Here is a 71,173-nt window from a genome sequence, read left to right as displayed (position 1 = left end):
TTTGCTGCAGCCATTGGCCTTTCCTTCCTGCCTGAGACCAGTCTTAGTTTTCGAACTCTGCTACCATATTCCCCCGATAGCCTCCCAGGCCCTCTCTCTGCCTAGATTGTTATTACTGTCAATCGAATAAACTGAATTGCCCTCAACAAACTAAATTTCCAGCCAAGAACTCTTGGCAAAGCCAACAGCTAACATTTCCTATGTACCAGGCACCGCACCTGGCACTGGACACCAGTGCAGGCATCGCCCCGTCCGAGGCCGAGCCCTAGACTCAATTCTACCTCTGAGGAAGCGGGCTCAGACTTGCACAGCTGACCCGCCCAAGGTCACACAGCTGGTGAGGGCAGGGACCAGACTGTGACCTGGGTGGTCTGAGTCTGTAAGCCACCCTTGGTCTCTCTGCCGCTTTAAAGCCTGTGGCCTGGTTGGATTCCTGGTCCCGGTCTCGGCAAGACTGACCTGTCCCCTTAGCACCCAAGAGCCACCGTAACAAAGCGCTGGGTGTATTGACCAGACGAGGCAAAGGCGACCTTATAACTTAATCAGTTTACCGTGGAGATTACTGTTTAACTTGCTCTCCGCTCCTGGACTGCATGCTCCGTGAGGTCAGGAAACGCATCCCCATTCCTCACCGTCTTATCCTCCGTGCTAGTGCCTGGTGGAAAGAAAGTGGTCAGATTTGTTGAATAAGTGAATGAATTATGGAAAGGACGAAGTTCACCCGTTGGGCACCCAGCGCAGCTGTGTACAGAGTCCACGCTGTTTCCGTGGTATTTGAACGCAGCCCAGGTGTGGAACAGCAATGTTCTCCCTCTCTCAGCGCTCACGCCTGCGGGGCGGGCTTTGCAGAACAGACCACCAAGCATGTGACACAGTCCTGGCTCAGAGGCTGCATGTCAGTGGTCCCTGCTTTCTCATAGCAGAGAAGACCGGGACGCATCTGGCTCTGGTCGGATGGTCCGGGGGACAGCGAGGAGGGGTTATGGGCCCTGGCCCTTCACACACTCTCTCTTCTAACTCTTGGCAAGAATTTTCTTAGCACTGTTTTTTTGTGTTCCACTCCCAATAACCAGTGTCACAGAAGGGAGTCAGGCATGCATCTCTCTTCTCCGCTCACACATGAAATGAGACACGGATCACTGCTTTCCTGTCGTCCCAGGATCCAGGTGTTGGGAGGGCAGCTGCAGCGGACACACAAACTACATCTGGCTAAGCCCCGGGGGGCCCCGGCGTGGCCATTCTGGTCTCTTCACTTTGCTAAATCTGCTGCTCTTGTCTAAATGTACCAGCCTCTTGACTTCAAAGGCTAGACTCTGGCCAGGCCTGGAGCCGTGAGGCCAGTGCATTAAGGGCCAGGCCCCAGAAGTGTGCGCACCGCAGGGCCGGCGAGAAAAAAGCAAGCGGGCAGCCTCGGCCCCCCTCCCGGGTCAGGGAGACCGCTGCGTCCTCCAGAGGTTGGGAGCTGGGTCTGGGCCTCCTTCTGCTCTATCCAGCTGGCTTGGAGCAAGTATCCCGACCCCTCCAGGCCGCCTCTTCTCGTCTGGGCTGTGAACACTTGCTAATCCCAAATTTAATTTCGGTTCTGGAAAAACAAAACCCTTTGATTCCAGGACCATACGGATTCTGTGATTGTCCCAGATTTTTGTGCTGGATTCAGAATCTATTTATCAGAATATAACGTCCGATTGCCTTAGGTTACTACTAATTGTGGGCTGAGGGGGGAAAAAGAATCCCACCTCATGTACATAAAAGTGTCTCTAGAATGTGATGCTTTACCTCCCTTTCAGGGGATGTCAAAGATGGGCAGGTGGGGTCCATTCAGAGGAGTTCACAGCCCCTCCAAGTCATCTTCTGAACATCCTCCCAGGTTTATGGGGCACACACTGGTGACTAAGTGTCTCCAGTGAGTGTGGGAAATGCCCAGTGAAGTAGGAGTTGGTCCAGGTGCAAACAGGTTACCTTTGTCCAAAGCAATGGCAATGATCGTCCAGCAGTTTCCCATTTTGATTCGTAAAACGCCAAATCACAGGTCAAGTCATTCCCATTTAACTGGGTTTTCCAATTAATTTGAGTCTCGTTCACAGATGATTTGTTAAACAGATTTTTATCATTGAGATAATGGTGGCAATGAATTTTGACTTCTTGTAATTTTTCAAGTTTATTGATCCAGAGCAGTTGAATTGTACTGTAGTTGTGACTTCCCAGTGGCGTGTCCGAGAAAGTGCTCAATAAATCCCGAGGACACAGCCACTTTCGAAAGTCTGGAAACACACTTTCAAATCGGAGCCCAGGTTTGCCTGACTGTGAAGCCTGAAGGCAAACCTGATCCAGAGGGTTAATTAAAAGAAGAGAGGAGGGCTTCCCTGGTGGCGCAGTGGTTAAGAATCGCCTGCCAATGCAGGCGACATGGGTTCGAGCCCTGGTCCGGGAGGATCTCACATGCCGCAGGGCAACTAAGCCCGTGAACCACAACTACTGAAGCCCGTGTGCTTAGAGCCTGCGAGCCACGACTACTGAGCTCGTGTGCCACAACTACTGAAGCCCGCGCGCCTAGAGCCCTGCTCCACAACAAAAGAAGCCACCGCAGTGAGAAGCCCACGCACCGCAACGAAAAGTAGCCCCCACTCGCCGCAACTAGAGAAAGCCCGTGCGCAGCAACGAAGACACAACGCAGCCAAAAATAAATAATTAAAAAATAAAAACAACAACAAACAAACAAGAGAGGAATTCATTTCTTCTCTTAGTGCCCTGTCCTTACTGGTGTTTTTAAATGTCTGTAACCAACTACTAGCAAATGATTTCTTAAGGAAATGGTGGGTTTGGAGTGTCACATATCCCGGAAGCCATCTTTTCTAAAAGTGTCTTGATCTCGCCTGGACCACATTCTGACCACTTATGGTATTCAGAGAAATAGGAGATAAAGACCCCTGGGCTGGCCTAGGGGTTAGAAACCAGGAGAGAAAGCCCACAAAGTGGGGGATGTCCAGCCCAGCCCCCCAGGAAGAAGAGAGGAGTGTCTCCCTCTTCAAGACAACAGGAGCAACACAAAGCCTTAGGACACGATGGAGATGGAAGCAGGATGGCTTCTCAGCCTGGGAGAGACGAACAATACATTGGAAAGCAAACAGCAGCATGACTTCCCTTCTAATCAGGATCATGACGCATTTTACAAATTAACCACTTTCCTCTGATACTTACCATGTTGAGTGGCGCTAGGTGGACCATCAGGGTGGACTCTGCCTCTGCATTTAGAAAATTGCCTGTACATTCATTACAGTGAAATCCACCCATTAATTAACGCTCTCCCTGAAGACTCTCATTAACACATTGAGCTAACTACTGAAACCACAGGCCCAAGGATTGGGTTGTGGTGGGTTTTTTCCTATTACAGTAAAATTTGCTCTTGCCTTACCTTAATAGGATTTAAAAAGAGAAAATGGCAGAGTCAGAAGGACCCTTGGATGCAGCAATCGAGTAAACTTTCAGGCTGGCGGTCTTGTCCTTCTCTGTGGGAGGCATATGCAACTGCTATTTTAGCAAGAAATACCTCCAGTGTGAGAGCGGTCCAAGCGTCCAGCCAACGCTGCAGGCTTCTAATAGCTCAGCTGCCGGGCTGGGATGTGTTAGGAAATAAATTGAGAATGAAACACAGTCTCGCTTCCGTTCATGGTTTCCTCTGATACATCGATTTTCTCTTCTCTTCCCCACCGTCCACATGGCTCCTACGTGCCCTTTTCATCCAACAGGAAGCAAAGGGATTGCAAAGAATCAGCAAGGGTTAGACGTATTTCTAAAGCTTTCCACTGAAAGTGTCGACTGCCACTGGGTATTAGGTACCTTAAGTGAGTTAGTGTACTTTATTATCTCCAAGCAGAACCATACTCCAAGCCTCTGCTTGCCCCTCTGTAGAATGGGGATATCTATGTAATTCTCCCTTATATAATTTGTAAGAGTAAAATGAGATAACATCCATCAGACCTCTAGCTCGTAGCACATGGTGACTATCCAGGGAGCTATATGTCCCCCTCCATCTCCTGGAGCGCTTTCCTTTAACACCTGGGGGGCGAAGCCTCCAGTGCCGCCTGAGTGAGGCCCAGCCCAGCCGCCAGCAGCGTATCCTGCTGGGAATCCTGAAGCCCCTGCAGGCTCGCCTTGGACAGCAGTGCCTTATTCAATGTGCAACAGTAGCTTCCTGAGTGCTTGCCTGGTGTGGGGAGAAAACTAGACATGACACTTGCCGCACCAGGCAGGCATTTTGCTGGGGAAGACAGATATTTTTAAAGCAATAATAATGACTGCTGTATACGAGTAGCGAAAGCACCAAGGTGTGCGATAGGGGGCTTCTGCAACCCTCTGCAAGCAACTCCAAATACACCTGTGATCTAAGTATGAACTACTACTGTTTTAGACAAGGCCCCCGAGCCCTGTTCTGGATAGAAATTCTGAAGCTCCCCCAGTGATGAGGGGGGACAGGGAACACGAAACAGAACATCTACCCAGGCTGGGAGAGGAGAAGCTTCTAGGAGGCTCTTTTGCCTTCTTGCTTGGGGTCATTGCCTCTCAGTAAATACCGAATATTCGCACATTTGCAGCAAACTCTTCTAGAGTTGGATCTCAAATGCATCTTTCCATGGAGACAATGTTACATGTTGTGACTCATAGGCCACCATCTTTTGTAACTGATTAGAAACTTCACCACTCTGGAGAAATTCATCAAGAAATCCGAACAGTTGACAAATAAATCTCTAGAGTACAATCCATTTATAAACTGGGTTCTGCCTACAATATGCTTATTTTCTGAAAAGTCTATAGGCTGTTTCAATGATAATTTATTGGCTTAACTCTCCCGTTAACTCATTCGTTCATTCACTCACCAAACATTTGGTGAGCACCCCTCTGGCAGGGCTCGGGGTCGGGCGCACAAAGGAACCACCATCTCTGCTTCAAGTTGTCCACAGGTTGCAAATTGCAAAGGCAGAGTTCAGGGTGAGTTGGAGGCTGAGTCTGCACCCTGGCCTCTGCCCCGTGACCCAGACGCCCACAGTTAGAACACCAGGCTCCTGTCCCACGACGCCAGAGGCAGCGAAGGGCTGCTGACCTGGCTCTTTTCCCAGACCAGCCTCAGAGAGAGGAAATGCAAACTAAAGACCCAGTTGGAATGAAGGAAATAGGAAAAAGTACTTAAATTTTTCGAAAACTCAACATATAAAATAAACAGAATAAAGATGATGACCCGCGTGTCCCTGTCGACCAGCTCCAACAATGAACAGCATTCTGCCATTCTTGTTTCATTTGTACATCTCCACCCGCCCCTGGCACTCAGAGACTGTGGTGGAGTGTACATCTGTTGGGATGGACACAGTTTGTAACCCACACCGCCCCCCGCCCCCCCACCCGGTTTTTGGAAGCTTTTATAATCCTATTTCTATTCTAACAAACATATATGAACGTGTATTTTTCATCAATGTCAAGAATTAAATAATCTGTAATAATTCCTCCAAGTTCACAGGAAGTGCAATATTTAGCATACTTTTACCCTTTGCTACCTCTCTGGGTTGAAATACCTCTGCTGAAATCATCTAAATGTTTGAGTTTATGTTATTATTAATTTTTACTTTATCCCTCTTCTATTTTAAGAATGCTTAAAAGAATCTACTGGACTTAACCTTGTTATCAATAATAATTTCAACTCAATTATAGCTTTTATTGTTTAACACTGTTTCTTACCTTCATTCTTTCCTGAATTATTCATTTTGGTGCATTTTCACTTATTTCCTGGAGGTTATTTAGTTTCTGCGTTTTGTTTTGTTTTGTTTTTTACTGAGGTATAATTGCCAGTTACCATCGTATTAGTTTCAGGCGTACAACATAATGATTTGGTATTTGTATATATTGCAAAATGATCACCACAGTAAATCTAGTTAACATCCGTCAGCAGACATAGTTACATTTTTTTTTCTTGTGAAGAGAACTTTTAAGAACTTTAAAGAGCTTTAAGAGAACTCTCTTAATAACTGTGTGTGGCTGTCAGCACGGGAGAGGTGTGGGTGGTCCACCAACCGTGACTCTTCTGCCCTCACACTTGAAAGGCCAAGCTGGGTGGCTATGGATTCGAACCCACAGTTCTTTCTCTCAGGGCCCTGGGAATATTGTTTCACTCTCTTCTAGCGCTTGACATTGTAGGTAAGTCTGATTCTCTTTTCTATGAGGGTAATTGGTTTTTGGGGTGGAGGGTTCTGTCTTATAAATTTTTCTGTTTGACCTTGGAATTAAGAGATTTCATCAGACTACATCCAGGTGTTTGGTTTTTCAAAAAATTATTCCTACTTGGCACTCAATGGCCCCTTTCCACTCAGAAAAAAAAATTAATGATATTTTCATTGTTTTTTCTTCTATTCTTTTCTCTCTCCTCATGAAAGTCCTAATATTCAAGTACTGGTTACTCTGGATTCAAATTTTATCCCTTCTTGGGCTTCCCTGGTGGCGCAGTGGTTAAGAGTCCGCCTGCCGTTGCATGGGATGCAGGTTCGTGCCCCGGTCCGGGAAGATCCCACATGCCGCGGAGCGGCTGGGCCCGTGAGCCATGGCCGCTGAGCCTGCGCGTCTGGAGCCTGTGCTCCGCAACGGGAGAGACCACAACAGGGAGAGGCCCGCATACCGCAAAAAAAAAAAAAAAAAAATGAAAAACAAATTTTATCCTTTCTTATGGTTTCCATTGCTTTTCCTCTAATTCACTGATGCAGTTTTCAGGTGAATTACAAGTCAGGGTGTCTATTCAGGTGGGTTTTTTTTTTTTTTTTCGTTTTGAGAGAGGTGTCCATTCATATTGATTCTACATCCTTTTTTAAAATTGCTGTATCATAGTCACACAATAAAACACAGACTCTAAAATTTCATTTTTAACTTTTTAAGGGTAGAGTTCAACTTCAACAAATGCTTACCTATAACCCATAAGCCACTCAATCAAGACATAAAAGCCCTTCCAGCACCTCAGAAAGTTCCTTACACCTCTTCCCAGTCAATTCACAGCCCCTCCTCAGAAACCACTAGTGATTTCTATGACCATAGCTTACTGTTGCATGTTTTAAAGTTTCACACAAATTAAACCATAGACTGTGTACTCTTTCGTGTCTGGTTTCTTTAGCTCAACACACAGTAAGAAAGTTGTGACATCAGTGACACTGTCCTACAGGGCCATGGCCCTCCCTTCTGCCCTGTCACCCTGTCTCTTCCCAAACCTCAGGTACTGAGCTCAGGTGCTATTTCTCCGAGGCTTTCATTCATTAATTCCTCTGAAAATGTTGCCTGATGATTACTTAATTAACCAGTGTCAAGGGTACTTTTACAGAAGAAATAAAATGTTTATGTTTTTTCTGATTACAAAAGTAATATCGATTCCCATAGCCATTCTGAAAATATATGGGAAAGAAACTAAATTCCAACTACCCAGAGATAATCCTTTTTAACACTATGGTGATAGTCTGCAGTCTTTTTTTTTTTTTTGCATGTGTGCACAAGCTGTGTGTGTGTGTGTGTGTTTGTGTGTGTGTGTGTGTGTGTGTGTGTTTTCATAGCCGAGATTCTATCTGGTATGTGGTTCTGTACTCTTGCTTTCATTACTTTAGAAACAAAGGCTCTCCAAAATCAGAAAATCCCTACTTCCCATCTCAGAGCATGAAATTAACTCAATTTAAGGCATGTTGATTGAGTGTCCCACATCTGCCTACTAAGTGCTGGGATTGTATTGGTACAAAGAACGAATAGATTTGGAGACAGGTTGATGGGCACCGCATACAGAACCCGAAAGAGTGGCCCACGTGTACATACAAATCGAGTGACAAACTGTGAAAAGGTGGCGTTTGGGGGAAGCAGGCGGCGGCAGAAGAGGGCTGTGGGGTACCCATGCCTCGTCCCCCTCCACCTGACCTGGCAGAGAAATAAAAGATGCTCTCCCAGAAGAGAGGGGTAGAAAACACCCCTCCAGCCCTCTCCAACTGGAACAAACCCTCCATCTGGAAGAGACGGGTCCTCAGTGATGTGTCTTTTGCAGTGAGCACATCTCCCGCACAATTTACCCTTACGTGCTACCTAGTATCTGGCCCAGCACTGGGATAAGAAGCACAGCAACGTGTAGAGCATGCCACAGAGAGAATCCAGATCTCCCTTGAGATTCTGGGGCTTTTTAACCTAGGAGTAGTTAATCTCAGCTTTAGTTTGCCCTTTTTTCCCCATATTCCTTTCCATTATGGATTATTACAGGATATTGAATATAGTTTCCTATGCTCTACAGTAGGACCTCGTTGCTTATCCTTTCTATATGCAATAGTTTGCATCTGCTAATCCCAACCTCCCACTCCATCCCTCCCCCACCCCGCTTCCCCTTGGCAACCACAAGTCTGTTCTCTATATCTGTAAATCTGTTTATTTTGTTCTTTACAGAAAAAATAAAGCTTCTTGGATGTGGATATAGCATATAATAATATATAGCAGCCAGAGGAGACAGAATAAAAACTCCACCTCCTTCACAAAGATGCAGTATTTCCTCCACCCCTTCTGAGCTTTTCTTCCCTGTGAAATGTTTCAGAGGAGAGCGGCTAGGGTGATGGCCCAGGAGAGATTATGTTAATGAAAAGCAGGATAAATGCTCAAAACGATTTGCACAGAAGGAACCGGACCGGCTGATATTTGAAGAGGAAATCCCGGAGGAGATGCCCCACATAACTAGCCTTCCTTTGTCAACCCTGAATCTGATAGAAGTGTCTGAATCTAGAAAAACAAGTTCACGGTTTCTCCCTCACCCGCCAACGCTTGCAAGCTCCATACCAGCGTTTCCAGTTGCAGCCATCATTCTGCCGTCGCCTGTGCGTTTGTATTGATACTAGTGTCTGCTCTTGTAATGCCAGTAAACCCCAGGGCACTGCTCTCCATGGAGCCCGGTGCCACGAGCTGGGGGCTCGCGGACGGGCTGGGCTCCCAGTTCAGCCTCCAGAGAACAGCACCGGGGAGACCAGGAATGGATGCCCCCAAATCACTGGTGACTTTCCACCATCACACAGGCCTCCCTTATTGCGGGAGGAGCACAAGGGCCAGGTTACCGAATTCTCGGGAGGACTTCCAGCTGCTTCTACATCCTCTGTCTCCACACGCTTGCTCCCGTTAACGGCAGCATCTGTGGCTGAGAATAAGGTCAGGAGGGGGGCTGCTAATGGAGGGGAGGGGAGGGTTCAGGGTCGCAAAGGCACGAGGTGCCCGGAACCTCAGAACATCCCCACCACCCTTCTCTCCCTGGGAAGAGCCACCCCACGTGGGAGACGGGATGACCCGGGGCGCCTGCATGAGCAAACGTGCTCTGACCCTAGCAAAGTGTCAGGCACACGTGCACGGAAGCGTTACAGCATCATGGTCGAAAGCTCTGGGGCCAGACCTGGATGTAAATCCACTCCCATCACTTCTAGCTGTGAGGTCTTTGGCAAGCACTAATAAGGGGTATTATTACTATCAGAGGCTACTGGGGGAGGGATCCTAGCTACGTGTACAGGTTAACAGGGGCTGCTTGCTTTCGAGAGGGTTTTGAGGACAGAAGTCATAAACCACAATGCACTTACAGAGCTCTGAGTTGCAAAAGCAGGGCCACAGGAAACTTAATCGAAAGGAGCAGACATCTCCAGTAGTAGCAGTTTACGCAGACAAGCCTGCTTCAGATAAGATCAAAAGCTCCTTTCACCCAATAATCTCAGTGTCTTACGATAAGATTGTTTGGGCTCTTGGGTTCTGCGCCCACAAAGCTGGCCTCCTGGGGTAAGTCTCAGAGCGGCCACCTCAAGGAGGATGATGTGGCCTTCCAGTAAACAGGGCGCTGTTAAAACCCAGGGCCTCCTGCACCCACGGAGCGGCTGTCCACAGGGACGCCCAGTGGCCAACCCCATCTCGCCATCGGGCCCCATGGAGACGGGAGCTCTGGACGGTCGGGGAACACCTTGGGGGATGCTGGTCCCGCCCACGCCCGCAGGCTCCGCTTTGCTCCAGGTGACTCCTCAGCAGAGAGTCCCACCCTTCACACAGATTCTGACCCTGCAGGTCTGGGATCCCTGCGTTTCCAACCAGCCCCCCAGCGGTGCCGATGCTCCTGGACCCAGGGATCTCACCTGAGAGGTCTGCTCTTCCTTGAGAATCCCAGTGAGTCCAAGACGGTCCAGGAGGCCCCTGGAGTTCCCTCCGCCACAATGCAGAGACCGTGCCAAGAATCGTGGCCCAGCCTTCAAGTTCTCTGTGGTGCTTCAGTCACACTCCGGATGCTCAGCTCTCTGTATCCAGACACATGCCTCTCTCGGTCCCTGTGCTGGTGGCGGTGGTGGGTCGGTAGCTGAACTCAGATCTGTGTTATTCCACAGAGCAGGGTGGCCTGCCGTCTAAACCCGACTGTCTCATCTTCTTTTCTGTTTCCTCGTGTTGTTGATGAATTATTTTGACTGAGAACTTCATATGTCTTACATATATGACACAGACATATAAATAATAAGCACAGAAGATTCTAACCCATCATTAAAACATTGATTCGGCTAATTTCACTCGAACTCCACACTGTTGGATTTTTTGAATAGACGGTTTTTAGAGCAGTTTTAGGTTCACAACACAATTGAGCAGAAAGTACCGAGAATTCCGGTACCCACCCTACCTCACTGACTAACTAACCTTCCTAAGGAGGTCAGGAACCACAGTGAGACGGCAGGTCCCAGCTGGCCCGACCTGGAGACGCTCATTCCCTTCGAGGGCATGAAAGTCCTTACTTAATTTATTCCAAGGACCTTGCTTTAGCTAGAGATGAAGAGGACTCCAGCTCCCGTGCCCCCACCCCTGCCTAGAGCAGTGGAAGGAGATGCTTATGTGAAAGCTTTTGTTTTCTGAGTACGAAGTTAGTAATTATTACTTTCTTTTTTAAACAGTACTTCAGCAAAGCTAGAGTGTCCCAGCCCAGGAGGCAACTCTGAAACAGAGACCAAAATGTATAAGTAGTCCCTCTGAAAGCACCCCAAAGGCTGAGCTGTGACCTCCCAGAGGAATCAGTATCTCAAACGAGCCTCAGGGCTTCTGGAAACATGATTCGATCTTCTCAGCCAGCCCCTCCCGCCTCCCCCCTGTTTCCTCCACACTGCACACCTCCCCCCAACCAGCTTCCACCCGCTTCCCACCCCCAAACAGAAGGGCAGCGCACCACTGCACGCCAAGCCACGGCTCCCAGCTGCAAACTTCTAGAAGGAACAGGGGACTTAGCAGAGGGCCGTGGCACCAGCCCTACGTTTAGGAAGGCGGCAGAGGCTTAAGAATGCCATCCAGAGGATTCCAGGTGACCAACTGATCAAAATTCCACCTCCCAGGACACTGACCTGAAATTCCCTCTGGGTGTACAAGTGTAGAGAGAGGAGAAGACGGTGGAGGAGAATGACAGGGGAACACAGCATTAAGATGGGGAGAGGCAGCAGCAGGGACCCCACCTCCCTCTCAGCCTCGCCACCGTCCCCCACCCATCACACCCTCGCTCCCGGGCTGCCGTCGGGCAGACTCAAGGTTAACGGTTCTGCTGGAGTGGTCTGACATCACCAGCTTATGGAAACCCTGATCCTGTCCATCCTACAGCACTTCATGTGACCCTAAAGCAGCAGTAGCAATAATATTGTTGCACTTAATACACATGAGACACTCCAGCTACAAACTGAAATCCTGATCCTCATTTTGCAAAGGAGTAAGAAAAACAGAGAAGGTCAGCAATCTGCCCAAGGGGACAGCACACAAATGACAAGGTCAGGGTCTAAGCCCTGTTTCACCCACCGGCAAAGCCCACGCTCTCTCCCACTTTGCCAGGCGGCTTGCCTTCTGATGGGAAAACACACAGTGGAGACCATCTGGGGAGAAATGCAAGGAGTCTCCCCTTCTATCGCCGAGATTACACCCTCTCATTTGAATGTGTCCATGTCTCAGGGGACAGCAGCAGCCACTGACAGAGCAGGTAGGTGTAAAGAGAGCCCTCTGTCAAAAGTGCGCTCTCTCGAAGCCGTGTTCTTAAAGATGCTGTTTACCCCGCTTTCCTGGCTCTGTGCCCCAGATTCCCTACGTCCAGCAGTCACAGAGGTGGACGTCAACTTCAGTTAACAACGGTTATCGATCCTCAGGAGGGTAAGGACGGGCTGGGGGGAGCAGGGTTGCACCTGCACTGCAGCCGGAGGTCCCCACGTGTGCCGTGCAGGCTGCGCCAGGGGAACGGATCCTACACAGATGAGGCCGCCGGTGTAGATGGTCACTTGCCCATCCCTCCAGGGAGGCCTGGGCAGAGACCCTTCTCCACCTGGACTTGGAACGGCTCCTATTTGGGGCCACCCCTTCATCACCCTGCCCTCTCCTGGGCCACCGCTCTCCTGACCTGCCCTCTGAGTCCTGCGACCCTGGTAAAGCACTGTCACCTGGCTTGGTCAGGGGCACTGGGCGCTCCGTCTTGCCGCTGGATCGGGAGCCGCCCGAGGGCAGCACCGTTCAGTGCGGTAACCACAGCGCCCTTTGTGCAGCTGCATAAAAACCGTTCCTGAATTTGGTTAAAGCCGCAGGTCATCTCGGGAGTTGGGCTTTGAAAAGTCCCTTCCACGCCAAAGACAAAATCATCCTGTTTGCACAGCAGGTGAACGGAGGTGACGCCTTACAAAGCAAAAAGGCAAACGCCCACCCCCCGACCCCCCGGGCCCCTCTCCCTCACTTCGCTCCTGTCTTCCCTCAGTGGATGTGATCAAGTTCTGGAGATCTAGAAATTTAAAATGCACACGTCTAGTTTAGGGGAAAACCAGACATAAAACATCTCACCTTATGACCCGAGAGAGGCCCGGTGGAGGCACACAGGAGAGGCACAGGGATGGACAGTGACGGTCCGCACGGAGGGCGGGGAGGCTTCCCGGGAGCGGCCCTTGAAGGAGGGAAGGCTTCACGGAGAGACCAGCGAGCACAGGAGCACGGAGGCCGCACAGAACACGGGACGGTTGGGAAGAGCAATTCGCAGGGACAGGCCTCCAGGTGGGAGGACAGGTGTGGGGGCGCTGGTGAAGACGCAGGCGGCGCCGGTGTGGCCACAGTCAGTCTACGTGCCGTGGGCTGTGGGGTCCTCCAGGGGGCTCTTGAACAGTATCTTGAAGGATGAGAAGGGGTTCATCAAGAAGGAGCTACTCTCCTTGAGGAGAGCATCTGTGTCTTATCCTCCCGGGACAGCCACCGGCCCCTTCTAGGGATCATCCATAAATATTTGTTGAAGAATGAATGAAAACCCTCCACAACAGTGCCGCTCAAACCTTCGCGGGCATCCAAATCACCTGGAGAGGTTGTTGAGCACGGCTGCTGGGCTCCGCACCTGCAGTCAGTTACTGATCAGCAGATCTGAGAACGCACCGAGAAATGCCGTTTCTAACGAGCTTCCAGGGGCCACTGGAGCTGCCGGTCTACAGACCACACTTCCGGTAGCACCGGTTTGTGTAGCTTTCCTCCTCTCCAGTTTATGCGTAGAAGTCTGAAAATCCTCAGAGGTAAGTATTTCGAGGGGGCCTGGGATCAGGAGATGAATAATATCTTACCTTTCTATATTGCTTTATGGTTTCCAAAATATTTTAATTTATCATGTTTGATCCTTGTGCTTCTGTGACAATATTATCCCATTCTAGGGATGGAGAAGCATCCAGAGAGCCAAAACTAATTGCTCAAGGAACTATAGGTGGTACAAGACGCAGTTAGCAAATATATATCTCACAGTGGAGCTCTGTCCTCCACACGGAAAACAAAGAATTTTGAAAATAAAATATTAACTAATTATAAATATTCCTCTCTAGTAGATGATTTTCAATAGCACCTCCCTACAGTGTTTTTGAGAAGTGAAGGAAGTTCTGGGATTATAACTCACTTTAAGTAAGACCTAGGTATCTATTCAAATTGATGCTAATAATAATGTCACCATTATTATTATTGCATAAATAACATATCACAATATTATTTTAACTCTCATTTGTAGTACATTAGGTAAGAGCATGAACTCTGGACACAGACCTCCTAGGTTCTAATCCCAGCTCTGCTGTTAATTGGCTGTGTGACCTTGGGCAAGTTACTCTCTTATCTCAGCATCCTTATTTATGAAAGAATAGATAAGAACAAGAATAGTAATTAATCAGAGAGTTTTTATGAGAACTAAATGAGTCAATAGATGTAACATGCTTAGAGGAGTGTCTAGAGCACACGGTAAGCTGTATACATACGTACGTGTGCGTACGTATCATATATTATATCATTATTAGTAACAGTGCCCCAAAGCTGTTCAGCCCTCAGGCCTGGGCCAGGTGGGATCTGCAGGAGGCCTTAATTCAGACCAGGAGTCCTGGGTGTCAAGGCTCAGTTTCCTGACCCAGAATTCTCTTTCTCAAAAACAACACAGAATCCCTCCCTCACTGAGACCAGCGAGGAGGCATCCTCGAAAAAGAATGTCAGGGAAGGATTCGCAGAGCACCCCGGACCCAGCCCTTGTCTCGGACGCAGGAAAAGCCAAGGTCCCTGGGGGCAGCACCCCAGGACAGCCAGGAAGAGCAGGATGGGAAATGCCTGGCAGTCCTTGCTGGCTGAGCCCCCAGCTTGCTGGCACTCACGCGCCACCCAGATTTGTACACGAGTTCCAAGAAGGAGCTGAAACTGCAAGTTATAAGGCCGGTGAATTCAGCACCACGTCCAGGGCCACCCTGACGGCGTCCCCTGGTCTGGCACTAGCTCCAGGTGCTGGACTTTGGGAAGTTGCTTCCCAGGGTTGTTTGACCCCTGTGTACTCCCCTCGTCTGGGGCCTTCCTCTGACTGTTGGTGCTTGGCTGACAAATCCTTTCTGTGGTCAAAGACCCTCCTGCACAGACGGCTCGCATGCAGCTTTGCTAGCGGTTGTGTGTGCTGCCCCCTCAGGAAGCCCGTGGGTCGTCTGTCATGGAATTAGGGACACAATTCACCAAACTGAGCTCCTGTTCTCAGGGCCCTGACTCCCTTTCAGCATGGCGTTCTAGGGCACGTGAAAATGACTCAACACGAACACCATGAGGGAGACCCTCCAACCAGCGAGACAAGACTTTCTCTAAAGAGTCTAATGACAGAATAGAAATTCTTGTGGAGTCTGTAGGACTAATGTCCAGATCCGTCTTCTACAGAGCACCTTAGACACTCAGACACTTTGTATATGAAGGGTCGGCTCTAGCGCAGTCTCCTTTCATGAGAGTATTTTAGACAATTGTTGGTAAAAATAAGAAATCTATATTCTTGTGGAATAATAGGCATTACTGTTTATACAGGTTAATTTATAAAAGAAATTCTATTTGCACACAGGCTGAATTTATAAAATCTCTCTCACTGAAACTGATTCAAGACCTAATGCAAAATGTAGCTGTATTTTAATTTTCATTTTACACAATAAAGTATTTTCTGTCGGCAGTAACCCAATGATACTTTCAAATTATGATAGTTTTTAAACATAAACTTTATCAAAATTCTACTACAACTACATGCTGTAATTGTTAAGGCAAAAGTATAAAATCTGAGCACCCTCAATTCCATGGAATACTGACTCACTGGGGAAAATAAACTTATTCCTATCTAATACCACATAAATTGAAATAAATACAAGCTGCTTTTTTTGCATAATAATAATTTTAGGAAAATAAAAATGCAGTTCATAGTTAACATCCCAATGGGCATTTTACAGGTCATCGAGATAAAACAGAAACAGACGTAATACTAAGAATAGAACTTTGGTGACATGATGACCTTTTTATATAATAAGATTTTCCTAGAAGTGTTTTAGTTATTATTAAAGTAACGTTTCCTTTGGCTTTTTACAAGTAGCCTTACTGATATATAATATCAATACACACTAGAAAATTTACATACTATACAATCAACGCATTTTAAGTGTGCAATTCCATGAGTCTTAGTAAATTTATAGAGATGTGCAACCGTCACCACAATCTAATTTTAGAACACCTCCATCACCCTAGAAAACAAAACAAAAACCTCTTTTCTATCTACAATCATTCGCCATTGCCACGCCCTGCTCTACGCAACCATTATCTACTTTTTGTCTCCATATAGCTGACATCTTTGGGTATTTCTTTTTTTCGTTTTGTTTTTTTTTTTTGCGGTACGCGGGCCTCTCACCGCTGGGGCCTCTCGCATTGCGGAGCACAGGCTCCGGACGCGCAGGCTCAGCGGCCGTGGCTCACGGGCCCAGCCCCTCCGCGGCATGTGGGATCTTCCCGGACTGGGGCACGAACCCGCGTCCCCTGCATCGGCAGGCGGACTCTCAACCACTGCGCCACCAGGGAAACCCTGGGTATTTCTTATAAATGTAAGAACAATACATGTTCTTTCATTGACCATAACGTTTCTGAGGTTCCCAAAGAGCCAGGCCAGCTCCCCTGCCACCTGCCCCCAGGTCTGCCCCCAGGTCTGCCCAGCCTGCCACAGGGCTCTCCAGACCCCCTACCCACATGGAATCCCCACCGTCCTGTGTTTTCTTCTCTGACTCTGTCACGTTCACAGTATGAGTGTGCTTCTCAGTCTGGTTGTGTCTTTTCATCCATGCCAGCGCCTTTGCCTGGGAAAGCAAGTGTCACTCTTTGGGAAAGCCCCACACACTTGTGACAAAGCCCCTATGTGAGCCCCCCGGCCACACTCGGGGTGTCCAGAGAGAGGTGAGGGCCTGGTCTAACCAGGTTTGGGGTAAAATGCAGCCCTTGTTGCACCAGCTGTAACTCAGCAGCAATCTCTCCCCGACTCAAGAAAGCAGGTGAGCTGGATGCCAATTACAAAAAGAGAAACTTCAAATCCGTTCAAGAAAGCAAGTGAGCGGGACGCCAATTACAAAAAGAGACACTTCAAATCCGTTCTCATTTGTAAACAATAAAGTAAAATCGGTGGCAACTTTTATGACTTAAACCATTATTAGTGTAAAAGGCTAACCCACACCAGTGGGTCCTGACACGACGGTTGAGTGTGAAAGGGGGCACTAGAAAGTGTCAAAGGCCGTCAGTTACAGCCTATAAATGATGCATCAGAAATGTGAGAAGCACATACTCTTCATGAGTCCCCATTTTTCTGTTGCACGTCCTCACAGTGATAATTTAAAGATGCAGTTATAATTACACACGGATCCGTTGTATGGTGTCTGTGTTTTACTGCGAGCATTAATACCGAAACATTTGACCACGTCAGTTGCAAAAAATCCATCAATCACGAACAGAAAATTAAAGACGTGGTTAGACTGGGTCTTCTACTTCGTTGTGAACTTTCTGTTTTGAGAGGCAGCAAGGTCAGCCCAATGGTATACGTGTGTGATCGTTTAATAACCCTTTGACGATTCTTACGATGATGATATGGAATGTCGGTTGCAGTTATAGAGTCCATAGTATGGTAATTAACACCAGGAAATCCAAAGACCGAGTTGTAACTCCTTTATAGACGCCGACTTTCCCTGTGATGTTTTTTCGTAGATTGTTTAGATTTTCTGTGCTTCTAATTCAGCAACTGTAAATTACTACAGTAGTAGGCATGCTACTTAGCACTGAAGTTTGTTTCAACAAAAGATGCCCACCTCAGAGAGCTTCCCAAGTGGTTTAGAAAGGTTCCTCCTAAAACTGTAATTCAACACCTAGTGGTATCCTATTATGTACTGTCAACCCCAAGCCAGCAGAGGAAAAGAGAAGCCTCTAGAAGACATGAAATCCTGCACCAAAGCTCCTACAGTTTATTCAGAGACCATTCGAAAAGGCTTAGTTGTGCGTTTCACAGCCCACAACAAATACCTAATGTGCATTAAAGAAATGCAGGCCCTAGGCTGACCTCTCTGCACAACGCCAGGAGCAAAGGCCCCTGCAAAGCTCTGACACTGCAGAGGGCGGGATATGCCAACGTGTACGTAACTACGTTAGGAGACAGAGAAAAATAAACGGCACAGAATAAGCACACGTAAAATGACAGGGTCCGAAGAAGGGAGAAACTAAGGGAAGCCTTCGTGAAGCGGGGACACTTGGTCTGGATTCCAGGCAGAGGGTGGGGCACAAATGGGCAGAGGCAGAAAAGCACAAACACAGGGAAGTGCAAGTCATCGTCTGGCTGCTCAGCAGAGGTGGGTGAAGAGGGTTGAAGCTGTAAAGATGTCTGGTTTCATCAACAGACAGTTACCGTGAGAAAATCCACTTAAGAGTTATCTGAAGACAGGAAATGAATCCCAGCGTGCTCCAGGGGGACTGCAGTTGGAAGGTTAGAGATGACGGCTCCTACCCCATTGCTCACAGGGCCCCGCAGTCTAGCCTTTGTGCGTGTCTGGTTCCTGGTCCTACTTCTCTCCACAGACCGACTCATCCGTGTGAACAACAGGTGTGTGTGGCATTTAGCTGCAGTATAGAAGCCTGTTAGCTCCTCTCTCACAGTCAGGAATCCAGAGGCACGGGGTTCCGCAGTGTCAGGACCCGAGCTCCACCGGGAGCCCGCCTGCTCCAGGAGGCCATCAAGCTCCAGCTGTCATGTGCACCTCTGAGCCAGCAGAAAGGAGGAAGGGGACAAGAGCACACTTCTCCTCCTGAGAGAACTTTCTGGAAGTTATACATAACATACCTGCTTATTTAGGGTGACCATGTCATATGCCACCTAAACTGGAACACTTGTGAGGGTGAAAGAGGATGCTATTAATAATCACACCAGGGACTTCCCTGGTGGCACAGCGGTTAAGAATCCATCTGCCAATGCAGGGACACGGGTTCGATTCCTGGTCCGGGAAGATCCCACATGCCGCGGGGCAACTAAGCCCGTGTGCCACAACTACTGAGCCTGCGCTCTAGAGCAAGTGAGCCACAACTACTGAAACCCACGTGCTCTAGGGCCCACGCTCCGCAACAAGAGAAGCCACCGCAGTGAGAAGCCCGCGCACCGCAACAAGAGTAGCCCCCGCTCGCCGCAATTAGAGAAAGCCCGCGCGCAGCAACGAAGACCCAACACAGCCAAAAATGAATAAAATTTAAAACAAAAAATCATACCAGGATAACAGGCATAAACTAGGACATTCCCAGGACTTATGGGGGATAAATATATATATATATATATTCCACTGGCCAGAACGTAGTCAAATGGTCACATCTGTCTGTAAGGGAGGCTACACGTACTGTCTTTATTCTGGGCAACTATGTGCTCAGCTAAAACCTGGGAAAGAAGAGAAAGAGTATCTCTGCCCCAAGCGCCCTTTGACACCCAACAAATCTCCCAGTTTGACTTTGTAAGTTGTCACTGTGTATAGACTGGTCTCCCGTGGTCAGGCTCCTGCCCTGGTCCAATCAGCTATGAATGGGAGAGGGCATGAGGGCGGGACTTTTGGACTATAAGTCTCCCCTCTCAGGGGTGGTGTCCAGGAGCAGAGACTGAGAAAGGAGCCTGGGCAGAGCAGGCAAATTGACTGACTTGTCAACGACAATAGGCTATAGATCCATTGCAGAGGACAATAAAGGCTGGAGTGGAAAATCACACTCCAATTCAGCAGGCAGGCGGTGGAGAGTCGCCAGCAGTTTTTCTAGCAAGGCACCGGTGTGAATGGAGCTTTACTGAAGCAAGCTTATCCTGGCCATAGTGTGTGGGCCGGTTTGGAATAAGGTGGGATGGAGAGCTACAGGTCCCCTTAAGTAACGCCTGCATGAGGTCAGGTGAGATTGAACTTGACCTTGAGCAGAACATTAGGAGGCAGGGAGAACTGTTAAAGCCAGGTAGGCACTTAGAGCAACAAGGGGTAGCTGGCAGTATAATGGCAAGAGAACAGTAAGAAAATCTATAAAAAGGAGAATCACAAATTCAAAATCACGAGTTTGGGCCAGGTAGTGCACTGAGTACACGTGACTGTCTTATACGCCACGTACGATGATGGGTAGTCATAATGCCCATTCTTGAAAACAACATTCATTATACCACGTTTCAGAAAGCAATAAAGTTTGTAATACATTATATTAAATACTTTTATTCAAAATGGTAAGAAGTTTTGTGTTCTTTTGAGAGGTAAGCTTAGGTATCTGGAAGATTCTCGTATACAAAACATCTTATTTCCCAAATAATAATTAAGTGAATCCTCACCATACCTGAAACCGTTTTGCCATCAAATGCATATTACAGGACAGCACTTGGATGTGTAGGTTATGTTTATCTTGTTGAACAGCAGATAGAAAGCACGGCTCTGGAGACCCAAGCTGAACATTTTAAAACCTCAGCTAGGGACCTCCCGGGCGGTCCAGTGGTTAAGACTCTGCCCTCCCAGTGAGGGGGCATGGGTTCGATTCTTGATCAGGGAACTAAGATCCTGCATGCCACGCAGCGCGGCCCCAAGAAACAAAAACAAAACAAAAACAAAACCTCAGCTAAGTAAATATATAAAACTCATTCAAAGAAAGTCAAGCCTCTCATCTATGGCAGAAATGCAGCTAAATAATACACAACGCCTTCGTATGACACAGGACAGTCAACATCAGCCCTGGGTAATCACACCTATTGAAAGGTGTGGGTTTCCGATCGAAAAGCTAGAGTTTACATGACTCTCCTTTGAAGGACCAATTTCTGGAACCTTTCAGTCCTTAATCAGAAAATGTGGACTAACAGAATGATAGGAACATAGAGGGCAGGTTCAGAAATTGGTGGCCATCTCTTTTGCTCACACAGAAATACAATAAGCAACTAGTTCTTCTCAGTGTGATGCTCTAAATTTAAAGAAATACATGTACGGAAAGTTCAGAGGAGGCCGCTTTGGTAATTTTGAATAACAACTGAGAAAACTGTCCTAGAATGGATGAAAGCAAAATACACACAAAGAAGCTTCTAGAAATCTGAGCCTCTGCATCTGATTTCTGAAGCAGTCCTCCATTTCCAATAGGGATTTTTTTAAACATCCCTCACAGATTATTTTTGACTTAGCCAAGCAGGGAGTCTATTTTAAAGCTCCCAATTTGAAAGTCATGGAAGCTTTATAAAGTTCTCCACCTGCATCTCTTTTTAGGAACAGTCCTTTATCCTCTAAAGGATGAAAACCTCTAGCATATAAAAAGTTTGTTAAGCTGTCACTATCAATAGGATAAAAAAAAAAATAACGGCTGACAAAGAAGAAACAAATCGCATCTTCGAATAAGTTTTCTTGAAGCTCTTGTTAAAAGCTATAACCTCTGATGCTAACTAAACTTAACCTATTCTGACCCTGGTGGTGGCCCTTAACCTTTTCTTTCTTCTGCTTCCTGTGACTGCTGGAGAATACTGGCCCAGTCCTTGGAAAAGCGTTCTCTGTAGCACACAAAGGCCCAGGCTTCCTGGTCCCCAGTCAGGAGGCCCCGGATCGACCGAGGGGTCAGCACCTGTGCGGAGAAGCAGGTGACAGTGGCCCAGTCCTTGGAAAAGTGTTCTCTGTAGCACACAAAGGCCCAGGCTTCCTGCTCCCCTCTCAGGATGCCCCAGATCGACCGAAGGGTCAGCACCTGTGTGGAGAAGCAGGTGACAGTGGTCCAGTCCTTGGAAAAGCGTTCTCTGGAGCACACAAAGGCCAGGCTTCCTGCTCCCCCATCAGGATGCCCCAGATCGACTGAGGGGTCAGCACCTGTGCGGAGAAGCAGGTGACAGTGGCCTAGAGCAAGTTGCAAGCATGTCTGCCCTTCAACTATCACGCTGCAGCTTCAGGCATTCAAGCCACTGAAGTTCAGATTTTCTTTGTGAATGCAGACTTTAAACAAATTCATCTATTGCTGTTCAACTGACGGTAAAATTGGTAGATTTACTGTTGCCAAAAAAAAAGAAGAGAAACTGAGAGCTTACACTTCCACTTTGGTAAGGTCATGGATACGTCCCAGGCTGCAAGCAAAACAGCCTTTAAAATCTTTGCAGTGGAAGCTAGCAACTTCCAGGGGGTGAAATCAGCCCAACAAAGACGGAAGTGTCCAGCGGAAAGTCCTCCCTAGACAGTAAATGTGTGAAACTCCACATCTGAGAACTTGCCAAGATGTAATGATTTGCTTTTAATTCCATTTCCCTCAAAGACGGGAAACAGTGAGAGCACAACTTTGTTTCATCGCTAACATTATATTTACTGTTAGTTCTGCTTCCTTACATAGCCTTCTAACTAGATCTCATGTGGCTGTTTAAACACATTGTTGGGTTTTCTTTATAATGTAGAACACTAATAACTTGGTCCTGCTTTGCTTTGACTTACACAGTAGGAAACAGCACCTTTCATAAAGTTTCCTGTACTAGCTCTTTGTATTTCTGCATGATGTCTTATCATGGTAAAAGGAAATTATTTTCATTAAGTGTTTCAAAATGACCAAAGCTAACTGACTCACTCCTAAACTTAACATCTTTGAAATGGAAACCTATGGCCCTGTTGTTTTTCCCGCGGAGACTTTTGAACCTATTTATTTTCTGCTTCATTCGGTTGCACAAGAGACTTTTCACAGAAGATAAATGGCCCTTCCATATATAAATATTCTTTTACTTAGTAGACATGAGAGCTTTTTAAAAAAATTCATCACAGTGTTATTCATTTTAGACAAACTTCTTTTGCTCATTCCCAACCACTGTCATGTTTTAATCATTGGTGCCATCCCTTTTGATAAATGATTAATCTGGAGTCCAATGTTATGGGAAATTTTACACACGATAAAGAAATTTATTCTGGGGCTTCCCTGGTGGCGCAGTGGTTAAGAATCCGCCTGCCAATGCAGGGGACATGGGTTCGAGCCCTGGTCTGGGAAGATCCCACATGCCGTGGAGCAGCTAAGCCCATGCACCACAACTACTGAGCCTGCGCTCTAGAGCCCGCGAGCCACAACTACTGAGGCCCATGCACCTAGAGCCCGTGCTCTGCAACAAGAGAAGCCACCGTAAGGAGAAGCCCGCGCACCGCAACAAAGAGTAGCCCCCGCTCGCCGCAACTAGAGAAAGCCCGAGCGCAGCAGCAATGACCCAACCCAGCCAAAAATAAATAAATAATTTTTTTAAAAAAGAAATTTTTTCTGAATCTAATAATAGTTTGAGAGTATGTGAAGGGTTTTAACACAGATGCGGTCACCAGATGTTCCAGCTCTTCTGAGGAACCAGCAGAAGTAGTTGCATGATGGATTTAAGTTACTTAAAGGAAGATTTCCTCAGTCCTTTAAAACAACGAAATGAGATACTGAGGGAGGGCGGAATCTCCTTGTTTGGAGTTTTGTTTTTTGTTTGTTTTTTTAAGTGTACAGATGCTTACATGTTTAGAACGCATTAATCACACTTCTGCCTGTGGATAATGGTACAGATTCTGTAAGAAGGCTTCCAGCTTTCATGTGTTATGAGAATAGACACGTAGTACTGGGCTGCGAGCATCTTCCGGAGGTTCTGAAGTCACCCCACATCAGCCAAAGCCCTGTGTGCACCTTGCTTTCTCTGTCCCTTTCGACAAGTTTGTAAACACGTACCCGGGAGAGCAGAGCACGGACCCTCTCGGTTTTTAAATGGCACTGTGACGAGAAAGTAGCTGGCATTTAAGCCAACGCTCTTACTGGATATAGTTTGCACTGCACAGGCTCTCACATGCAATAGACTCCCATTCTTTAGTTTTACCAAAATGTCCTGGCAGGAGTTTACAGCGTAATGGAGGGAGGCAAGGGGGCATCTAAACTACCTGCAATCCGTTGACAATTACCTGTGGAAGAATATGCAGAGTATCGGACCTCACGCAGACTCTGCCACACGCACAGACCTTCAAAACAAACGCAGGACTATTAGCAGAGTAGCTTCTCAATCTGTTGCAGTCACTGTGGCATCATGAAGACACAGCCTAGTGTTAACAACTTTTAAAGAAATCACCCACAGAGTAATGACTTCGTGGGACAGATATCTTGAACCTCAATGACCTGGGCTGAGCAACTGTGTTTCACACACCTCCGTCCGCACCAGTGGGAGAGAGGGGACTTTGAAAGCTAACAGGCAAGGAGAGGGACAGAATGTTTCCTTTAATCCTTCGTCAGGGCAAAAACATCAATACCTGCCTTGTGTGAGGAAATGTGTCGCTCAGGGACCAACCAGGAAAAGTATCGTGGAAATTACCCTGTGGTGGAAAATGGAGAAGTTTTAGAATAGCCAGGATTTGAGTCATATTATGGAGTTACACTTCTACATTCTGGGCTTTGCTTTTTCGGTAAATTACAGGTAGAAACAATAACAATTTGGGAAGCTCTATACACTTCTGAGAGTCCTCTTCTCTGCACATACTGAATGAGACAGCTTACAGGGGCTTTGTGGTGTAGTCATATTCTGTCCCCAAACCAAGAAGGGTGCCTTAGCAAGCAGAGGCCATAAGTACAGGGAGGGGTCCTTAAAGACCCAGTTACCTGCTTTACTATCATTATTCAAAGGTCTTCAAAGTCACCCCCACTGGAGCTGAGCCCAAGACTCTCAACGATTCTTTAGAAGCTGCCCGGTCCCATTTCAGCTGGAGGTCAGAGCAGAGTTCAAAAGAAGAGCTAAAAAGAACCTGCTTCTCTCTCTGAGGGCATGTCTGTAACACCCACCCTTTCCTGCTCATCTCCTTCCAGGAACACCAAAGCCCCTCTCTTGTTGAGATATCTCACAATGGCAGTCTAGATAACTCCCCAAATCATCTATTCTGGCCACTCATACCTTCAAAGAGGGGCTGCAAAAAAAAAAAAAAAAAAAGGATGCTGACAGGTAGCTCCAGTTACCAAGGACAACTTGGTGTGAATTTATTCGAATCATAATCTCACCAAACTTTAAGTCCTTAGTTTGGGTATTAAACTCTTCAACCAATTTCACTTAGTATCTTCCCAGACTTGTAACTCCATTGACACTCATTTCATAAGGGACATTCAGCATTAAGAACACCAACTCTGGCACCAGGCTGCCTGGGTGGTTTTATTCTTGAATCTGCTACTAGCTGCGTGACCTTGGGCAAATTACTTACTTTCTTCAGGCTTCAGTTTCCTCATCTGTGAAATGAGGTCATTACATTTTCCTGAGGATTAAACAACTCAAGAGAAGTCAACCACTTGTGTAACACTGCCCAGGCACGCACACAGGTAAATGCTGTAAATGCGGGCATTTGCAGGTGACAAGCACCTACCATTTCCCAAGTTTTGTGCTGGTCACTCCATCCCCAGATCTACCCTAAACAAACACATCTTGCTATTAAAGAATATTTTTGGTAGGATAAAATGAATCTTTAATTCTTCATGTTTAACTTGGAAAAGACCAACATGCAAATACTAACCTTGGCCTTTGGGCCTCACATAGTTTTTCTGGGTTTACCACTTCACTGTTTTCAACGAAAATTCAGTACCTACTATGCCCGACGACGCCGTGGATTTGATAAGGAAACGGAAACTTGGTCTTTGCTCTCAAGAAACTATTTAAGGCTGCCTTAGTTTCCTCATCTGAAACGAAAGAGGTAATGCGAGACTTGAGCTGTTTAATGAGAATAAAGCGACGTGTCCTGCTGGACTACAAGTATCCAATAGAAGCAGTGTGCTCTCATATAAATCAAAGTATCCTCTAACTAGGTGGCTTCAGGGAGTCACGGCCACTGAGGAATTCCCACTCTGCCAAGGAGGAATTTCCTACTGGAGAAGAGGCGAGAGGGGCAGGGGCTGGCACGGCGGTCTGCAGGCTCGCAGACCCCAAAGCAGGCAGGCAAGAGACCGGGTGCACGGTCTGCTCCCAGGGTTAAGACTGCTCCAGAGCCTGGACACCGCACGCACGCCCCACGCCCGTGTGGTCATCGGCCAAACGCTGACGGCTCCGAGCTCTCCGGGATACGGCGCCACGGGGGCCTTCCGCGCCCGGCCCGGCGCTCGCAGGCCGCCAGTGCCGCTTACCTGGGAACCGACGGGAGCCTCTGCTTCCCGAGTCTGCCTGCTCACCTGCAAATGCAGGGGAGCAGTGCTTCCGAACTCACAATAATTATAAAGACGTTTATGAAATCGTTTATTAAGCATTCTATCAAAATAGTATTTTATTAAATAAAAAAGACGTGTATGAAAGCTCTAAGCCTAGTGGGAATACAGCCACACCGTGATCGGCACCAACGTAATGGACCGAGGGGATGGGAAGCTCCGATCGTAGCACCACCTGCGGCGGCAGGAGCCAGGTGAACGGCAACTTCCCGCACGCACCTCCCCTCGCCCTCCGCATTTTGTGTCGGAGGACTTTAGGCCGCCGGCCGGAAAGGCGCTCCTCCTCACGTCACCTTTCCTTTAAAGACGCAGGCCGAAGCCCCGCCCACTACGGAAGGTGAAAGGGTCTCACACTGCGGAGCCCGTTTGCGGGCTCCTTCTGCCAAACCTTACCAATCGGCGGCCCGGAACAGGTAAAGCTAAAGGCAAGGGGCGCTGCGCGGGTGAGGGGACCTGCAGCGGGAGGACGGGGTCGTAGGGACGTGCCTGCGGAGGACGCCGCCTTGCGCTCGGCCGTGTCCCTGTCCCTGGAAGCTCAGTGCCGCCCACCCGCCAGCGGACAGGCCCTGCAGACCGTGCCGCGGGTTCGGGGATTCGGCCGGGCTTAAAGCCGTCTTCGAGCCCAGGCTGCTGTCCGCGCACCCCGCAGCCGCAGCATCTAGACCCGCCGTCCACGGTCCTTCAGGCCCCTGGACCTTCCGCCCCGCTATCCCTGTGCACGTACGGGCACGCATGCAGGCCGTACGTCGCTACGGCCCGCTACGGCCCAGGCGCGCCGCGGGGGCGGGGCTCGGGTGGGCGTGGCTCGGGTGGGCGCGGCCACCACAGATGCACGTGACCGGTCTGTTTGGCGCGCCGGGCTCCCCCCACCCCCCAGTCCGTGGCTCAGCGCGGAGCACTGGCGGGCGTGCAGGCTCTCTGCGGTCTGCGGCCAGAGAGGCGGCGTAGTGGGGAAGGTCGCTCAGTGATCTGGGATTTCTTGTTTTCCCATTTACCATTTACTAGGCTTCACGGCATAAGACTCCTGAAAGAAGTAAATACATTTTCTTACTGAAGAGCCGCAGTTCCAAGTACAGGTTATAAGAGGCTTCAGTGTAAGGAAGTGCAGAGTGGAGGGCTCTGGAAAATCAGCCACTGTTGACCGTGCCCAGCGCGACGCAGGGAAGGGTAAACCAGATGCGATCCCTGCTTCACAGAACTTACCGTCTGAGAGAAACAGTAATAAGATAATTACAAAATTATAATCGTGGAAAGATGAGCTCTTCTGTGGTCGCACTTAACTCTGAGCTCAACAAGCAAATAGCGGGACACGGGGGAAAGGGGGGGTTGACCAGGGGAGAGCTGGCCTAGTCTGGGAGGTAATCAAAAGAACGCCCTGAGAAAGACCCCGCTAGACAGGAATGGAGTTTCCTAAACCAAGGCGGAGAGCACTTCAAGATCGGAAAGGCCAGGGGGGTTTAGGCATAAATGAAGTTTGGAATGGAGTGAGGCCAGAAAGGTGCGAAGGACCTTTTGGCCTCCTGAAAGCTCTTGGTCTTTAATCTTCAGGCAGTTTTAGGTGGGCGGGCGCTGGGTGCCAGGACAACACCAGCGTTGCAGAGGGGAGAACTGATTGCAGAGCTCATGTTAGGAGACTGATGGGAATCCAAAGGAGAGATGGAAGATGTCTTAAACTAGGGTGGTGGCAGTGGATATGGAGAGAAGTAGGTGGATTTATGGTGTTCGGAAGTAAGACTGAGGAGGCTTGGTGTTGGATTAGCTGTGAGAGTGCGGAAGAGCAGAAGTGGACAAGACGACGTGACTCTGGACGGACTGAGATGCTGGTCACTGAGATAGGGAGTTCTGGAAGGTGAGGTGACCGTTTAGAAAATTAATATACAGGAATAAGCACAACTTTTAATATTGAGTCGAGCGCAGGATTTAAGAGCTTTTCAAAAAATGTTTTGTGGATGGTTAACTTATTTCAATAAAATAAATTTAAAATTTTATGGCTAAAGAAATGTGGTTAAGTAATTGGCCAAGATATATGTTAGCTTTTTCCAGTGTTTTAGTCAGTGTTCTAGCTCGTCAACAGCTCGGCAGTGCGGAGAGTACTTTGTACAAAACTAGGGCCAGTGGACAGCAACCTGAAGGCTTGGTGACAGCAGTGCTCACCCCGGGCTGGAATGGGGCAGGTGGGGCAGTGGGCAGGGCAGCAGGCAGAAGGACTTAGTGAAACTCCTTTGGAAGGCATGAGAAAGGATTCTTAAAGTCATCGGAATTGGCAAAATTAATTTCACAAATATTTAGTCCACTAGAATCCATGTACCTTTTGATTCAACCTCCCTGGAAAGAATAGATATCAATATACAATGTCAGCTATGTAGGAAAGAAAAGCAGGGAGTGAAGAAATAGAAGTTATTTTCACCTCTTCAGTTAATAGGAGTTTGGTAACAAAGGTGTTGTCAAATTATGTAAGATTTGTACATTTCATCGTAAATTTTGCCTCAAAATGAAGAGATTGTAAATGAATATTGAACTCTAGTTAATGATATGCATGCTGAAAGCGTGCTGAGTCTGACCTCTGTTACGGGGTGACGGCCAGAGCGCGCATTTCCCGCTTGAGTCTGGAAGTATTCTTTGGGTCACCCTTTGGCACCACTTGAATACCTTGTTTCCTCATCAGCTTTGTACCTAATGATTTTTGCATCCATCTTTGCCTGAGTCAGTGATTTGATCGGAGGTGGCAAAATGGTGGTTTTCAAATTACTTTTACTTTTCTTCTCCATGTATAAGCTGGCATTCTCCTCTAAAGAACGCTTTTCTTCATCAACTGGGGGTGGTTACAGTTCTTCTTAAAAAGGTAGGATAAATGCTTAGTTCTTTTTCAATGACCAATTTCCAGAGTAAGGAGTCAGAGTAGCAGTCACATACAGTTGTGGCTAACTATCTTTCTTTTTCATAGATTTTTGCATATTCGGTGTGTTGAAATGAATTTCAGTCACTGATGTTTAAATTATCACACATTTGGCCCGTGGGAGTCTCTTCATGTGATCAAACTGTAAATGAAATGTAAACAAAATGGTAATACTATCAGGGAAACCTGAAGACTGGATATTTGAACATATAGAGGAATGATTATCAGTTGGGATGTGTTACTGTGTTTATTCAAAAGATACAAGAGTCCTCAGCTCTTACTGGAGTGTTTACTGATGACGCAGGATTTACTCAGAAGTAGTTCACAGATGCTGGGGTCCTGGGAGTAGTTGCTGGTGGAGAGAAAGCCTGTTGGACCACATGCTGCAAATCAAGGAGCTAAGTGATGGGTGCTTAGACCTTTATTTTGCTGTTTTTTCTGTACATGCTTGAGAATTTTCCTAATAATAAGTTTCTCAATTACTTGAATTTATGTTGATGTTTCCGATTCAAATTTCATATCACAGGTTTTTCCCTAACTCTGTTATTTATATTTTTATCTATGAAAAGCTTACTTTGAAAAAACAGGTATATCTTCCTTTTTGCTGATCCAAAGCCAAAATTTAGCTAGTGGTGAAGCATAATTGCTGTGTAAGTCAAGAAAATGTAAAGCCTTTTAAAATTTGAATAATAGCAAAGAACCTTTAAAAAAGTAAAGGTAAAAATAATCATTTTTAATTATTACATTAATAATTATATATTATTATAATTACATAATTATAATATATACTTATATAGTATTGTCATATTTTATAATTTATAATTTTTATAATTCATAAAAATTAATTTATATAAATTATATCGTGTATAATTTTTATATAATTATATATAATATTAAAATATAACTAATAATTATATATTAATATATTATATTCAATTATTGTTATTATAATAATTTTTCTACTCTTTACCTTTTCCTCTTCTTGGAAAATGTTTTTAAAGCTTAAAAAAAAATCTACATTATCTTTCTGAAATAGTTTTTATTTTGTAAACAAATAGAATTTATCAGTATAAAAAATACTTCCTCTTTATAAAAAATTAGAGAGGGCTTCCCTGGTGGCGCAGCAGTTGAGAGTCCGCCTGCCGATGCGGGGGACAGGGGTTCGTGCCCCGATCCGGAAAGATCCCGCATGCCGCGGAGCGGCTGGGCCCGTGAGCCATGGCCGCTGAGCCTGCGCGTCCGGAGCCTGTGCTCCGCAACGGGAGGGGCCACAACAGTGAGAGGCCCGCGTACCGCAAAAAAAAAAAAAAAAAGAAAAATAATGGTAATTAGGAAGAATAGGGGAATGAAAATTACTGTGTCTTCAACCTTAAGGAAACCTCAGGGTTCTTCTTAAATTTCTTTTCATCTTTCTCCTGTGCCTAGTTTGTTCATTCGCCTCCTTGTTTTACAAAATCCTACCTACTGAATAGTATCCTCTGTGTAACGTGTTGGTAATTCATTACACGGGGCACACTAGCTTTCGTCTGTAACTGCTAGTTTCATCCTAACTCATACTGAACTTTGGGACTTGCTGCTGCTGCTCTTTTTCTGAGGATAATGGAAAAGTCGTCTCCAGTGTCTTCAGACTTTTCTGTTTGGTTTGCCGGCTTCCGCCATGTGGCAACAAGTATCTGAGTGTCTGTTATTGAACAGTAAGTATCTCAGCTATTTAAAACCCAGTTCAGCCCCACTGTGGAGCCTTTACAGCATCTGCAGCCCCAGTTAATGGCCGTCAGGTAACGCATTCATTGTGGATGAAACATCTGGCCGTAGATCTCACTGAGGTTGGTGGACATTTGAAATGCCAGCTGGGAATTTTTTTTTTTTTTTTTTGTAAAGCATGGATCATTTTATTCAAGGTTTATTCATAAATCTGACAATATCTTCTCACGATACTATAGAAGAGCACCAGAAGAAAACTGACACAGCGGTATGACTGAATACTCCTGGAAAAAAGGGCCCCAGCTTTTGAATAAAGGAAGAAAATATACGGAGGACAGTTCAGTATCTCTAGAATGAAAAGAGCACTCTTACGGCGCATCTGCGGTGGGGGGCGCTGCTGCACCTGACGACCTGGGGATTTGCCCCCAGACACCGCCTGCCTCCTGGCGGTTTCCTTGGGCTCACGCAGTCATTCAGCACGTACGGTCAGCCCTCCGTACCCACAGGTTCCACGTCCGTGGCTGCAACCAACCATGACTGAAAATACTCGAAAAAGAAAAAATTGCCAGAAAGTTCCAAAAAGCGACTGTGCCAGGCAACTATTTATATATCATTTCCATCGTATTAGGTATTATAAGTAATCTAGAGATGATTCAAAGTGTACAGGAAGATGTGCATAGGTTACGTGCGAACACTACAGCTTTTTATATAAGGGACTTGAGCATCCTCGGAGTTTGGCGTCCGTGCCAGGTGTCCTGGAACCAGTCCCGCGTGGATACCGAGGACGGCTGTAGGTACTGAGACAGGCTGTAGGCGCTAGCAGTGAACGAAGTAGACACGTGACGTTTTCTCATGAAGCTTACGTTCCAGTGAGGAAAGACTGTGAGTGTTCGTTCGTGTGTAGATCAGTGCATGTCAGCAGTGAACCTCTTTAAAAGGCAAGGTCGTGGGTTTGAAAGGATGGGATGTGCCGTTGACAGAGTGGACAGGGAAGGCGTCGCCGAGAAGTAAATGAACTGGCATCGTCTGAGGGAGAGGATCCCACCCGGGGCGGGGGCTGGGGGGAGGGCGCGCCCGGCGTTTACAGGAATGGCAGGGAGGCCCCGGCGGTTGGGACAGGGAGCGCAGGAAGCGGGGCGGGTGCTGTGGGCAGGGCTGGGTGGGGGCCTGGTCCCGGGGGCTCTGCAGCGAGGTGGGGGCCGCGGAGGGCTGTGGGCAGAGGAGCGCCGCGGCCTGACTTCCATGTTTTAAGGGGCAGGGGCAGCAGCGGGGAGGGCGGTCAGGAGGCTGGGACCTGATCCAGGTGAGAGATGAGGGCGTGTCAGGGGCAGGGCGATAGACAGCGAGGGAGAAGGTGGAGTGCTTGGATCCTGCTGATTTTTAGAGGGCGAACAGTGGGATCTGCTGAAAAAGAAGGGTCAAGGATCACTCAGCTGTTCTGGGCCTGAGCGCCAGGGGGTGTATGTGAGGACAGGACACGGGAGGACAGAGCGGAGAGCAGGGCAGGTGGAATTCAGCTGTGGGCGTGCTGATGAGGGTGCCCGCTGGGTATCTGCGTGGAGGGGCTGGGTGGGCAGTTAACTCTGCAAGGGTGGCGTTCTGGGGGGGGCCTGGGGGGTTGGAGCCATAGCCACAGACCTGCGGGGGACGGAGGTGAGAACGTGCGCCTCCCATCACTTTCCATAGTTTGCTGTTCATTCCCCCCACCCATGTCACTGGTCGACGATGGGCGTGGTTGGTGGTGACGGGTAGGAGGGGTGGGTTACCCAGCCCAGTGGGATCAGAGCTGGACCAGAGGGAGCTTCCAGTCTGAACAAACGCCCCAGGTGATGCTCTAGCAGGTGCCCCAGGGAGCCTTCTCTGAGAAGCACCGTCTAAGGCACCGCATCCTCTTCTCTCATTGATGAGCCGCACACACCTACCTCTGAGTTCTTGATTCTCTCGTGTTTCTCAGCAAACCCTAGATGAGATGAACGGGTCCTCTCATCACTCCCTCAGACGCTTCTCAGGTCTACCTGTCATGTGGATGGTAGGAGGGACACATTATGGTGGACAAGCAACTAAAAAATCAAAGTGCCCCTTCTAAGTGCAGCGTCCGTAGCCATGAAGTCAGACCACACGCGCCTGACGCTTTAGCTCACCTTCGGCAGCAATGCAGCACCTGCCTTGTGAGCGATGGATGTAGTTTATGAGGCCACTTTAATGTCAGGGCATTTCCTTTCTGAGAGTCCCAGTTCATTCTTCCAGGGGGTCAGCTGTCTTCCTGGACGGTCCCCTTTCCCATAACAGTGTTCTTACCTTTTGTAGACGGTCAGATGTATTGATAAGTTGTTCATCACGTTCATGAAGAGGTGTTTGTGAGTCCCCAGGGATTCAATATTCTGCATCGTCCTAAATAAAGCCTTAGGGTGATACCTGCTTTTGGAGCTGGCACTGTGAGATCCACGGGGAACGGAGTCAACTAAGATAACGTTTAAGTTTCCTGTGCATGGACCTGCAGTGTTCACAGGTGAGGTTCCCCCAGGCTCACACACGCCCTCCATGTTCCACAGCACCGACCCATGGGAATGAGTGATCGGACTTCAGTGAGCTTTTCTCCCTGCTTTTTAGGATGGCTGCTCTTTTGCTAAAGAGGTTAACATTACAAACTATAAAAACGGAAAATACTTGCATTAGAAGACGTTTGGGTAAATACGTCGTACAGAAGACGGCGCTGGCGGAACCATCCCACATTGCCTCTGCCCCAAGACCGTCCTGCCTCATTCACGCAGAAGCTTTTAGTACTGAAGACACCCAGGACAAGAGAGAAAAGAAAAAAAAGAATGAAACAGCTTTTCGTAACGTTGGAAGAAAAATTAACGAGCGCATCATTCAGGTGCTGGACGAGAAGGGCAACGACCTGGGGCCCATGCACCGAGCGAACGTGATCAGGCTCATGGCCAAGCAGGACCTGCGGCTGGTGCCGAGGGACCCCAGTGCCCAGCCCCCGCAGTACCAGCTCATGACGGGCACGCAGATCTACCAGGAGCGGCTCCGGCTCAGAGGGATGGAGAGGGCCGAGCCCAAGCCTGGTAGGTACCTTGCTGTCTGCCCCCGAGGTCCTCAGGACTGCAGATCCGCAGCTGAGGTCAGGCATTTGCCAGGGCCCCTGTGACAACAGGCCAGTGAGAAGCTGAGACGTCCTTTCACCACCGTTTCCAGTGTCTTTTTCGTCCACTTATTTCTATCCCTTTTTTTCTATTTTCCTTGCTACTCTTGTGTCTGTCATGTCTTCCTCTACACCTGTGTAAAATGAGGGGAAAACAAGGTGACCACCACCAAAATAATGGGAACCCCTTAACCCCCCCGACGGCTGCCTGGCCTTCCACTGCACACGGGCATGACGACGTGGACAGGTAGGGTGGGCTCCTGGTCCTGTCCTGGGCCGCTCACCTGTCGGGGTGCCCTCCTCCCCTGCTCCCATCATCTCTAAGCTGGGGGGTGGGGGTGGGGGTGCGGTTAATCACACGGAAGCACTCCCTAACTCTGAAGTGATTCCTGGAGCGTGCCCCACGCCCGTTTCGTCACAGTAAGGGTAGGAACGCTCACGTGATGTGCCAACTCACTTGTCATTTAAACCGTACAGAAGCCGTGAGTTGGATATTAAGTGAAGAGGTTTGCTTTTCGTGATTCCTAGTAAGTGCTGATCGTTACAGAAAGCACACTGGGACAGAGGTCAGAAGGCTGGCTCCAGGGCTGCACAGTAAGGCCACGTGTCAATTTTCTGACACCACATTTAACAACAGAGATGTTGACTGGAAAACAAAAACCACCCAGAGGCCAGCTAGGGTGATAAGGACATCAAACTATGTCACGTTTACAACAAAAAGGTGGACAGCCTGAGAAGCTTGGTTCAGAGATGGCTGAAGGGCTGACAGAGAACTCAGACCAGCTGGTAGGAGCTGTAAGGAAGCAAAGAGGTGTTAATAAAAGAACTCCTTTTTAGAAAAATTACTTTTATTTAAAGAAGAAAAAATATAAGAAAAGAAAGCCTAAAGAAAAAACATAATAAACACCTGTTACCCACCATCCAAAATAAGAATAAGGATTAACTGGTTCCTTTTAAAGGACCACTTCTTTGTTCATCAGACAATGGTAATGATAAACGGAAGCATTCCATGTTGAAATACTCTTACTTGGCAGGTAAAAAATTGGTATTTTACCTGTGTCTGTCTCCCGTGTTTGAATGTTTACTGGCATGTGAAACTACTGGACAGGAGGACGTGTAGGGCCCCTGTAGCAATGCGGACTTAGGACGAGACAGACTAGCGCCAAGTCTCACTCTTTCAAACCAGGACCCACCCTGACAAAGGAACTGACTTTTTCTTCAAATATTGGACAACATGATTTGGACACAAAGAGTAAACAGATTCAGCAGTGGATCGAGAAAAAGTACAAAGTTCAAATTACAATAAAGAAAGGGAAGACTACAGAAGAGCCAGAAAACAAAATGGTGAGTAAAAGCAGGTGTGACTGACTGCCTGTGTGTTTTTGTTTTCTTTCTGATCTTAAAAATAAAAGTGTAGAAAATCTGGGGAATGTAAAGGCAAAGAAAAGTAACTACTAATCCTACCCAGTGACGATAGTAGCTTTCCAATTTGTTTTTCAAAATGCAAAATGTACACGTTACTTTTTCCATTGTAGCATAAATACTTCGCCACATGAAAACACTCTAGTTCACAGGGCTTCCCTGGTGGCGCAGTGGTTAATAATCCGCCTGCCAATGCAGGGGACACGGGTTCGAGCCCTGGCCAGGAAGATCCCACATGCCACGGAGCAGTTAAGCCCGTGCGCCACAACTACTGAGCCTGTGCTCTAGAGCCCGCGAGCCACAACTACTGAAGCCCGCGCACCTAGAGCCCATGCTCCGCAACAAGAGAAGCCACCGCAATGAGAAGCCCGCGCACTGCAACAAAGAGTAGCCCCCGCTCGCCGCAACTAGAGAAAGCCCGCGCGCAGCAGCGAAGACCCAATGCAAAACTAAAAATAAATTTATAAAAGAAAAACTCCTTTATAACTTACAGGCTATATGCTATTCTGTTTTACAAATTGTAGAGGATCCAGTACTTAAGTAGGAAAGTTAGAAACTTTATGGGTTCATCTTCTAAAGTCTGTTTCCTTTTTATAAAGGCCTATAAGCAGCATTCTATATAAAGTCGAACTGTCTTCCAGAAAGTGGCTATCGGTTGACAGTCCCAGGATAAGTCTGTGGACCATCTACTTTGCTTTTGGAGTTAGACAACTTGCAGCATCTAAAAGGCAGCACTGGTTTTCAACCTTAGTTCCACGTTAGAATGACTCAGGCCTAGGGCCCGGCCCAGCTCAGCCCAGCTGATGCAGAATCTCTAGAACTGAGTTGTCTGTATTTTTCTAACCACCCCAATGACTCTGTGAATGAGTGCTGGGAACGGCACTGGGCTGACAACCTGGGGGGAAAGGAGGGGTTCTGCCAGTGCCCAAACCCACTGCTTTGCACTGTTTTCGAGAGGGTGGTCTGGGCCAAACATAGCCCCTCAGTGCCATGACGGGATTTAAAACTATCAAGCCTTTAGTGCATTAGCCTAGTTACGTGGAGTTTGTATAACTGCTTATCGTACAGGTTTCAGTCAGCTTAACCAGGTATGTACGATTCGATTCAGCAACTCCCTTAAATAGCAATTCAAGCATGCTGGTTTTTATGCGTATTAGAGCATTAACACGGGGAAGAATCAAAGATGTTGGTTTTAAATTAGTCTTTGGCTGTTTTCCTTTTCTAGGAGGAGATATGTAATCAAATACTCCAGACTATGCCTGGAATAGCTACCTTCTCATCCAGGCCACAGCCCATCAGAGGGGGAAAGGCTGTGATGTGTGTGCTTCGTCCCTTGAGCCAAAAGGAAGAGAATGCGTGCAGATCAGCTCTGGGGACCCAGAGGGGAGACGCTCTGAACAGAGGAAATGGAAACGACGGAGCATCCAATGCTCTGCACCAGTGATTTTAATAAAAACGTGCTTCTGAGAGAAAATAACTGAGCTGGCTGGTCTGCGGTCCTTCAAACAAAGCAGTCTGGCGTGTAGCTGGGGCCAGCGTCGCCACGGCGGAGGGCACCTTGCCTTTAGTACAGTTCAGAAGGCAGTTCAGTCTCCCCGTTTCTGGGCAAAGACACGCCCTGGTCCTGTGTCCTCTTAGGAGGGATGTACCCACTAAGCCGAGAGGCCAGACTCCGTTTTTCATGAGACGGTCTCACCTTTGGGAATAAGGAAGACAGATTACAGGCAAGCCTCTGTATCTGCGGGTTAACCAACAGCTGATCAAAAATATTTTTAAAAAAGAAAAATCCAGGAAGTTCCAAAAAGCAAAATTTGAATTTACCGTGTGCCAACAATTTATATAGCATTTTCATTGTATTAGGTATTGTAAGTAACATAGAGATGATTTAAGGTATATGGAAGATGTGCAGAGGTTATATGCAAATACAGCTGACCCTTGAACTTGGGGGGGTTAGGCACGTGGACACCTGCGCAGTCGAAAATCCTCATTTAACTTTACTTGGGCACCTGCGGATTTTGGTATCCTGGGGGTTCCTGGAACCAATTCCCCGTGGATACCAAGGGACGACTGTAACTCGAATTCAAAATCAAAACTACTGGAATCGTATACCTATCAGGTATACAACTATCGCAGTATATACAACAACAAAACTACTGTCATGAAGTAAGAAAGTGAAATCCACACAATTGCTCTGTATGGTAGTACAGCCTCACACGGTAATAAGTAGTTGAAAATACGCTAAATAGACTGCATCTAGTTTAAGCCAATTTATGTTTTAAAATTAACAGCTTGCTAAGTCTCAACTTACTTTGAGCTTCATTTTTTTCTTGTCGGGGTCATGCACAACGGCGTGCCTGCTGAGGCTCTGCTACAATGAAGGAAAAAGAAAAACAGTTTTATTTGTAAAACACTGCCACTTGGTATTTGGTGTCTGCTAATATGAAAACCCCATGAGTCATTTAAATAAACGGACAGCCTTCTTTCTGTTACATTCTGTTGAGGGATCTGACTTCTACCACTGGAGCAGAACTGTTCCTTAAACCTTGGACTAAAATCACTGCCTTTTACAAGGACCCAGGTTAGGAATGTATACATTTTCACCACGTGTGCCTGTGGCTTCCTAGTTCTTTCATAGTAAGGGGTTTGGGGGGCCAGTTCTGAAAACCCTTCCGAGCTGAAGGAGGCTCTTCTAACTGAATCTGTGTCATCAGCATCACCAAACACCAGTGGAAAATCTGACCCAAGTCCTGCTGTCCTCAGCACGAACACTGACCACCAGCAGTTCCGTGGTTTTCTGACGGTCTGGGCTGTGCTAAGCCAGCCTCACCCCCACTTCAGTCTCTACCATTGTTCACACGAGCGCCTGTGAGAGCACCAACCGGGCGCGGGTCCTTGGAGCCGCACGGGCCCCTCCACCTGGGGTCACGGTCTCCAAGTCTAGACCAGTGTCCCGAAGCTCTAAGGTCCCCCATGTCCTTGTCTCTTGCTCCCCTTCTCAATCCTCAGATGATGGCAGCCCAGAAGGACACCCCAAATATCAAGAGACTCATAAATAATAAGCATATGGTACCAGAGGCCACTGGGTCTCAAATTCCGTCACGTAAGAATCACCTTCTTTCTAACGAATGAAAGTTCGTTAGAAAATGACTGGGCCCATCCCCCGAACTTCTGATTCACTGGGTCTGGATGTGCATTTCTCGCAAGTTCCCTGGCGATGCTGAGGGCCAGACTTTGAGCACAGCACTGGCAGGGGCGAATCTGTCTGCTCGCAGAGTTTGGTGAAGAACCACTCCTGCTGGAGCAGGAGTGAAGGGCCCGAGTCCCCCCCAGCCTCCCCATCTGCCGCCTGGGGCCAGGCTCCCTGGAGCCCAGCAGCCCCCAAGGACGGTGCCCGGGCGGGGCGCTCACCTTCATGGCAAATGTCTTGCCGCAGCTGGCGTGCTCACACACGAACGGGCGCCACTCCTCGTGGAACGAGAGGATATGGCTCTGGAGGTTGAACACGGTGGTGTAGGTGCGGCCGCAGCCTTCCCTGGGGCACCGACACATGTCCCTCTCCGGGGCGTGAATTCTCATATGCTGCTTCAGGAAATCCTTGCGCTTAAACGTCTTCTGGCACACGTCACATGTTATGTCCTCTGCGGGAGCAGACTAGCAAACTGAGCCCACTTCCCAGCTGTTACCATACAGGAAAACTAATATGGAATGTATCAAGCGACATATTCGATGCCCAAAACCTTATGATGACACACAGATCAGAAATCTGGGAGGAAACTAACTCCAGTGTGCCTCAATCTTTCCAAGTCCCTACATGACATGAAGTCCCTGTTTCTGTCTGCAAGCAGCAGGGGTTCTCCACCCGGAGGTGCAGCAAGGGGCGGGGGTTAAATGGACCAGTTTTCTTCCGTGTCCCCCAACACACAGGGCACGCTTCCCAGATTGCCCTGCAGACATCAGCCAGTGCCTCCCCGGAGGCCTCACCTGCCCGAGCCTTTAAAATGTGCACAGACCTCGGCCCAGGACCACAGATCTCTCTGCTCACGTGTCAAACAGCTGAGGTACCCTGGACTTACCAGACATACTATAGAAACTCTGTATTTTCAAGTTCACATTTAACGTTTCACCCTTTAAAAGCACTCAGTCAGTTCCACAGGGGCAGATATTTATATGCCCCTCATGCCTGCCTTACCTTTATGGGCTTCTCTCACATGTTTCAGAAGCTCTGTCCATGTTTTTGCCACAAAAGAACATTCTTTTTGACACATATAGCCTATTTCAAAAAAAAAAACAGATTGGTGCATTGCCTTTTGTGAATACTCGGCATAAACACCAATCATAATTAGACCGAAAGGAAAATAATTATCAAAAAATCAAGCAAATTATCAAAAAAAATTAGACTGCAAGGTAGCTATGAAAACTAAGAAAAATTTATTTTACAGTAAAACCAAACAACTGCATGTCAAGGTCCTTCATATAGGCTCTCCCTTCAGCAGGGCTTCAAGAGGAGGCCCTCCCTCTCCTGTTCTCAGTGGGCTGGGTACACGGCCCACGAACCCCCAGCTGCTGTGATGCACTCCCCCAACCCCGCCTCCATGGCTCAAGGCCCCTTTCTCCTCCCCCTGCTTTACCTTTGCCTCTTTTTTTACTCAGCCCTTTGCCCTGGATAAACCACCAAGGATAACCTTGCCCACCCCCAGCTTCCTGTAGTGTCAATATCTTCTAAATTTAATGCTGCAAAAAAGAACTAGGAAGAAGCAGCTAAGGGAAAAAAGAAAAGATTCCAGAGAAGAACTCTGTGAACAAAAATGGACACTGTGCAAAGCACTTCAACTGGATTAGTCAATGTAACAGTCAGCCCGAGCTTCACCCAATTAAATACCAGATAGAAACTAAAAGCCTCAACTACTAGTCTCTTGTCTTTTAAAAAAAAAAAAAAGGGGGGGGGACTTTCCTGGTGACGCAGCGGTTAAGAATCCACCTGCCAATACAGGGGAGACAAGCTCGAGCCCTGGTCCAGGAAGATCCACAGGCCGTGGAGCAACTAAGCCTGTGCACCACAACTACTGAGCCTGTGCTCTAGAGCCCACGAGCCACAACTACTGAGCCCATGTGCCACAACTAACGAAGCCTGCGCGCCTAGGGCCTATGCTCCCCAACGAGAGAAGCCACCGCAAGGAGAAGCCCAAGCACCTCAACAAAGAGTAGCCCCCGCTCGCCGCAACTAGAGAAAACCCGCACACAGCAACGAAGACCCAACGCAGCCAAAAATAAATAAATTTTTTTTAAAGTCATATAAATTCTAAGGTTTGGGAAACTGGAATATGTATCAAAAATCCTTCATGGAAACAGAAGAGATTCAAGCTGTTGGCTTAATCAAGTCTTTCTGAAAAAAGTTACAACCTGATTACGCCAAAAACCTCAAACTATAATTCCAAGTCCTCTGAATGCCAACAAGGAAAGGAAAGAGAAGAGGTTAAAAGCAGCTGAAGCAGCAAAGCCACTGCTGGAGTTCCAACCCTTTCACAAGAAGCATAAGCAGGCACGGCTGTAAACAATAGACGTTAACTCTCAACACAACAACAGGGAGTGGAAGGGCAGACACGACACCCAGCACCTCTTTGGTCAAGAGCATAAAACCTGAGCAGGCAGATGGAGCCCCTGCCCAAGCAGTTTCGGCTTCTTGGGGTGACCACAGACTCGAGCAGTCAGAGAATTAACACGCTCTACTGCTGGTGTGCCCGTCAGCGGGCACCAGTACATACCCTCGTGGACCTTCCCGTGTCGCTTCAGACTGCTGGGGGAAGCAAAGTGTTTTCCACATCCCTCGTGGGTGCACCTGGGTCAACAACACACGAGCATTAGCTGATCTGTTTTCAGACAGAACTGTACTTAATAGTATGTCGTCCTCATCCTGCCAAAGTCTCCTCTTCCCACAACCAAACCAGTCATAAAAATGGGATTTCAAATTCAGACCTAGTTGTAGATGAAATGCAAGTTACTTCACCAGCCTTGGGCAGAACAAACTGAGAGAAAAAAGTCATTACTTTTTTTTTGCTTATGTGATCAAATTAAACAGTTTTCACCTTTATACCTCTGAAAATATACCGTTTTCATGGCAACAAAAAGATGGCTTGGGTAAACACCTAAGCCATCCTGAGTCATTTGCGTCTAGTTTTTCTAATGACGTTGCCATGGGATGGTGTGAAAAGAAAACAGCAGCAGATTCCTGGCCTCTGGGCGCCCTTTCTGCGCTCAGGCCACCAGCGGCACAGGAAGAGGCGGCAGAGCTGCAAGCAGGGACGGGCACTGTCAACGGCAACAAGTCCCAGGCAGGGGACCGCCCAGCCGCGCACAGCGCCAGCCAGGGCTCGCAGGACGGCCATCAGCAGGTGCCCTTTGCAGGTGTCTTCCACCGCGTCCAGTCACCTCTTCCTGTTCCTCCTGAAACCCTCTCCGATGCAGGCTAAGCCCAGATACCTTTGTTCTACAGGAAAGGAATACTTAGCATCTGCATAAGGACATTTCGCGCCACTGAGCAGGCTCTATTTGAATAGTTAGGACATAAGCCTCACCTTCAAGCTTAACCGCAATTGTACTAATTTCACAAATTATTCTGAAACACATTAAATCTTTCTGTTAGAGAAACAAAAGCACAAACTTGTGAAATGCCCAATACATAACTGGGCATACACTCGCAACTTAACGGGGAAATGCTGATTAAGGAACTGCCTCTGAGCATTGGTATGCAATCTGTGTGTTGTCATCTTATCCCCACCTGAACCTGAAGCGGCTTCGCCCACGGAAGGTACCTACTTGAACGGCGGCTCGTTGGTGTGCTGGCACTGGTGGATTTTCAGCTGCTGATGCTTCTTGAAGGTCTTCTTACAACCTTCGAAACTGCACTGTTTAAGTAAAGGTTTGGTAGTCTCAAAAAAAAATCAAGAACAGTTCACAACAGAATCCTCTCAGGATAAAAATACCGCAGAAATTACGTACTTGCTACTTTCACCCGTTTAGTTACTATAAAATTCAAGAAGCTTTGAAGAGTAACACATATGAAACAGCAAAAACGATTCATTTGGGGTAGTCTACCAATAATATACTTTAATTAGCAAAAAAGTCTGCCTTCAAAACAAACCATTATTATGATAGCTAGTGTCCAACTAAATTCAGATATTTGACCAACAAAATTTGGTTGATGAAAATTTTAGACACACAGGCAATAAACATAAAAAAAGTCAGAATTTAAGCATACAAAATCATTCATACTTACTACATATTGTTTTTGCTGGTTTTCATGTTTGCGTTCAAAATGTTTCTTCAAGTTTGCTTTTGTGCTGAATTTCTGATCACAGCCACTAGCTGTACAACTGTTAGGAAATTGTGTAAAAACCAAAATATTAACAAACCAAGGGAAGAGAAATTTTAAGATGTGTACATCCTCCCACTTTATGAAAGCTAATTATTCCAAAGTATAATAAAAAATAGTCTGTAACAAATTCCGAAGTGTTAAGCCGTACCACACAACGCCTCTCAATTTGACGTGATTTTATGTAACGAGATGCATTTTCTTGTTAGGCTTCTGAAATTAAGCACAGTATAGCAGACGTTACACAGTGGACAGAGGGAAGATGAGAAACACTAGTTCCAAAAGCCTAAACCCTGCTTAGACTTAAATCATGCTTAAACTGTTCTCAGTTTAGAATCTGGTAACTTTAATTTTGCTTGAAATGTCTCTACAAACTACATTTCCAAAAAGACCTCAAACAAACAAAAAAACTGGTTTCAGCTTATCATTAGAGGTAAAAAACAGATATTTACAGAACCATAAACCATTAGGCCCTGTGACATATCACCAAGCCGGTGTAGTTCCCCTTAATGAGTGTTTCTATATCTTGACCTTGAATTATCTAAATTCTTCGTGGTTTTTAATATGTGCTCTTTTTGTGATGAGTTTTCATAAGCCGGACGGATGAGGCAGGACTTCCTTTGCAAGCCCTCATCTTACCCATCATTCACCGATAAACCCCGAATAACACTCCTATCAGGCACCACGCTATCCACAGGGACAGGCAGAAAAAGGTGCAGAGTGACAGGGGGAGAAATGCCCAGAGGCCCACTGGAAGGACACAAGAGGGGTGCTGTGGCAGAGACCACCCACCCCGAGTTCCAACACGTGCTATTTCTGACCTCAGGAACAAAACGCTCACTTTCAGCTGGGTTCACAGCCAACAGAAACAGAGCTTCTTCCAGCCTCCCTTGTGGTCCCACCACTAAGTGCTGGCCCATCCTGCTCAGCTCCCACAGGTGTCTAAAGAGGGGGCACACCTCTTTTGCCCCCCCCTCCATCCCAGTGGCAGGAATGCTTATGTGACAGGCGGAGCTCCAACAGCCATCTTGGACCATGAGGACTGCAGAGGAAGTTAGGAGGAGCCCCTATCCACCTCGGCCTTTCTGCATCTTACTTATGCAAGAGAAACAGAGACTATCCTGTTTAAGCCTCTATTGGGCTGAGTTTTCCGTCACTCTTGACTTCAATCCTGACACAGACATCTAACCCAACACCACTGTGGGGAAGAAAAGGGCCAGGAAAGTCCTGCCAGGAACCAAACAGCAGAGACAGGGGGCGTGAGACACCCTGGCAAAGCTGGGGGTGGGAGTGCTGCTGCCCAGTTAAGAAGAGCTGGACCACCACTTCCTGTCAGAGTCCAGCAAACGGGGCAAGACCACAGAAGTGCCCAGGCACAAAGGTCATTACATAAGCAGTGCTCAAAACCACTGCCCAGTTTTAGGAAGGAAGCAATCTGGAGGGTGATGTGAGAGAGGGCCGGGGAAACAGCCTTCAAGTGAGGCGTGCAGGCCAGCGCCTGAACCGAGACACGGGCAGCTGGGGGAGGGGAGAGGCCCTGAGGGGTAAGGACAGCCCTTGCAGACCTCCTGCTGTGGAGGACGGGAGGGAAGAACCAGGAGTCCTGCGGGTCAGCAAGCAGGCAGTGATGCCGCCTGACAAGAACGTGACCAAGGACAAAGCTTGTGGACTGTCAGGGACCTGGGCCCCATGGAACCAGGGAGACAGCCAAATAACGCCGCGCAGCAAGCAGCTGGACTCGGGGATCTGGCGCTAAAGAGAGGGATGTGGGCTGGAGAGCGAGCCGGAAGAGACACTGCAGTCGTCCTGCTCCAGCAGGAGTAGCCCTCGCCGTTCTCTCCAACCCGCGCATCCACACCCAGCCCCATTTTTATTTAAGACTTAGTGTTTTAAATATAAATAGTATATGGCCACTTAGCTCAGAAACCAAAGGCATGGAGAGGGACACAGCTGCATGGTTCCTTCCACCCCTGCCCCTACCCACCCAGGACTCCCACCACTCCCAAGACAGGCAACAACATTCTTTAGTTTTGCTATGTAGCCTTTAGCATTTCTTTATACAAACAGAAGCAAATATAAATAGAGGACTTGTTGTCTACCTCCCCTGCTCCTTTTTACACACAAACAGGTAGCCCGAAATACACCCTCTTCGGAACCTTGGTTTTTCAACTAATAAGCCCCAGAGAGTTTCTTAGTTTCACAGGGAACACCTGCATTCCTCTTTCCCCTCTGTATAGTATTCCACGGGTGTGGATATACTTTACCTGGTCCTTCCTGATGAGCAAGAGGGCTGCTCCCATCTGTGACTTAACAAGCCCTCCAGGTGATTCTGATGGACCCCAAATTTGAGATCCACTGCTTTAAAGTAGCTGATTTAAAAGAAAAGCAGTAATATCTACCTTTTCAGAGATAATGAGCAACTCCATCAGAGAAGAATGAAATTAACACTGGCATGGCAAAGGAGTGGGGGCTTAATTGAAAGAAACAGAAGATAAACTGTTAAAGCTCTACTTCCTCGTTCATATGTCTCTTATCCCAGCAGCTGACTGGTTCGTAAAGACCCTGATGATACAGAGCCCAGAATCTGCCAGGGAGCCATGTTCCATCTGGTCTGAACTTTATGACGTTGATTTCCCATTTAGGACACCCTTTAAAGGGAGACGAGAGGATGCAAACTCAAGACAACTTCCGATGAACGCGTCCCTGAAGTTATCATACGCGATGACCCATAAAGCCCCAACGCTCTTTGCACATTCCAAACCCTGTCTCAGGAGATGCAGGCGAAAGCAGCTCCGCTTTCTTCACCTCGAAGGTCATCAGCCAATTCTGTGCCAAACGCCACCCACTTCAGAGGCCTGAAGACAGTTCTCTACTTACACAAAGGGCTTTTCTCCAGTGTGAACCAGGGCGTGGCGGCTGAGGTGCCAGTCCCTGACGAAGGTCTTGCTGCACCCGTCATGGTCACAAACAAACGGTCTCTAGCAGGAAGGCGACAAAAAGCACGTCAATCCTGCCTGCATCAGTGGCTCTGGTGTTACTTCAAGCCCTAAACTATCTGATGGGAAAAGCCGTGGACTCTGTCTGTAGAGGTGGTTTCCACCCAGTAAGTGCTGAGCACCTGCTACAGGAGGCCAGGCAAGGATCTCCCGCCTGGGGTTACACGACAACCGAAATGCCGCAGCTGCTCACGAAGTCGCTGCTGCAGGTTCTGTTCTAGGAACACTATGTGAAACCAGCGGGCAGCCTTCACAGTAACCGTACAGTACTGTGAACCTGCTCCCGACCTACACCCGGCTTCAGTAGTGGCCCCGTAAAGATTTCCTGCCGGCTCTCAGCACGGCCTGCGCGCACTGATCCTCTCCTCCCGCACAGCATCTCCGCATCCACTCAGAGCCCAGGGCGGGCGGTCTCATCTGGACAAGCCCACTGTCTGCTCAGAGAACGCCCGGCACAGCTACAGAAGACTGTGTCACATCCGAGAAAGCTCACAGGTGCCCGGACACACACAGCTCACGGCCCGAAGTGCAACCACCACGTGGGACCCGGCAGTTGGGAGGAAGGGCCTCCACTCTGAACCCGTAGGAAAAGCCAAAACATGTCCCCCGTATAACCAGTTCTGTGCACTTAACTATGGAAAACATGCCCCAGAACAGTCCAGGAAGGAGGTACCAAGGCCTCAAAGGACTATACTGGTAGCAAAGCAGGTGGACAGGAAGACAAGAGCTGCGTTACCAGGGCAGGTGCACAGAACTCTGCACAGCCCGTCATGCAGGACGTTCAAAAAATGTCTGTCAAATTAATGTGAGATTTGGGATGACATGACTCCAAGTTTTCTAGCCTGTGTGAAGGAAGCTGGGAGTGCCAATATCCTAAATACAGCCCACGAGTCTGAAAGGAAACGTAAAGTCTAATCTGGACATCCTGGTAACAGGGCCCAGAATTTAGGGGGGTTGAACGGGTGAGAGGAAAGAGAGGAAGGCGAAGCATAAAGCACGTCATGAAGGAAGCCAGTCACAGGGTAAGAAGAAGCCAAGAGAGTGGGGCAGGTGGAGAACCTCGAGGGCGGGAGAGGAGCCAGGGGAAAGGGTCAGTGAGCGGGACAAGGTCCCGGGGAGGGAACGGTCAGCCTTCAAATGCTGCAGGGGTGAGGGGGACGGGCAGCGTGAGGACACACGGAGGGATGACCTGTAAGTCAGGAAAGTGCTAGGAGCGGAGGCAGGAGCTGCAGCACCCTGGTTAAGGGCCTTCAGCTGAGGCCCTGAGAAGCCAGACTGCCAAATCCTGGGAAACTCGGCCAATTCCTAGGCCTCCATGAGCCGCCCTTTGCTCACCTGTCACCTTCCAAAGGCTTCCTACTGCTCTCAAAACAAAACGCAGGCTCTAAACCCACTGGTACCCTGGCCTACAAATGACCCTCCAGGCGTGCCCCTCAGGCTCCCCTTGAATGGTTCCCCGACCCAATCACGTTGGCCGGCGTCCACCCTCAGGACCACACGCTCCTCTGGCAGTTCTCTCTGCCCGGGCTGTTTCTCCCCCAAATGTCTGCAGGGCTGGGACCTTTTCTTCTCATTCAGGTCAAGAGAGAGGCCTCTCCCGACCACCCTCCTGCAGCCCTCTCTTCACTGCGTCGCATTCCTACTTATTCCGCTGTCCTCCCGCTTAAAGCATAAGGTCCCTGACGGCAGAAGCCTTGCCTGTCGTAACTGCTGCTCTCCGGGCCAGGACGGTACTGAACTATGAATGAACGAACACATGCAGCTTGCAAACCTCCCGTACTCTAAAGTCCTCCTCCATTCCGGTCCCAGGAGGCGGGGCCTTTTAAGGCAGGTTGGGGGTGGGCGTGGGAGGGAGTATTCCAACCTTGCAAATATTTACACGTTATGGGGACGTGGTGACTGGCCACCACTCAAGGTCAAAGAAGGGGAAAGTGTTGCTTAGTGAGCCCTGAGCCCACGGCAAGGATATCTCGGTCCTAGAACTCCCTGTCTACCTCCCCAGGCCTTCCCTGCCCTAAGGCATGGCTGGTTCGCTTGTGTGTCCCGAGGGCCAAAGCTGAACGCGTCTGCGCACCCACGCGCGGGACCTTCGGGCAGCGCTCACCTGGCGTGCACCGCACCACTAGTCCCCGGCCTGGACGCCACGCCCCCCGCGGCCACGCCTTCGGCCTCGTTACCTCCCCCGTGTGCTTGCACAGGTGCGCGTCTAGTTTCCAGGCCTTGTTGTAATTGGCGCTGCAGTCTGGGAAGGAGCAGATGAACCTCTGACGGGGCGCCGGGGGCGGCGGGGCTAGGCTCTCGCCGGCCGCGACGAACGCGTCGGCGATAGTCAGGGACGACACCGCCTCCGCGACAGAGGCCGGCGGCTCCAGGGTGCCCAGGGTCAGGCACTCGGCCACGTGGTGAGCCACGTGCCACGAACCGAGGCCGGCCGACCGACCGCTCCGTGAGATCCTACGCGCGGTCCGACTGCACTTCCGGTAGCGCGGCCCCGGCGGGGCGGGGCTGGAGCGCCGGCGTAGTCGCGCATGCTCCGAAAAGCCCCTCGCCGGCCCGCTTTTGCGCATGCTCTGAGAAGCTCCTCGCCGGCCCCCGCCCCTCCCGCCCTGGGGCAGGAGCGGAAACGAGGAAACAGTGGCCAGGCCCTCATCCTCTCCAGCCCCCAGCAAAAGGTGCCCGCGAGTCGCAGGCCCTGTGATGGACCCCGAGGCGACTGTTAAATGTGTTCCCATCCGCCACCACCCTTTTCGAAGTACTACCCTTGCATGATCTAAACTATCCAGTTCTTACTACAAGCTGGGTTTGTCTTCTTTATGGATTCATTTCCTGCAAGCTCTCTACATGCTCCCTCTGCAAGCCCCCTGGCAGTGCATCCTAAACTTGCTTAAAATCACGTGGAGACCTTTTAAAACTTCCAAGCCCAGAGCATATACCGGACCAATTAAATCACAGTTTCTGTCACTGGGAAACGGGAATCCGTAGTCTGGAAATTCCCCAGGTGATTCCAACGTTCAGACGAGTTTGGGGACCACTGCCCTGAGGCCTTGCTGCTCAGAGTGTGGTCTTCGGGTCAGCAGCATCGTTCGTTTGAAATCGGAACCTCGGACCTGCTTGAATCGGAGAGGTCTCCAGGTGATGTGACGCACCTTGGAATTTGAGAAGCACTGTTCAGAGGCTTGAATGGTATGGGTATCTTTATGGGGACCACATGTTTAAAGGACATCCTTGGACGAGGATAACAATGACAGGATGGCCTGATGTTCCCCCAGGTGTGTACTTTTCACAGACTGCATCACTTTGAATCATTTGGCAAGCCCTTGTCTGATGGTGATGAGCAGTCCCTGCGAAGAAAGTGCAGTTTTGAAAACAAACCAGGACTCTCCCACGAGGATAATGGCCTGTCTTGTCGGGTCCTGAGGACTGGGAGAGGGAGTCTGGGACACGCATCCACATGCTGCTTTTCTCCTTTGCTGGTCCGACCCCTCTTCAGGGGACAAGTCCGCAGACATCCCTCCTACAACTCTGCACATCTTAAATGGTTTCCCTGGTGCCGGTGCCGGCTACCTCCTCCGCATTCCGCTGCCCCCTGGCCGTGGCGGGGTTGCGTGGTAAACCTCTTCCTCTTCCGCCCTGCTCTTGGCCTCCTGACACACACCGTGCCCCGTGCCTCTGCTCCTGCCTTCCCAACTTCTCCCATCTCCTTAACCAACTGTTCTTCACACCTTCTTCTCGGTACCCACGTCTTCGTGCTCAGCCCTCTGATGTGAGGTGTTGTAGCGGGGAGCACCGACTTTGAGGTCTAAGTCTACATTTACTCCCTGTAGGGCTTTGGATAAGGTTCTTTGAATCTCTTTTCTTACCTTTAAACTGGACCATTGGAGTCATTCTTGGAGTGAATGTGACTGTATTAACCGATAGTTCCATTTATTACGTGCCACCCCCTGAGCCAAGCACATTTACCAGCAACTCTTGGCTCTCCCAGCAACTCTGCATGTAAAGAAGCTGATACAATCCAGGCCGTGCCTTTTCTTTTTCTTTCTTTCCTATGAACTGATCCATCGTCCACCTCTATCCTCTCTGCAGTTTACTCTTCAATGTGTTTTCAACATCCCACGTTTCTAAATGAGTGGATTTTTTTTTTTTTTTTTTTTTGCTAAAGTAAAAAACATCAAGCAGTCACCTCCAACTCAACATTATTTGCAAGTGAAACAATCTTACCATCTCCACCTGGTAACACTCCCTCCCTCCCGCTTGCTCCCTGCCTTTCTTGCCATTGGCAGTGTGACCCTGTCTGCCACCCACGAAAATGTAGAACAGTGGTTCTCACCCTGGCAGCACACTGGAGTCACCAGGAGCTTCTGAAAAGGATGTCTCTTGGGCCCCACCCGCACCAGTGCAAGCAGCCCCTGTCCCTCCTCCTTCCATCTGCCCATCCCTGGCCTGGCCGACTTGTGCACCTGCCTGTCCGTTCCCTCCCACCTGCTGCCCAGCTTTGCTTTGCTCTGAGCCTGGACACCTGAAACAGCCTCTCAACCGCTTTCCTACCTTAACACTCTCCTACCTCTAATCTCTCCGTAAAACACTTGAGACTTTCTAGGTTTAAGTTTGCAAGACTGGCATTTGCAAAGCATTTTTGTTCCTCTCAGCTATTATTCCTACAAGTCAGGTAAAAGCACTCAGGTGGGAAATGGGGTCCCCGGGCTCAGGCCCCCTCCAGGCCCCGAATGGGCTTGGTAGTTTGGCAACCCAACTCTGAATCCTGGCTCTACCATTTACTATTTGGCCTCGAGAGAGAGTTATTTAATTCCTCTGAAGTGTGTGTTATCTGTACAATGGGGATAATGATATCTATGCCACAGTGTTGCTGGGAGATTTATATGAGACAGTTAATTCATATGAGGTGCTTAGCTCAGGGCTCAACGTAATAAGTAATCAAAAATTAGTAGCCTTTATTTTTCTCCCCACTTGCTTCTGGCTTATGCCTTCTATTCACCCTTGAGTTGCGGTTGGCAGGCTGCTCTGACAGCTTCCAGTGAACACGGCTTACTGGTATTCACATCCTTGTGTGATTACCCACCCCCTTGGGGTAGACTGGACCCTGTGAATTGTTTCTAACTAATAGCATAAAGCAAAGGTGATGGGATGTGATTAGGTTACAAAACACTGGGACTTTCATCTTCCTAACAGACCTTCATTCCCTTCTGGGCTTGTGCACTGTGACAAAACAGCAACCACACTGGAGAAACCCACAGGGCAAAGAACTGAGGGTGGCCAACAGCCAACTAGGAACTGAGGCCCTTGGTCCAGCAGCCCTGGAGGAACTGAATCCTACCAACGACCATGTGAGCTTAGAAGCAGATCCTGCCCCAGCCAAACCTTGGGATGAGACCTTAACCCTGGCTGACTCCTTCATTGCAGCCTGGGAGAGACCCTGAAGCAGAGAACCTGGGTAAGCCAGGCCCAGATTCCTGACCTGCAGAAACTGTGAGATAATAAGTGTGTGTGTGTTTACGCCACTAAATTGGGGGGTGATTTGTCATGCAGCGTTACTAACGCACAGTTACATCACACAAAATAACTCTAGACCTGGTAGTCCTGCGCTCACACTAAGGAGAGGGCATCTGAACAAAGAGGTTTCTGACCGGAAGGAGACCCTGACCCAGCATCCAACCATCACACAAGTTTCTTCCTATCCAAAAATCACACAGTGTGACCAGAACGCATGTAGTTATGGCGATAAATGGACAAAATAGCTTGAATGTGGACTGCCCTTCAATATGTGGTCCCTTTAACCCCGATTTTATTCTTATCTCCTAATGTTTACTTCTCCCGGTTTGGTCCAGCACAGACAAGGTGGTCAGCTAGGGCCACTGTCCTAGCAGATCAAGCAAAGCACCAGGACATCATCCCTGAAACCCACCTTTAACTTGAAGCTCTGTTCCTTCTTTTATAGGCATGCCATAGAAAGACTTTTGGATTCAGCCCCAATTGCCACTAACTACTTGAGTGTGACTTTGGGCAACTCTCCGCAACCTGCTTTGCCTGGTCTGTGAAATAGAGGAGACCCTGCCCTGCCTTCCTCTCACAGTTGCTACGGGCATCATATGGGAACTTGGCGAGTTAACTGACCTCTCTGAACCTCAGTTCTCCATCAGCCAACTGTGGACAACAGTACCTACTTCACAGATTGTGAAGATTAACAAGAAAATACACGTAAAACACCGTTGCCAACCGTGAAGTGCTAGCCATCTGTAAACTGTCACTGACGCTAGGTTCTCAAATATTGGCTCAAACAAAAAGTGAATGAGCCAAGGTCATCCCAAGGATGACCAAGGTAGGATTGAGCAAGAGAGATTCCACCCCTCGGCCACATCCTCAATATAGCCCGTCTCCCCCGTCCCTCAGGGAGCCTCCGGGGTCACTGATCATCTAACCAGTCAGGAGAGGTCCCCCAGGCATCACCTGTACCTTTGTCCTTGCTCCTCTGTCAGCAGAGTCCTCGCCCTCTTGCAGCATCTGTTCTTGGACCACCTCCCACCCCGCCACGACCTCCCCGGGAACCCTCAGTGGGCAGTGGGAGACGCGGGACACCTCCCTTCTTGGCTGTCCGCTCACCACGCACTTCCAGCCTGGCTTCTCCAATCAGCCCTCCTCTCGCTTCAGTCTGATCGTTGAATTTTCCTGCAGCTGTAACTGCCCCACCAGAGTACCGCCACGGGCCTGTGCCTAATCACTCCCACCCACTTCAAACCCATCTGAGCCGGGAGCAGCCAGATTCCATCTAGTTAGTGAGACCTAATTGCTCTCTGATTACCCACAGGGTCAGGTGCTTGAATGCTCACAGTTTCCATCCACAGCCCGTGCAAGATTTTTGCGTTTGACAATCTCCTCCATCAGCTTTTTTCACCGAGCGCCCAGAGACGCCCCCGGCAGAGCTGAGCGGGAGTCCTCGCCCCGTTTATGGATGGCTGCTTGGTTTACCTTAGGGGTGGAATCCATCCATCTCCCTTTACTGCTTCATCTCGGTCCAGTCCACCATCATCTCACCTGATCTCCAGGTGCATCCTGCAGCCAGGCTCCCCCTCTCCAGTCCTTTCTCCACACGACTGCTAAGGGATCCTTTCCAAAAGCCAGGGATTTCAGTGGTGTCCTAGAGCCTTTAGGATAAAGCCCTGACTCCTTACTGTACCCCGCACGACCTCAATTCGCACCCCTCCCACTTGGTCCAAGCCCCCCCCCCACCCACTCGGTCCAACCCCAATGAGCTTCCTTCATTACTCACACCTGCCCATCACCCACTTCCCCGCATACTCTCCTCTCAGTTTTGTATCACTCTCTCTTCTCATAGAGCCTATAGATTTCCCAACACTGCTATGAAGAAATAGGAACCATCTCTTTTCAGATAGAGGGTTGTGTGGAGAGAGGATGGGAAGGACAGGGGTCTCCTGGCTCCTTGGGGTGTCTGGGACCGTGTTTCAGAACCTGCAGAATGTATCCTGGAAAACCACGGCTCTAATGTCTGTGATGATACAAACTTGCCCCAGAACCTTAAAAGGACCTCTATTAATATTCACTTACCTGTGGAGAAGAGAAATTATCTGGTCTCAAGTATTAGTCTTCTAGAAATAGGACTTTGAGTGCATGTTGAAACAGCTGCTGCCTCTCCTGTGTAGGTCCCTGCCCCTATATAAAAAGAGGAAATGCCGTCATCTAGTTGCAGCTGCGGAGGAATGAAATGGTTCTGTTCCATTTTTCTCTTTTCCAGGCCTTTTGTCATTCTTTTACCCAGTGGATATGGGGATATATGTATAGCTGATTCACTTTGTTATAAAGCAGAAACTAACAAACCACTGTAAAGCAATTATACTCCAATAAAGATGTTTTTAAAAATCTGGTTTATATGGATATTTCCTCTACCAAATGTAGAAAAAAATATATACTCCACTGCACACCAAAAGCTCTTCCTTTGTCACCCTTAGAGCCCATCATTACAACTGGGGGGAGGGGGCGTCATGCCCAGGGTCCTCTCCTCAGAAAATACCCACACACATCTCAGCAGACAGATACTGCATACAATTTAATGGAGGGTGGACTCGGCTTAAGAATTCCTGCTCCAGAGGGTGAGTAGAAAAAGATTTTTCAAAAGTAACACTTGGGGCAGCTGAGACTAATGGAGCTGGCATGCTGGTTGGAATTTTCGATCTTTTGGTTGCTTTCTGTGGTACGATTTCAAGCCTGAGGTTTGTGACTGTTCCCGGTGGGGCTTGTCTCCAGAGCAGTGGCTCTTCCAGAATCCCAAAGGGTGGGCGTCCGGGGAGAGGCAGTACTGTCTTCCAGAAGGGAGTGTGCTCTTCCCTGGGACGGTTTGTGACAACGCATTCTGTCCACAAGCAAGTGGCTGACGTCCTTGCCTCCCCCCAGAGTCATGACACTGGTGATGCGCTCAGTGATGGCACCAAGCGACAAGGTGGGCAGACCTGCGTGTAACGGCTCAAGGTTGCTTCTTGCAGCTGTTAACTGGGGCTCTCTGTGTGAGATGCTGGGCCAGCCCCACGGGGTGCTCAGGGACTGCACACCGGAGACGACACCTCAAAGTCACCTGGGCCAGTGCCAGGTGAGCGGTTAAAAGTGTTACAGTGAGATCGCCCCTTGTCTGCAGCAAGGTTGGTGGAGAAAGATTGTATGTGGTTTTTTTTAAAGACTTTTTTTGACGAATTCGTTACAGTATAGCTTCTGCTTTGTTTTGGTTTTTTGGCCACAAGGCACGTGTGATCTTAGTTCCCCGACCAGGGATCGAACCTGCACCCCTTGTGTTGGAAGGCAAAGTCTTAACCACTGGACCACCAGGGAAGTCCCGATTTTATGTGTTTTAATCATGACATCACACATAAACTCCTCATTAAGCTTCTATTGAGCAATACATGAAAGTATGTAAATCTGGGAGAAAATGAAAAGGACTGGTTTCTCTTTCAAAGTTACTTTGAGCATTAAAAGTTTTTTTGTTGCTGGCCGTATTTGCAAAAAAGTGCTGTTTGAGTGTTATAATTGTATTAAAATGTGTACTAAAATTGTACTGAAATGTATTAAGCACTGTTGTTTCTATTTCATCGCACGGGGTGCGGCAGACCGTATATAACGAGCAGGCTTCTCCCGAGCGGCAGCTATCCAGCATCAAGCCCCCTGCGGAAGGAGGAGCTGTCTGCGCCCCGTGATTCCAGGGGTTCAGGAAGAACTTGGCCCCGAATGGTGCTTTGCTTCATGCTTGAAAGTACACACTGAGGTATTTGGGTACCTGAAAAGAAACCAGCAAATACTCCCAGGAAGGTGGGTGTGAAGACTCCAGGAGCCCTGGGGGGACGAGTTGGGTTTATTGCTCATCCCTGGAGTCTGGGAGAGTCTGGCTGGAGGTACAAATTGGAGAGTTTCGAACTAGATTTTTAGGACCTTTAGCGATTTAAAAGCCACCTCCCAGATAATTTTACATTTCTGAGGCCTATCACCAGCCTTCTGGGCGCCAGCACCCAGCACACTCCCAAGGCGCGCCCCGGGGCTGCAAGGCCCCCCACCTGGCCTTGGCCAGGGGTAAGAGAGAGGCAGCCCAGCAGCCCAGCCTGCAGGGGCGGGAGCCTGGCCCTGCCTCCCCCTCCCACATCTAGGGGACCCTGTCCCCTACTAGTTCCCCTCGGAGCACTTCCTTCACAAATCCTGCCCACAAACTCAGTCTCAGGGTCTGCTCTGGTGAACCAAGATTCAAATCAGTTTATAAGGTTTATTCCAAAACACAATGGGCCTCTGCCAGCCCCACCCGGCCTCTCTCCAACCTCTTGTTCTCCAGAAGCAACAATTTTACATTCATCTCAGCTTTTTTCTTTTTTTTCGTATGTTCCTTTACATCTCTAAATAACATTTTCATAGTGCTACTTCTTGATTTTTCAGTTTTAGCCACTTTCTACTGATTTTTCCTTATGGGATATGAAGATTAAGAAAAACAGACACACACACACACACACACACACACACACACACACACACACACTTTCTCCATTCTCCTAAATGGTTATGAAGTAACAATACTGCTAGGTTACTCTTATATAGAATTTGCCACATGCCAGGCATTGTTCTAAGCATTTCACATGTATTAATTCATCTACTATCCCCCCAAACCCTATGCAATAGGTTCTGTTATGATCCCCATTTTACAGATAAGGAAATTGAGTCAGAGTGAACGGCCTGCCCACCCGCACAGCTCATAAGTGGGTTATCATGATTGAGTAAAGATTTGGACCTAGTCGGTCTGGCCTCAGGGTCTGTGCTCTCAATCACGGTTATATGGCTGGGATTATGCCATAACTTTAGTGAGACCAGACTTCAGGATTTTTACTAATATGATTATATCAGTGTTATCAACAGCTGATCCAGGTAGTAAACTGTGATTTCTCTTTCCTTCTTGCAAAACTTTTAAATTTAGCCAGAGTTTAAGAGCTGTCTGTTTTTTGTTGTCGTTGTGGCTTACCTGGTCTTTCGTGTTTTTTGTACTTATCTCTAATTCAGCCTAACTGCCGAGAGTCAGCTAAAGCTTCTCTCAACACGCTCCAACACATCAGGCATTCTTTCAGCTTTATCTTCTTGGAGAAATTTCTCCTGGAGCACTTCTGACCGGTTCCCATCTGGACTGACTGCTCCCAGGACCTGCTGCGGAAACTGGAAACTCTGAGGGTCCTCTCCTTCTCCTGGTGTCCTGACATCTCACGAGGATACACAGAGGTGTGTCTCGTTGTGGCCTGTTTTCACCATTGGGCTGGGCACAGAGTGGACTCTTGTAATCTGAAACCCATGCCCTGAATCTTTGGAGATTTTCTTGGATTACTTCTTAAATGATGCCCTTAATCCTCTAATGTTTTCATCTGTTCATGTCTATTTTGTTTTTCTTTTTGATCTGTTTTCTGGAAGATTGCCCCAGCTTCATCTTCTAACCTACTGAGTTTTTCAAATATTCTATACTGTTTTTATGTTTTTATATCTTCTGCTATCATATTTAAATTTTTAAAAATTTGCTCTCTTTTTTTTAAACATGTATGCTTTTTCTTTATCAATTTATGTCTTTCATTGTATCCTATGCTCTGGCTTCTGCCCTTAGCACTCTCGTGAAACATTTGTCCAAGTTTGTTTATTTGTCTGCTTGTTTGTTTGTTTGCTTCTTTCTTTCTTATTGAGGTATAGTTGATTTACAATATTATGTAAGTTTCAGATGTATAACATACTGATTCACAATTTTTAAGGATTATACTCCATTTATAGTTACTATAAAATGTTGGCTACATTCCTTGTGCTGTACAATATATCCTTAGAGTTTATTTATTTTATACATAGTAGCTTATACCTCTTAATCCCATAACACTATCTTGCCCCTCTCTACTTCCCTCTCCCCACTGGTAACCACTAGTTTGTTTTCTAGATCTGTGAGTCTGTTTCTTTTTTGTTATATCTGCTGGTTTGTTTTGTTTTTTTAGATTCCACATATAAGTGATATCATACAGTACTTGTCTTTCTCTGTCTGGCTAATTTCACTAAGCATAATATTCTCTAGGCCCAGCCACATTGCTACAAATGGCATTACTTCATTCTTTTTTGTGGCTGAATAATATTCCGTTGTATATATATGGAATATATATTTTTTTTACATCTTTTTTATCCATTCCTCTGTTGTTGGGTTGCTCCCATGTCTTGGCTACTGTAAATAATGCTTCTAGGAACACTGGGGTACATGTATATTTTCAAAACAGTGTTTTTGGGTTTTGGGGGTATGTACCAGGAGCGGAATTGATGGATTACTAATTATTAGAGAAATGCAAATCAAAACCACAATGAGGTATCACCTCATACATGTCAGAATGGCCATCATCAAAAGTCTACAAATAACAAATGTTGGCAAGGATGTGGAGAAAAGGGAGCCCTCCTGCACTGTTGGTGGGAATGTAAATTGATACAGTCACTATGGAGAACAGTATGGAGGGTCCTTAAAAAACTGACCGTGCAGTTTTGACTCTACAATTGCAGCAAGCAGCCGGGCTTGCTGCGGCTTCGCAAACGCAGGTTTGCCAGGCGATCCCAGCTTTCTTCTGAGAAGAAACCAAACAGAGCCATCTTGTGGTGGAAAAACGATGCACACGTTTCAGCCTAAAGCTTGAATTAGGTTCTATGTGACATGGGCGGGTGTAAATGTATCTGCATACTCTCATACCCTTGGTTCCTCCCACACGGTCGGGAAGCATTTTAAAGTGGTCGGCAAATGTTGACAGCAATCTACACTTGTCCCGCTAACACATTTACCACAGGTAATTAACTTAACTACCTGATAAAAATGTTATTGGCGTGCTATAATGCTCACTGTTTTCAGAAGAGACTTTGACTGACAGTTGCCCACACTGTGTCCTCGGTTATCTTTATAGGCACGTAATCGAATCCAAATTCGGTCATTAGTTTGTGATTTGATCGAAGTAAACAGCTACACTGGATAGTCGTGATCCCCAAACGTTTATTATTTGCCCCAACCATGTGGTTTGGATTTTTATGTTGTGAAAAATAATAATAAATTAGATTGCTCCCCAAGGCTGTCGAAAGCTGTGCAGCCATGCTCTGCGTCTAATTCATCAGAGATGATACGAGATGCAGAACGTCCATTTGTAGGCATCAGGACTCGTGCTGCGGCTCCTGGGAGCAGCGGTCATTTCATGGGGGCCGTTTAGGGGTGCGAACAGCTGCATATGCTGCGTTCTCGAGGCCCACAGAGCGAAACCCCCCCCCCGCCAGTGCACACGGGGGGCGACTTTCAGAGTGCGGCTGCCACCTGAGCTCGGGCTGTCCGCTCCTTCAAGCTCCCACGTCACCTGCGTCTGCAGGGCTGTCATAAACAGCTTTGCCAACACGTAGCGGTTGTGACTGGTGATGCCCGTGTGCTTTTCTGCACACAAACTTCGGCCCTCAAATAAGCAAACCTAAGCTCCCAACTTGAACTCTCATTACGAGAGACGTTTTTTAAGGATGTGGTGACTGATGCGGGATGACTGCCCGGAGAGTGAGGAACCTTCCGTTGCCTCCACTGATGTGGCCCCTGCTCAGCAACCGGACTGGCATTGAGAGAGGAGGCCTTTGGGGCTGTGCTTAGCAAAGCCAAGCCTCAGGCCCACAGGCCATGGGACCCTAAGAGCCTCAGCTGGAGTAGATGTTTCCAGGCACGAAGGAACAATCGCCCGCCCAGATCGGGGGGGGGGGGGTAACCTGTCACAGATGACTTTGGCCACACTCTTAAAGTCAGCTAAGACAGAATTCTGTTCAATTCTTAAAATGAGCTGTGCTCCCCGTACCCATAGGGCAACCCACACTGTGCCTCCTGCTTCTTCACACTGGTCCAGACCCAACCTGGGCCAACCTGATCTTTGCCCAGCAGATGCGGAGGTGCCTGCCCGGCCTCAGCCCTGGGCCCACGAGGGCCTCTGAGCCCTCTGACTTCCTGCGGAGGCCTGCAGGCTGTGCGGGGGGTTGGCACCCAGCTCTGCCGGCCTCATTCGGTTGTCTCATCGTTTCCTGTGTGCCATGTAACAGCCACGTCTCCCCAGGGGGATGGTAAATGCCACAAAAGCCACGGGCAGCCAGTGTGGAAGAGGTAATAGGATTCATTTGTTGGTCTAACAGGTACTGAGCGCCTGCTATGTACCAGGCGCTGCTCTGAGCATGGGAAGACATCCATGAACAAAGAGATACATCACATTCTAGATGTCGAATCCGAAGCATGGTCCAAGGTCACCCAGGAGCCTGGGGGCCGGAGACAGAAATAAAATCAGAGTCCTCAATGATGAAAGTCAATCAGACTCCCCAGCTCCCGATTTCTCGTGCACCACGGGACACGGATGTACGTTTGCGGGTGGGGTGTAAGCTCTGGGAACCTCGCGGCTCCTAGCATCTGAGACACCCCAGTCTCTGATCCAGCGGTTCTCACAAAATATGCAGCATTTGTCCCGTGGCGGGGGACCTGATGAAGAGCGAGTGTTGGACACGGCAAGGCTGTTTCCAGCTGCCTCGTTAACACGTGGCAATGCTCACTTGACACAGAGGCCGAAAGCAGCAGGAACTCAGGGAGGTGTTTGTACTGCCGATTTCAATTACCCTTAGCAAATACAGTTCACTTTATAGAGCAAACAGCAGAGGCCAGTTAACGTACGGGGCAAAAGAGAAAGAACTTTACCCATCATTAATGTTTTACTACCTTTCTCAAAAAGTGTAAACTTTAACCCCCAAGTCAAGTCTCAACTGAGGCTGAGGCGGTCCGGCTGCTGGGTCAGTTCCGGGTGCCGGTTTGTCAGTGGACCAAAGTTGTTTCGATCAGGAGAAACAAAGAAGCAGAAAGGTAAGCTCTTTAAAGCACACCACGAAGCAGACCCAGAATTTCCCAGGCAGAGATAACCGGCCACTTGGCCCTCATTTGGAGGATGAAGGGCTGTCTGCCCAAGCGCTCCCTCATCTGGGGTGGAGCTGGGCCTTTGTAGTGACCAGCGGTCAGGGAAGGCCTTCCACCTGGAGCAGAGTGGCCGGGTGCTGCCTGAGACCTGCTGTGACTGACTTGGCCCCAGAGATGCTGTGATGGCCACCAGAAGGATGTGACGCTTCCACAAAGATGCCACACTTATGTCAGGAGCCGCCAGCACAGACCTGATTGAGCACGGGGACTCCAAGTCTGAGTCTGATTTGGGGGAGAGAGCGTCTACGTGTGAGATGTACAGGGTCCACAGGACGCCCCAGAGCCTGTGAGGTAGGGCTTCCATGGCCCGCCGCCCACCTGGGAAATGAGGCAAAATCCAGGTCCTTCCCTCCTTCCTCATGTATGAATGACAGGCCATCCCAGACACTTTCGCTTTTATAGATGACTCATGCCTAATTATTTGTGACCCGACGGTGAGCCATTAGGAGTTAGCACAATGTATTATTCACAAACTAAAATTAACACAGGGCTGGATACACTGAGAGCCCCACTCAGGGCACCCCCAATCTAGAGGTCTGGCTGCCGCGAGGCCTGGCTCTGGGGCGCCTGCAGCATAGCTGGGATCCTGAAGTCTGGGGAGGGACACTTTGTTATCAGGCTGTCGTGAGCAGGTTGTGCTTCACAATTGCCGCTTTTCTGGCTTTTAAATTACAACTTACTGTTGGTTTAGCTTTGTTACCATGCACTGAGTTTGGTGTGGGTTGTTTGATTAGCCCTGCGGTATGTAGGGGTACGTTAGCATCTGCCTATACTTTCCTAGTCTTTACACAGTAACGCACCAATGCATTGCAGTTCCAGTGTGAACCACCAATGCCCCTACTGCGAAGTCAGAAGTGTGCATAGGGACTTCCCTGGTGGCGCAGTGGACAAGAATCCGCCTGCCAATGCAGGGGATGGGTTCGATCCCTGTTCTGGGAAGATCCCACACGCTGCGGAGCAACTAAGCCCGTGCGCCACAACTATTGAGACTGCACTCTAGAGCCCACGAGCCACAACTACTGAGCCCACGTGTCACAGCTACTGAAGCCTGCGTGCCTAGAGCCCGTGCTCCGCAACGAGAGAAGCCACTGCAGTGAGAAGCCCGCGCACTGCAACGAAGAGTAGCCCCGCTTGCTGCAACTACAGAAAACCCGCACACAGCAATGAAGACCCAACACAGCCAAAAATAGATAAAAATTAAATCTTAAAAAAAAAATGTGTGCATAATTCTGCCAAATGTATCCAAGGAGCCCTTTTTCTATGTCATATGGAAACCAGTGGAGGTAGGTAGGCCATAAGGGATTTAGTTTGTCAAAGTGGGTTGCTAAGAGTTCTACAAGTCTGGCATTACATTGGCACTAATGTCTGCAGTAGATACTAAGCAACCAGTTCTCAGGGGTAAAAATGTGTGTATGTTGTGTGTGTGTGTGTATATAATGTACGTAATATATAGGTTTACTGTACATTATTATTGTAGAATAATGTATAATACATACGTTTATTTTATATTATTACTGATGTAGATGTGTGACACAATTTACAAATTTTAAAAAATAGGTAATACTCTTGATTGTAAGTTCCATTTAGCTAGTTGATTCTCACAGAATGCTTTCCGTTGATCTTTGTTGCTTGTATCCACGGCCAATCTATATGTGCAGTTGATGAACAAACATAGTTCCAACGGAACTGTTAGTTGAGATTTTTGTTTAACCGTAAAAGTAAAACAACAAAGACTATATCAAAACTTCAGTTATTTATCGATGACGTGTGTGAATTCTTTGCTTCGTCAGATAGTATTTTCATGCACTGGAAGGACACATTTTGAGTTTTTCAGCTATTCACAATTTAACAGCTATACACATAATATACGTTTTCGGTTTCATCTGCAGTATTAACATTTTCTCCATCACACTTTCTTAAGTCTAGACAATCAACAAAATAATAAATCCGGCCCTGATTTATAATCAACCCCTGATTGATTTAACAATGAATCAAGCATTTTGCCAGTTTCTATGGTGCACACAGTCCCACCAAGGCCGGTTTCTGTCTACTGACATAACATCACTGAACGTGGGGTTGGTAAGAGATGCCCAGTAATGCACCCTTATAGGGTTTCCACAATAACCCAAATAATCTCAAGAACATAGATGATAGTAAAATGCAGTAAAAGACAAATAGTAAGTAATCAACTTTGAGTTATTACCACCTTCTTTTCTTACATCATTTATTATTAAGAATGGCTGGGCTTCCCTGGTGGCGCGGTGGTTGGGAGTCCGCCTGCCGATGCAGGGGACACGGGTTCGTGCTCCGGTCCAGGAGGATCCCACCTGCCGCGGAGAGGCTGGGCCCGTGAGCCATGGCCGCTGAGCCTGCGCGTCCGGAGCCTGTGCTCCGCAACGAGAGAGGCCACAACGATGAGAGGCCCCCGTACAGGAAAAAAAAAAAAAAAAAGAATGGCTTGTTTAATAACTGACTTGGAAGGCCCCTGAAGATTCTCGGGAGCCTGTACCAGCTGGCCTGGTACACCTTTGTGCGTGTGGCAGTGAAGGTAGCTGTGATTTAAGAGAAGCTCTTTATTCTTTCAGACACAGTGATTGTTTCCCATTTCGACTTCCTTCAGCTTATAATTTGGCTGCCTCTAGGCCTGGCCCACCCCCTTCGATGTCAGCCCCTGCCCCTCATCACAGTCTTGCCCACCCCTGGGACCAGGATGGAGCTGTGGCTGCAGAGCCTGGCTACAGGGGATGAATGGGCAGGTCTGCACTTGCGGCCCCGCCGGAAGCACAGCACCTGCCATAAAGAGGAAAAGCTAGAAGCAGTTTGAAAATTAGGAAGCAAGTAGCAGCCAGTGACTAAAAGCCTAGCGCAGCCATAAAAATCCGCCCCGGGTTACATCTTGAGAAACAAGGTGTAGGCTTTTAAAGTGTTTAATTTTCTCTCCGTTAAAAACTTAACCCAAAACTTTAATTACAGGCAGATCATAAAACTCAGATCCAGTATCAAAGGACATGTCCAAGGATATGTATGGATGATTCATACATCTGGCAGCGCGTTATCAAAGGACTAACAGTGTTCTTTTTCACCCTGGGTAACTGCACTGGCCCTTTTATTGGTCAAGTGTGGAGATTTTTAAAGTTTTATTTTTTATAATATCCAGTTCTTAATGACAACAGGTCTTAATGTTTTTCACCAAGGGCCCATTCATTTAAAAATATAACCAGGCAAAAACATTTTCTCCATCTCCCACTCGCACTTTTTTGTTGGAATGAGCTGGGATCCTTCAGAGGAGGTCCTGCTGTCTTCCTGGCCTCCTTCCATCCAGACTCTTCCAGACCTGCTCCCAGCCTCCGTTCTCACCACCTGCTTCTCCAGTAAGGAAGTACCATAGACTTTGAAACTATTCTCTTCTCAGAAGAACCCTCACCTCTGATCTTGGGAAAAAACGTTTTAAAAAACAAACAAGCAAATCATTAATTTGGAAGCCATCCTGGATTTGGGTGCTCAAATCTGCCCTTTGAAAAGCACTACAGGAAAGCTATATTTAAATAAGTACCTTCTTTTCATGGTAGATATTAAATAATCGGTTGAACAAGAAAAATTAAATCACTTCTTCCTGATCTGAGAAGCCTGAAAAAGCAGCCAGCCTCATAACTTCCTTTCCCGTAGTCAGGGGAAACAGCAAGCTTGAGATGCATCAGCTGGTTTCCAAGAGGGACTGGAGAGGTAAGGGTGCAGGTGGCACCGCTGAAACACAACTGTCACCCACAGTTTGAACAACTTGCATGCTGACGGCATTTACGTACATTCAAATGGACCCTTTTCTTTGTGCCAGATGGTGTATTGACATAACTGCCTTCGTGTAAAGATCTTTTGATGACAAATGCGTTTTAGTTTCTGGAGGGGGAAGCATTTCTTGCTGGGCTTAATCGATGAGGTTTAAATGTCCCCTTTCTTCTCTGAGATCCAGCTCTCAGCTCATCTCACGTTGTGAGTCTCAGGGTGCAGGGAGCAATGGACTAAGTGTCTGGTTTTGCAACTTGCCCAGGTCCCCCAGGGGCTCCGGAACCATCCCCGCCGGGATCTGCTCCCTCTGTGCCCCCATCTGCTCCCCTGTTCGATGGGTATCCTAACACAGCAGTCGCTCCCCTTCTTTCCTGGGGAGGTTGTCAGCCCAGTAAGACAAGGGGTGTGCACGTGCTTTATCTGAACCTCCCCCAGCCCCAATGCAGTGGGGGTGGAGTTTCCACAATCGGCCAAGAATGTAAAACTGGCTGTTTGAACCACAGTCTCTTCTATGAGCTTATGCAGGTGTCCAGTGTTGGACCACAGTCTGTACATTTGTCTGTAAATGCCAGAAGTCCAAGTTCCCTTCTGGGGCTGGTGGATGAGAAGGATGAGGGGTGAAGCTGGATCTCCTTCCCAGAATGAAGAACTGAGCAAATTGGCCTCATGGCAGCACCTTGGGGGGACTAGCCATGACTCCTAGAATGTTATTTGCTCACAAGAAGTTGTTGACTAAATGATACTCAACCTAAAGTAGAAAACAATCCTCTGATATATGCCTCAAATAACTACAGACAAATAGCTATAGTTGGAATAAAATTCTTATTAAAATGTTTCCATCTATATTTTGGTCAGATTTCACTTCTCAGGATAAACTTATGTATTATGGAAAAAACAGCCTAAATTAATACAAACACAGGGAAAAAACTCTAACAGAAACTGGAAATTTCTGTAACTTCTGCCCAATCCAGAAATTTGGGATATGTTAGATGAGACATCACCTACAGAACCAGGAATTGAGAGCATTTCCTAGGCACGAGTAATAGATTCAGCTAAATAGGATTGATGTCCGGTCACCATTTTCAAAGACAAATAATCATCCAGACTATAGGGACCAATGCACAACCAAAGTGGACATTTAACGAACATTTAACAAATAAACATGTTTGATGCTAATGATAACAGTAAGTGTTTTACAGATTTGGATCAGTGCGGTAAAATACCTATGGGTCTGTATCAGCCATGAGATCACTGGTCTAAGGTCCAAAGAAAACATAATACTTCATTTTAATGTGCTTACGCATTACATGTAATTAGGGCTCTCACACGCTCTACGTATGTGAGCATATGTCATACTTTGCGCTTTTAAAAAGCACAACCTCATATATTTGAACTTTATCGCAAAATTATAAGAAAGTGTGTTATTCCAGTTTATAGATAAATAAATTAGAATATGGAAGTTTTTAAAAACGTTGAATGAATATAAGGGAGATGATCCGCCTTAAGTTACACAATTCTGTAGTTGAGAGAATTCTGAGCCAGAATGATACCCCAAGTGTCTAGGCTCAAGCTGCCCTCTGCAGAACCTCGGAGGGGCCTCCAGACACTCTTCTGAGACCCTACACAGGCGGCAGGCCCGAAAGAAATGTGGTCCTCCAACCCCCTTCTGACTGCTGACCCCCCATCCTTTGTCTGCTGTCCTGGGATTGTGAGATTTTATTTGAGGCGGCTCTTTCTTTGGCTTCCCCTAACTCTTTGATAAGGGAACTTGATAAGAGAAGCCTCAAGAGACGTGTGTTTTCAGGGAGGGGATGTTGATAATTGTAGGTGAGATGGAGAATTGTACTACTCTGGTGACAGAATTATTTGCAAACGCTTGTGCGCACACATACATCATAAAGAATGGAGACGGGAACAGCGCGAGAAGAGGGAACAGGAAGAAAGATGTGCTCGGAGGAGGGGGAACATCGAGAGGAGGAGAGACAAGGAAACAAAAACATCACTCGCTGGTTTCCAGACACTGAATGAGTATAATTCTGATAACAACTCTTTCAACAAATATATTCATCCTCTCTAATACAGTCTTCAAAGAATTTTTTTAATGGTGGTAAAATACAAATAACATAGTTTACCATCCTAATTATTTTAGGCTGTATAGGTCAGGGGCAATAAATATTTTCAAACTGTTGTGCAAACATCACCACCACCCATCCCCAGAAGTCTCTTCATCTTGCAAAACTGACACCCCATATCCATTAAACAATGACTCCCCATTCCCACCCGCTCCTGCCCCTGGCAGGCTTTCTTTATTTTCTGTCTCTATGGATTTGACTCATCTTAGATACCTCACATAGGTGGAATCATACATTATGTGTCCTTCTGTGACTGCCTTATTTCATTTAGCAGGATGTGCTCAAGGTTCATCCATGTTGTAGCATGTGTCAGAATTCCCCTTTAAAGGCTGAATAATAAGTATTCCATTGTACATAGACCACATTTTGTTTATCTGCTCATCTGTCAGTGGACATTTGGGTTGCTTCCACCTTTTGGCTACTATGAATAGTGCTGCTATGGACATGGGTGTAGCGATATCTGTTCAAGTCTGTGGTTTTGCGTATACATACCTAGAAGGAGAATTGTTGGATCACATGGTAATTCTATATTTCATTTTAATTTATTAAATTTTAATTTTAACTTATTAAATTTTAATTTTAACTTATTAAATTCAATTTATTAAATTTTAATTGTGGCTAAAATATCCCACATAAAAGTTATCATCATAACAATTTCCAAGCATATAGTTCAATAGTGTTAATCCATTCTTAACTTTTTGAGGAAGCACTATACTGGCTTCCATAGTCTCTAATACACTCTTATTTTCATCAGCAGCAAATGAGACAATAAAAGTGACGCTCTTATATGAGTAAATTTAAATTCAATATGTACTAACTGGGCTTCCCTGGTGGTGCAGTGGTTAGGAGTCCGCCTGCCAAAGGTAGGGGACACAGGTTCGAGCCTTGGTCCGGGAAGATCGCACATGCTGAGGAGCAACTAAGTCCGTGCACCACAACTACTGAGCCTGCGCTCTAGAGCCCACAAGCCACAACTACTGAGCCTGGTGCTACAACTACTGGAGCCCGTGCGCCTAGAGCCCGTGCTCCACAACAAGAGAAGCCACCGCAATGAGAAGCCCGCGCACCGCCAACAAAGACCCAACATGGCCAAAAATTAATTAATTATAAAAACTGTATTAACTAACAATAACAACAGCAACAATAAAAATAGTAATAATGAGGGGAGTTGGGGAGGGATGGATTGGGAGATTGGAGTTAGCAGATGCAAACTATTATATATAGAATGGATAAACAGCAAGGTCCTACTGTAAAGCACAGGGAACTATATTCAATATCCTGTGATAAACCATAATGGAAAAGAATGTGAAAAAATGCATACATATGTATAACTGAATCACTTTGCTGTACAGCAGAAATTAACACAACATTGTAAATCAACTACACTTCAATTTCAAAAACTAGTAATAATGCTGCGATTTGGTGACAACTTACGGGGGACTTGCTATTGTGGGACACTGAGCCAGGCCCTGCAGCTGATGCAAAAACCTATAGGACACTCTCTTTGCCTTCACCACGCTTATGATTTCCCTGGAGAGACAAACCTGTGCGCACCTAACGCATAATTAAGCAGAAGCAGCAGAAGTGCGTGCAGAGGTGCGGGAGCTGGGGCGGCGGTGGGCAAGAGCCTGTCGGATGCATCTCTTCTCAGCTCCAGTGGCAGTGACATCATGGTGGTGGCTGGAAGTCAGCCAGGGTGGGAGTGTTTACACCACGGCATCACAAACACTGCAAATCAGGCTCATTTTCCCTCCCCAAAGAGCTGGTTGTTAAACTTTACCAGCAGACCACTGAGCACGCCTGAGATGAGAACCCCGAAAAGAGCATTTTGGGATGGAGTGTACCAAGGAATTTCACAGATGAGAAGATATTTGAACTGGGATTCTCAGGCAGAAGAACGTCTGTGTCTGGGAAGCCTCTCCTCATGGGCTCTGCTCTCTTTTGCCATTTTTTTCTGTCAGTCAGGGATTTGTTTCTCAGCTCCAGGCCTTGGAAGAGAAATGACAGTGGGAGCAGACCTGTGAGGCACCCAGTACCCTTGTGCACATCCCTCTGAAATCACACCGGACGTGACAGTGATGAACTTGTGCTCTGGGATCAAATCTCTGAGCAGACCGTCTTTAAAGTGAGAGGAGCACAGCAAGAAGCTGATCGGATGCAGCACCCCAGACAGAAGTCCCCAATCCTGGATGTTTTCCTGTTCAGCTCAACCTAAAGTAGCAAAATCACCAAAACAAATCTTGTCCTTCAGAGACTATCATATGTATTGATTTGCATTAAAAGAAAAGAAGTTTCAGGGGCAATATAGGGGTAGGGGAGTAAGAGGTATGAACAATTAGGTATAAAATAAGCTACACGGATACACTGCACAACACAGGGAATGTAGCCAATATATAGTAACTATAAATGGAGTATAACCTTTAAATATTGTGAGTCACTATTTTGTATGCCTGTAACAATAATATTGTACAGCAACTATACTTCAGTTATAAAAATAATTTTAAAATTAAAAAATAATAATAATTTAAAAATTTTTAAAAGAAGTTTCTTGAAACAATGTGGTTGTAAAGATCAAATGAGCTAACTGTACATCAAAAAGTTTTGTAAATTGCAAAGTGCTATACAAAATCAGAAATGTAGTAATAAAATATTTGTAAAAAATTTCATATGAGGGTCCACATTCTCCATTAATTCCATTTTCTTTTTGTTATAATTACATAAATTGACTTTAAAGCAATTATTGAATCATTAAACGTTTATGAAAGATGTGTGTTGTCCAAATAAGACACTATCGCTTCTTGTATGTACCTGAACAGTCTTACACATAAATACTAAGAAATCACACCTACATCTGTAAAAATGGGAAAGGGGTGTATGCTTCTTGTGTGTTCTCCGACAGAGGATTTCTAGCCAGCTGGAGCATCCGGTGAGATTACTAAAACTACCTATGTTTAGCTTTGGCACCTTTTTAAAAGTCAAAAGAGGCATTTGCAGGGAGCAGTAAAAAGCCATTACATACGCAGAACAATGGAAGCTCCTCAGCATCTGGGAAGGACACACATCTGTCTTCTGTCTATTCCTTCCCTGTCTCCCTGAATCAACTTTTATGGGGGTGGGGGGGGGTAGGAGGGTGTCGTAAATATCCTGTTCTATCGGAACCCGTGTGTTCACAATACCCCTGTGGTTATAAACACGAGATGCGCTTTCAGGAAAGAGGTGCACTCAAGTAAGCAGAGATCTTTGTGACAGTGGCCTCCGTGTGGGCCACAGGCCAGCTAATCACATTACCATGAGAGCCAAGAGGTGGCCCGTAGACAGTGAAATAAAGACGAGGGGAAAAGCAAGACTAATCTCATTAAAAGGAAAGCTAAGAGAGACGCTGCTTTTCCAGAGCTGCTGGAAACGCCCCATTTTCCCAGGACTGGGTCACCTGTGCATCGTGGGCCCTGGGGCTGGGTCAGAAGCTTTGTTCGGGCCCCCAAAAGCTGGCCCTCACTGAGACCTTGACTTTTTAAGAAAAAACAGACCTCACTGCCCCTCCCCCGCAAAAGCCTTCTGGAGACTCTGTTTTCCTTCATTATCCTGTTTTCAGTTTACTACTCCCTGAATTGTCTACAAGGACTAAGTCCTCCAAAGACTTGAACAAAAAGTCAAGCTTTGCATGTCTTCTGAAACCTTGAAGAAAGAACCTAAATGAAATCTGAGGAAATCCACTAGATCAGTAATTCCCAAAGTGGGTCTACAGATCCCTGGGGGCCCAAGACATTTCCAGGGGGTCTCCCGGGTTCCCCTTTTTCAACTGCGTATCTGCGGGAGGCTGGGCTTTCTTCTATGCTTCACCTCAACCAACAGATTACAACAGATTGAAGCAAACATAGGAACCCAGCCTTTAAAGGGATTTGCAAAAATGGAAAACAGTGGTACCATTCTCACTGTTTTGTCGTTTCAGAAAATATAATTCTTTTAAATAAAATATTTATGTTAACAGATAAAGGATTTATTACTGTTATTTTAAGTGAATTAATAAAAAAATTTTTTTAATTTCTGGGTGTTTGTTTCAAAGAGAGTAAATATGGGTAGATATAACCCACATAAACAAAAGCTCTTTGGGGTCCTCAATAACTTTCAGGAATGTAAAGAGGTCCTGAGATCCAAAAGTTTCAGAACTGCTGCACTAGAAAGACATGAAAATACCTAATTGTAGGGCTTCCCTGGTGGTGCAGTGGTTGAGAGTCCGCCTGCCGATGCAGGGGACACGGGTTCGTGCCCCGGTCTGGGAAGATCCCACATGCCGCGGAGCGGCTGGGCCCGTGAGCCATGGCCGCTGAGCCTGCGCATCCGGAGCCTGTGCTCCGCAACGGGAGAGGCCACAGCGGTGAGAGGCCCGCGTACCGCAAAAAAAAACCCAAAAACAAACAAACAAAAAATAATATTTAATTGTAAACATTGCTCATTGTTCTAAGCCTTAATTTTGAAGACTGCAGGCTAACTTCAACGTTTGGACGACAACAGGGATTTTCCTCAAACTGTTCATGAAACACTCTAAGGCCAAAGCCTTAAATCAGCCTTTGATTGAAGACACGTGATGTACAAAGAATGAAGAACTGTAGAAATCCAGTGGTTCCAGGGAAATGGCAAAGACGGAAGATAAGTCATTTACCCAAGAAGGTGAGTCTCTGGAGATCCATCCAAAATCCATCAGCATTTCGTTCCTTTTCAGTGTGGAGGAATGTTTCATGGTGTGGATGGGCCCCAGTTTGTTTCACTCTTCACTCACTGAAGGACAATGAAGTTGGTGGCAGTTTAGGGCTGCTACAAATGAACATTTGCGTACAGGTTTTTGTGTGAATGTCAGGTCTTTATTGCTCTGGGATAAATGTCCAGGAGTGCAGTTTCTGGGTCGTGTGGTACGTTTATGTACGCAATGTATGTGTGATTGAGTTTCTCTGCAACTTCACCAGCGCCTGGTGTTGGCACTGCTTTTTATTTTTGCCATCCTGGTAAGCGTGGAGTGTGATCTCACTGTGGTTTTATTTGCGTTTCCCTGATGGCTAACGATGTTGAACACATCTTCTTGGGCTTATTTCACATATGTGTATCTTCTTCAGTGAAATGGTTTTTGCTGAAAAACCATTTCAGCAAATGGTGTATTTTAATTAGATATTTGCCTTTTTTTTTTTTTACTGTTGAGTTTTAGGAGTTCT

The 71,173-nt window shown here is 47.5% G+C and overlaps 2 protein-coding genes across 2 annotated transcripts; one reads left to right on the top strand and one right to left on the bottom strand.

The window, feature by feature from the left end:
• The first annotated feature begins 33,215 nt into the window (after window positions 1–33,215).
• Window positions 33,216–36,618, top strand: MTIF3 (mitochondrial translational initiation factor 3). Its single transcript, XM_065896246.1, has 3 exons — window positions 33,216–33,675; window positions 34,939–35,096; window positions 36,400–36,618. Exons 1-3 carry the CDS (start codon window positions 33,216–33,218, stop codon window positions 36,616–36,618), a joined length of 837 nt encoding a protein of 278 aa, XP_065752318.1.
• A 120-nt stretch (window positions 36,619–36,738) lies between these two features.
• On the bottom strand, window positions 36,739–48,106 carry GTF3A (general transcription factor IIIA). Its single transcript, XM_065896324.1, has 9 exons — window positions 47,717–48,106; window positions 45,421–45,521; window positions 42,448–42,544; window positions 41,988–42,076; window positions 40,937–41,010; window positions 39,364–39,444; window positions 38,583–38,812; window positions 37,483–37,542; window positions 36,739–36,870 (listed from the first exon to the last, which is right to left on the bottom strand). The coding sequence occupies exons 1-9, from the start codon at window positions 48,104–48,106 to the stop codon at window positions 36,739–36,741; spliced, it is 1,254 nt and encodes a 417-aa protein (XP_065752396.1).
• Between the last annotated feature and the right edge of the window lie 23,067 nt (window positions 48,107–71,173).

This window comes from Phocoena phocoena, chromosome 18 (assembly GCF_963924675.1).
Source record: "Phocoena phocoena chromosome 18, mPhoPho1.1, whole genome shotgun sequence".
Classification (NCBI taxonomy): domain Eukaryota; kingdom Metazoa; phylum Chordata; class Mammalia; order Artiodactyla; family Phocoenidae; genus Phocoena; species Phocoena phocoena.
This window is presented reverse-complemented; position numbering and strand designations above follow the sequence as displayed.

What these genes read in the sequence shown, in the direction of transcription:
- MTIF3 (XM_065896246.1), top strand. Translation starts at nt 33,216, where the DNA reads ATGGCTGCTCTTTTGCTAAAGAGGTTAACATTACAAACTATAAAAACG. An exon ending in GAGGGCCGAGCCCAAGCCTG is followed by an intron (nt 33,676 to 34,938) that starts GTAGGTACCTTG and finishes CTTTCAAACCAG; the next exon opens with GACCCACCCTGACAAAGGAA. An exon ending in AAGAGCCAGAAAACAAAATG is followed by an intron (nt 35,097 to 36,399) that starts GTGAGTAAAAGC and finishes TTCCTTTTCTAG; the next exon opens with GAGGAGATATGTAATCAAAT.
- GTF3A (XM_065896324.1), bottom strand. Translation starts at nt 48,106, where the DNA reads ATGCGCAAAAGCGGGCCGGCGAGGGGCTTTTCGGAGCATGCGCGACTA. An exon ending in ACACGGGAAGGTCCACGAGG is followed by an intron (nt 39,445 to 40,936) that starts GTATGTACTGGT and finishes TTTTTGAAATAG; the next exon opens with GCTATATGTGTCAAAAAGAA. An exon ending in GCAAGACATTTGCCATGAAG is followed by an intron (nt 37,543 to 38,582) that starts GTGAGCGCCCCG and finishes CCTTCATTGTAG; the next exon opens with CAGAGCCTCAGCAGGCACGC.